We start from the raw sequence: 72,089 nt of genomic DNA, 5'->3' as shown, positions 1-72,089 counted from the left end.
CAGCGTTAGTTCTAAATTTACAGAAGAGTCCCTGACTTTTTGCTTAGAGACCCTTCAATCAAAAATAGAAAAAGCAATCAACCCCATCCGCAGGGGAGGCGTGGTGCGATGCTGCTGCTCGTGCCCCGGCCGGCACAAGGAGGTGTGGTGAGCTGCTGCTGCTCGTGCCCCGGTCGACACAAGGAGGCGCGGTGAGCTGCTGCTGCTCGTGCCCCGGCCGGCGCAGGGAGGCGCGGTGGAGCTGCTGTTGCTCGTGCCCCGGACGGCGCAGGGAGGCGCGGTGAAGCTGCTGTTGGCGCGCACGCCGGCGCGCTCGACATCCACCAAGACGGGAGCGCCTGGTGACGTTGGGCTATGGTATGGCCGGAGCAAGGCGTACAAGCCGCGAACGCCGCTCATGGTGGCGGCCACGTACGGCAGCGCGCGAGTCGTCTTGCTGCTGTTCGGGCGCACCGGCTGGGTCGATGTAGCTCGTCGGCCTGGCGACGACGGCTTCATCCCACGCAGCTGCAAAGGAAAGAGGCGGGAGCCGTAGCGGGAACCAGGTGCTCAAGTCCCGCTGCCGCGGGATGCCGTGGAAGGGAGCCGCGGCAGCCGCGCGAGGGCGGATCTACGTCGCCGGCGGCCACGTAGCGGAGGTTGTCCATCTCGACGTGCACTCGACGGCCACAGGGAAGACGGCCACGAGAGCGCCCGATAGGAAGGGGGCGGCGAGCACCTTTGGCCAGGCCGCGGCGGCGGTACTGTTGGGCGCACGGGTACACCGCCGGCGATCCGCCGGCGACGACGTTAGAAGACACGAGGCCGATGGTGTGCGGGGAACGACGACCGATCCCGACCCTGGGCAGGGGAGGGAGATATTGCTAGGGGGGAGGAGTTTTTTAGAAAAATACCCAGTCTAACGTCAATCTATCGCGAATCGGTACGCCACGTCGGCAAAATGTGGATCCCGTCTGTCATAATTGTCATCAAAACACGCAAAGAGGCCAACTAGTGTTATTTGCAAAAAAATTAGGCTCAGAATTAGTGATTTTTGGCACAAAACTGAAAAATTGTGGTTTCTGCAACTCTAGCCTTCAATGTCGATGTTTTTTGCAATTCACTCGGGCGGAGGGGATTTTTTTGGTGTCAACTGTGAGCTGTTGTGAGAGATTGTCAGGAGTTTCCAATCTATTTTCAATCATTTCCTTGTGTGTCCATGAGATGTATAATTTTGATGTTCTCAGATCCATCAGGCGATTCTCATGTTGAACAGAAAATATGTGGATCAAATTTTGTATCAAGTACAGCACTATGCACAATTTTTGGGGAGAAAGGTACTAAAAAGACGTAGAGAAGGGTTCCATCCGGAGTGCTGCTGTTCTCTATAGCGGGTGGCTTACCGAGGACCACGCTTGGTAGTGCCTAGCAACTAGGAGCAGCTTGTGGTTAAGGAAAAAAGAGGGTCATAAGTAATTGCGAATGGGGTTTTTTCGTGTTAGTGATTATGCCCTTTATAATAACACCGAATGATCCATTTGCAATGAAGGGAGAGATAGTGCCTCCCACAACACCAAATTGGTCATTTGGTGTTAGTGATCACACACTGAATTAAGAGCCAAGAAACTCCATTATGCACATATTTACACTACTAGGAAAAGGCCTACTAATGGCGCACTAATTTGGCTATTAATGGCGCATTAGTGGTGCGCCATTAGTAGCACGCCATTAGTATATTTTACTAATGGTGCACCACTGGTGCGCCTTAGTATCTGGTATACTAATGGCGCACCCCAGATGCGCCATTAGTATATACAACAGTGCGCCATTAGTATGCCTCCCAGGGGGCCATCTATACCCAGGTGCTTTGGCATACTAATGGCGCACAACAACTGGATGCGCCATTAGTAACTTCGGCATACTAATGACGCACTGTTTAGTGATGCGCCATTAGTATCCTCTGGCATACTAATGGCGCACTATGGTGTGATGCGCCATTAGTATGAATATTAGGTTTTTTTATTTTTTTATTTTCTGTTTTTTGCACAGGTTACAAAATGTATAATTGGACAAAATATAGACAGCACACATCAACAACAGATTCATCGAATACAATACAAGATTAGTCTCTGAATACAATTCATCATTTTAGTCTCCGAATACAATTCATCATATTAGTCTCCGAATTGAAAAGACCGAACAAAATGTATAAGTATGAATCATTATATTACAAGTCTCGAGACCGCGAGTTTGTCTTCACATTACAAGTCGATATCGATCATCTAAACTACCATCACATAGAAGAGAGCTGCGGTCATCACGATGAGCATCATCACGATGAAACTCGTCTTCATCCGGTTCCTCCAACGCTCCCTCCCCTCTCCCGCTAGATAGTGGGCGTATCTAGATTCGGCCTCGGCCCTAGTGGCGTACCCTTTGTAACTGTTACCGCTGAATCGGTGAACCTGTCTCCGACACTCCTCCCAGTCGTCGTAGACTCCGGGAACCTTACCCTTGTACACGACATACCACGGCATCGCTATGCAGTAGCCAAACGAAACGTTAGTACCAATTCACAGACAATACATAAGCAATATATAAGTATGCAACAGAACGTCAGAAGAGAAAAGCAAGACATTAATAGCATCGATTACATCTAAGTTGAAGGACTCTCGAAACCAAAGAGACATACTACAAGTTCATTAAAGTTTAATTACAACATGAGCCAATCGATGTTTCAGAACTAGACACAGCATCACTGCTTTCGACTCGACTCAAGGGACCGGAGCGTGGATGAAGCCGCCGTCTATCGTGGGAGTCATGAAACAACGGGCGTTGTCAGCCTGCATTTGTAGGATTGTGTCGATGTCACTGTTGGACGGTTAATTTCTGAGGTAGAACTGCCCCGAGGTACGAAGGACATCTTGATGGATGATTTCCGCAAACTCCGACTGGATGCGAAAGAATTCTTATCTGATGTCCGCGTCCTGGATTGCCGACACGCTCGCGGCCCAATCTTTGAGTCTACTCGGTAGCAGTAGTTGATGATGGTCCCGTACGATCGCCCGCATGTGATGGATGGCGTAGTAGGCACCCTTCTGACCGCCAGGCGGCTGCTTGACGCAGCAGAACGTCGTGTTGTGGGAGAACACGTGCTTGCCGTACTTACGAATAGGCCTGGTGAAGGTGCCTCCAGATTTGACGTAGCCGGGGAGAACATCATCAAGAACCTTCTTGACATTTGTGTAGTCTACGTTCGACTGACGGTCCGGGTCGAAATACGTGGCCATGGAATATTTGGGGCTTAGGAGGATGAGCGTGCAATGTGTGTCACTGCAGAAAACACGGAATGTTAAAAGAAAAACGATCGAAATCTAAGAAATCATATGTTACGGGCCGGTTGAGGGGAGGACTTACTCGGGAAAGTAAGGCACGAGGAAGTTGTCCTTATCTTGGTTTGCCAGAATGACGCCTTCGAGGTAAGAACTCGCGACTTGCCGGTCCCCAGCGCTGCCCAAGATCTTCTTGCGGTAAGAAGGGGTTTCGTTCTAGTGCCCGGAAATAATATTCCAAAGCCTTTGTATGCTCTCCATTGCTTGTGTGTATAAGGCCTATGTTATAGAGTATATAACTTCGATCATAGGGATCGATTTCTAGTCGCGTAGCTTCATAATAATTTTGCAAAGCTTCCGCATAATTTCCTTCGGATTGAGCCAACATCCGTTACGGTCGTTCATTCCCGCATCTCCATACTCAGCGAAAATAGCCGAACGAAGGTGTAGTGCAGCAGATGAAGGTTCAACATAGCATGGATGTCATCAAACCGCAGGACGATCGTACCCCCGATGGAGTTATCCACAAAGCCCTTGCCCTCTGGCACCTTGGCCGCGAAAACCGGGTATGCCACATCCTTCTCTCGGAGACGCCGCTTCTCCAAAGAAAGAACACTGTCATGCAGACTCCGCATAGCACCGGTTGCAGCATCGAGCATATTTCTCGGTAGCATCGGCCTACCCGCCACATGCACCCTCCTCGAGATATCCGCAGTTGAAGGTGGCCCGTCCTGAGCACGGATCGTACTCGGTGCCGGCTGGCCCGCACCCTTGTTAGTCTTTCTTTTGCGTGCCTTCTTCTTGATCTCCTGTAAGGGGACCGAGTTCTGCTCACAGACCGCCTTCTTGAGTGTGTTGGGGCTGATCATATTTCGCACCTCGCCTATATGAGGCTCGGTGAAGTCGGCAGCTGGAGGCGTCTCCTGAGAGCTGAACTGCAGACGACGCGTGTTGCAACTTGGCTTCTCCGCGGTACCAGCTAGATCGCACACGTCTTTTTTTGGGTTGGGTTCTTGAGAAGGAGGCCCCATGAAGTCGCCACCGTCCCCATGATCGGCAAAGTACTGATCGACGTTGGCAAATGTATCGTCATCGTCGTCGTTCTGATCCTGTGCCATATGCATGTTTGGATCCAGTGGCATAGGGATGTCCGGCACCATTGCGGCGGTCTTGCCATGGGGCCGACTTGGCGCCGACACGACTGGCGGTGTTGTCTTTGGGGTGGTGTCCCCCGCCCCCAAACGAATCTGGCTCTTCGGCCAAAGCAGGGGCCAGCTCAGGCAGGCACTGAGGTTCATCACGTCATCATCGTCGGCCCCGATGGGTCGAATCGGAGGTAACACCTCGTCGCAGCCTGGCAGCACCCGAACCAGTTGAACCCTAAACAAGTTGGGTGGCATCTGGGTACCGTGGAACAAGGGGTTGCCCGGTTGAACGATTTTGCCCTTGGCGACATCGACCAACTCGTTGTTCACGAAGTGCAGGAGAGTGCACGAAACGTCGGCGGCGCCCTGCGAAAACATGTAGGGCGTTAGGGATGCCCAGTCAAAGGCAAGGAGATGAAGTCCTCGGCCGAGAGAGGCTTAATTAGTTACCGTGATGATGGCGTCGAGCTCGGCTAATGTCGAGGCACCGCCAACGGCGGGCGTGCAGTTGACGGAGGGGCCGCTTGCTGCAGAGGTGCCCGGCCGGCGTACACCCGGGTGCATTAAGCTCCCGTGCCGGCGTCGGAGACACCAATGCCGGCTCCGCCGGAGACACCAATGGCCCCGCCATCGCGTTCTGCGAGTTGCTGGCCGTGAAGCTAGGAATCGGGGGCGGCCCCTGTTGGCCGCCCGCAATCCACGCACTAATCCCCTGGATCAAGGTAGGCACAATGGCGGTGATCGTCGCTCTGAGTTGTTGTTGCACTTGCTCTTGGACAATCTCCGGAATCCGCGCCACCTGTGCCCTGAGTTCTTGAACCTCGCGCGCCTGGCTTTCCGAGCTGGTCTTTTTCTCCTTTCGCCCAGCAGTGTCATAGTATGACGACCATTTTGTCGACAAGCCTTTGCCGGCCACACGACCAGCTGACGTCGGCTTACTGAGCTTATCCTTGTTCTTCATTACATTCAACGCCCTATTTAGAGTGGTGTCCCAAGGGTTGCTCTTAGTCGACCCCGCGCTACTGCTTTCAGTCGCCTGCGGAAGAAAGGTGAACCATTTAGAAATTTGGCTTCATTAATTAGAATGCAACCATATGGAGCTAATTACAAGGGGGTGTATTCCTTACCAGAACAAGCTCAAGCGCCCTGGTCTTCGGATCCGTGGTAAGCTCCTTTGTTTTCGGGTCCTTCTTGTACCGGGCCCTGACAAAGTTCCTGGTCTGCTTGTCACCGTATTTATCGAAGAGGGGCGGTAGGCCTTGCTCGGCACAGTCCGCCTCCTCCTTGTCCCATATAGGCTCCGCCACTCTGTAACCGCCGGGACCGAGTGTGTGTTCCCCTAAGTTCAGCTCCCGCATTTCTTTCCCCCACTTACTTGATTCGGAGTTTGCGGTGCTCGAGCAAATGATCTTGAAGTCGTTGTAGTCATCTTCGGTGATCGAAGGATTTTTCTCCTTGATCTTCTCATAACTCTCACCTTTCTCGATCATTCTCTTCACATTGCTTTTCCAAGTAGACAGGGCCTTGCTCATCTTCGTGAGGGCAGCATTGTTCACTTTATTCCCTTTGAGGCTTGTGTTTTCAAATTCAGCGGGGAACTTGTATCGTTCGTGCAGCTTCGTGAAGAGGAGGTTGCGCAAATTCCCTCGGTCAGGATGCCTCAGGTTCTCGGTGTTGATCGAGACGGTGCTCCGGAGAATGCACCCGAGCTGAAGCGAGTACCCCTTGACTATTCGTTCGGGCGCCGTTGGATTCCCGTCGGAGTCCACTTCAGTAACTTCCTCCTTGAGGGTGCGGAGCACGGTCGGGCGCCGGTCCTTTCGTTGCCTCTTTGGTTGGCTGCCATCTGTGCGTGCGCCGCCATCATCAGTGGTGGCATCCTCGGCGGCACCATCAGTGGTGGCATCAGTGGGGTCATCCTCGGCGGTACCATCAGTGGTCTCTGGATCGGTGGGGAAGGCGGCGTCCTCATACAAGTGAGGTTGTTCCTCCATCTCCTGGGACAGCTTCCAGAATGGCTTGTCGACGCCCGAACCCCCGGCCTCATCGTTGTTGGCCATGTTTCTCTCTAAATAGGAACAAAGTTTGGTCAAAAAGTTGGTTATTGTCAAGGAACAAGATCATGGTCTCATCATTTAGTGTTTGTCGACACCGAGGCATCCTAAAAGCTAAGCTTTTATCATTGAGGGTTTTTCGACGCCGAGGCACCCTAAAAGCCTAAGCTTTCATCATTTCGGTTTTTATCGACACCGAGGCACCCTAAAAGCCATGCATTAGTCACAAGTACGCCGGGGCACTTGATCCTACTTAATTAACTACTAAGATACCCCGGCCCATGCATTAGTCACAAGTACCCCATATGTCCTATTTTTAGCAAAGTCATGCTAAAATTCACGGAAAATTTCAGCATGACCTTTGCTGAAAATAGGACATATGGAGTACCCGAATTTGCCGGAACGGAAGTTAATCGACATTCCGGCAAACTCAAGGGCCTCTCGGGTGGACAAGGCAAAAAAGGCCTCCATCACAACATGGAAAATACATTGGCATGTGAAGAGGTGAAACAATATATGCATCTCCAAGCAGTATCATTCAACATTTTGGACAAAACACTACAAGCAACATTTTGGACCTATGGTTTGAGAAACCACAGTCCACATAGTAATCGATAGACCAAAAAAATTTAGTCATAAGTAAATCGATAGACAAACAAGGAAGGCCTACCAACTTTATTCTTAGTTAGAATCTTAGCTGGTTAATTATTGTTAATGATTATCTTAAGCAAACTAAGCACTGACTGGTAAGACTTTTCGGAAGGGGCAAACTACATCCTTCTGAGTATGGAAAGAAACAAGATACTCCAGTGAGGGACTCAGTAAATTCGTACGTAAGTGAATCTTTACATAGGGGAAATAACCAGGCATGCAAATTTGACAACAACAATCACATAAGAGAAAAGAACATGTTTCACAAACTTACCAAGCCTATCATCTCCTAGGCATGAGATATATTAACAGCATAACCATACCAAGAGAACAATAATTAAAGCAGCACAAGACATGAAAACAGAGCTTACTTACTCTGGTAACTGGAAAACTGGCCTAAAGCTGTCAAACCACAGCACGAATCTGCACACAAAAACATGAAGTAAGTCGGCCAACTGCAGTATAAGTGGGAGTACAAAAGTAATATATTCTACAACTAAGTAAACTAACAAAGAGAGAGTTTGACAAGTAACTTGAAATCAACGAAGAAGGGCACAAAAAAGTAATCCTCCATGGAAACAGAGGTGATAAGCAAACAAGTCACACGGTAACATCAATGCTAGCACTCCATCGTCAAGAAGGGTACCCAAATATATTAACAATCAAAGAGAATGCTTGCTTTGGTTTGGCTGAGAGCCATCCTTGTCGCTTTTACATGTGTTTGTTTTTCTTAGCTGAACCTGACAAACCTGAGGGTGCATCATCATATTTGTAATGACTGAAAATATTTACTTCAGGAAATATTTACTATTGTAGTTTCTGTTACAAACAAAAAAAAGACTGAAGTTTGTCCTAGCTATATTTCAGGATGATTTTTCAGTTGCTCATGCTTTTTACAAATTGTAGCTACTATTTTTTATACCTAAACAAAATTGCCCTAGCTATATTTGCTACTGTTTTTATACCTAATTTTTTGCTACTGTTTTTTTAATTTGCTACTGCTTTTTTTTATTTGCTACTGTTTTTTTATACATACACCACCAAAGTCCAAAGAGTAACCACTTATTAGCTACCAGGAGTAAGTAACTAACTAAATACACTTGTATAACAAAATAAATCAGAAACTTAGTTTTCAGTGTAATGAAACTAATTTGGCGTTCTGGTCTTGATATATTTTTCTTATGGACTTGGTCAAATTTGAATAAGGACAAAGCTAGAACTTCAATTAATTTGGAATGGAGAGAGTAATCCACAATAGATAAACTGAAGCATACTAAATGAAGACAAGCTCTTGGATGCTACACCTTAGTTTTAGAATAGACAAACAGACACGTTCTAACTTCTAATGGAAAACATGGTTAGATAGATGATTACAAATTGCACATGAAAGAACAGGGGTAAATATTGTTAACAGAAGACAGCCAAACAAATATATTGCTCTTTATGAGGTTATGAGGTTACAGAGTACAAACTTAACTTGAGAATGACAGTGTTCAAAATAGTCAATGAAAAATTCATCAGTACTGAACATAATTAACAGAAGCTATTTTGATGGTATATAAGAATATTTATGGAACAAACAACATGAAGATAGCTGCAATCTTAAACAAAAATCAAAGCACGCTTGTCTGTAAAAAGCTAACAAACTATGTGATGCTTCCAGCTAATATGTTCAGAGAACAGGAGCATGAGAAAAAATAACAGAAACTATATGATTTAACTGGTTTCAAAACATGAAGTCCTAAAAGCTCTTGTTTTTGACTTTGCATCCACTGATAAAGAAGAATCAGAGTAGTGAGCAAGACTGTAAATGTTCTGAAAATTAAAAGAAAAGAGTGCTGTCTCAGAACTCAGCAGTTACAGCAGGAGGTACTGTATTTACTTGGAAACACAAATATGTTCTTCATTATCTGCTCATTACACCCAGAGGTTATTTTTTGGCAAACAAAATTGAGAAATTTTAAGACACTACTGAGTTAATATTAGCCGTTAATTTTTGCAGGCTGTTGAAATGAGAAGGTATATCATATATTGCCATTAAAGCACAATGGTAAATAAATAAAGATATAATTTTAACTAATGCTATCTAGGTTTCTATTTGGCTAGACTACACATCAAAGCTATGGTTCTTATTTTCATTTTGACTTCAAATCTTGACTAAAATATTCATCCGTGACCTTGGACGGTGAGATCAAATATTTATCTTATATCTTAGATGGTAAGCAGAGCATCTTAAGACTGCTGAACAAAATTAACTCCAACAGAAAGTGTAAATAAAAATCCAAAGAGGGATGCAAGGATTCATCAAATAGTACTGCAGCTGCACTTATTCTTGTCTTCTGTTCTTCCTTTTTCTTGAATTGCTATGCTGATTTTGCTGTTCCTAAGTCCCTTGGATAGTATTTGAAACTATCTTATTTGGTGCTGGGTCAGTTTGCTTGTTTCAATTGCTATTTGACTTGATAATTTCATTCTTTTCTACCCTACTCTTTATCTACTTATCAGTTTGTACTTTTGGTTACTCTTTACTGGTTTCAATTTAAGGGACGTATAGGGCAAGTTCAGATGTCAAGATTACTGATTCTTTCGTGTCATGTTCATGAATGGCTGTGATGATATAAGTTGGTACTTGACAAACAGAATGGGGTTTGTAGCATTTTCACACAGTATAGAATGCTGTAGAGTAGGCCGGGTGGCGGGGTACCTGGAGGAAGGCGGGGAGGAGCGCGAACTTGTTGACGGGGCTGGCCACGGGCGCGGCGCCGAGGAGACGAGGACGACGGGGCGGCGGGGCGGCGGCGTCGGGAGAGGAGAGGGCGGCCTCGCGGCGTCGGGGCGTCGGGGCGGAGACGAGGACGACGGGGCGGCGGGGCGGCGGCGTCGGGAGAGGAGAGGGCGGCGTCGCGGCGTCGGGGCGTCGGGGCGGAGACGAGGACGACGGGGCGGCGTCGAGGCGGCGGGGCAGCGGCGTCGGGAGAGGAGAGGGGAAGGGGATCGAGGGCGAGGGCGAGGGAGAGAGAGGGGATAGGTTTGGGCCGGGGATAGGAGAGGGGAAGGGGATCGAGGGCCGGGCGAGGGCACAATACTAATGGCGCACCACCCCTCGGTGCGCCATAAGTACATCCATACTAATGGCGCACCTCACCCTGGTGCGCCATTAGTATTTTTTTTTTTTGATTTCTGCTCGAGCCAACAGGTTATCTTCCACCTGACCTGATCCACACCAAGTTCCCTCTACTAGCTTGACTGGTCAGCAGCCAGTTCTCACACCAGGAGGTCCTGGGTTCGATTCCTAGGCTCCACAATTTTTTTATGCATTTAAAATGCTGTTTCATATTTATTTGTGTTTAAATATGTTCAAACTTGTTTAAATCATAACAGTAATATTTTTTTATAAGACAGTAATAATTTTTTTAAAATATCATCAAACAGTAATGCCGGTGGAGCGGGGGAGGGTGCGCGGGGTGCGGGGGGCCGGTGGACCGGGGGGTGCTCGGCGGCGAGGGGGACCGGATCTGGCGAGGTGGGATAGCGATCGAGATGGAGGGGGATCGAGATCGAGTGTCCATGAAATTTAAAAATATTCATGATAGTTCAAAAAGTGCCCATGAAATACAATCAAGAAATGAAGGCTACGATTTAAATACAATCGATCTCTTAGCTAGCTATCTGTTCACAATCTTCTTGCCCTTCTTTTTCGCAAATGGAGTTCTTCTGTGGAACGGATGTCCTTTAGGTAGGGTGGTCCTGCTTCTTCTTGTGGTGTATGCTGCTACTTCATCATCGTCGTCATGTTCGATTCTCGGGTCGCCGTACTTGCCGAAGTCTTGCTCATTGGCTACTCCATCCATTCCGATGATCTTCCTTTTGCCTCTCCTCACGACAACACGACCGGGCTTTGACGGGTCGGTAATGAAGAAGCATTGGTCCACTTGGGAAGCCAGTACCCATGGCTCATTTTTCGCGGTGACGTTTGCGCCTGCGGTCTTGGATTTGGCTTCGGGTATAACCATGGTGGTGAAATACCGGTCTTCTTTTAGGACGCTCTTGGCCCATCTGACACGGAACATCGGGACCTTCTCTCCAGCGTAGCTCAGCTCCCAGATCTCCTCGATCCTTCCGTAGTATCTGTCCTTGTCGTTACCGGTGTAGGATTCCATCGTTACCCCGGAGTTCTGATAACCATCGCTCTTCATGTCCTTGGCCTCGATGTAGAATGTGTAGCCGTTGATATCGTACACCTCATAGGTCATCAGGTTGTGCTCGGCGCCCTGTGACAAGGCGAATATGAGTTGTTCTTCCGCGGAAGAATCCTCATGTAAAGGGTACGACAGAAGCTTCTGCTTGAACCAACGCGTGAAACATGAGTTGTGCTCTTTGAGTATATCTCCGTCCGTCCTCTGTTGGCCTCGGTCATTGTACGTCTTCTTAATAAAGGTTTTGTGCTCTACCACCCAAGGATCGACCACGTCTATGTGTTGTAGCGCGACTAGGTTTGCTCTTTCAAAGTCGGCGAGTCGACCCTCGATGTCGACATGCATTTCGTGGCGACCCTCACGGTGACCCCATCCAGCGAGCCTGCCGAGGTGCCTGTTGACGGGCAGACCAACGGGGTTCTCGATGCCTAGATAATTCGTGCAGTAGGAGATGCACTCTTCGGTCAGAAAGCCCCTGGCTATGCTTCCCTCTGGACGTGACATGTTGCGAACGTATCCTTTGATGACACCATTCATCCTTTCGAACGGCATCATGCTGTGCAGGAACGTCGGCCCGAGTTGGATGATATCGTCCACGATATGGACCAGCAGATGCACCATAACGTCGAAGAATGCGGGCGGGAAGTACATCTCAAGCTCGCATAGTATCACCACGATCTCTTCCTGTAGCCTTCTGAGTTGCCTCACGCCAACAGACTTCCGAGAGATGACGTCGAAAAAGTTGCATAGGCCAAATAGCGTTTCACGGACGTGCGCGTCCATGATCCCACGGATTGCAACTGGAAGTATCTGCGTCATCAGCACGTGACAGTCGTGAGACTTCATCCCGCTGAACTTCAGCTTCGCTAGGTCTAGGTATCTGCTTATCTTCCCCGCGTAACCGTAAGGAAGTTTTACTCCTACGAGGCAGGTGAAAAACTGCTCGATCTCCTCCTGACTTAGAGTGAAGCACGCGGGAGGGTAGTCATTTCCGGTCTTCTTGGCCTTTTTGCCTTTGCGACGACTTTCCGTGTCCTGCTTCGCCTCATCATCATCATCATCATCATCATCATCATCATATATAGCGTGAAGCTCCTGCCTGATGCCCATTGATTTCAAGTCTGCCCTTGCTTTCGGCCCATCTTTGGTCCTCTCTGGCATGTTGAGCAGGGTACCAAGCAGACTCTCGCACACGTTCTTCGTGATATGCATGACATCAAGGCTGTGAGGCACACGGTGGATCTTCCAGTACGGCAAGTCCCAGAAAACAGACCTCGTTTTCCATACCTTCAGCAGCGGCTCTGGCGCCTTTCGCTTCTTTCCCGGCTCTGGCGCCTTTTGCTTCTTTCCCGGCAGTGGGCAGTCTTTCCAATTTTTCAACAGCTCGTCTATTTCCTCGCCGCTCCTCGTACGCGGGCGTCCTCGGGGTTCGGTTTCACCATCGAATAGATCCTTGCGTTTTCTCCACGGGTCATCGTCGCGAAGCCACCTTCGATGTCCCATGAACACGGTTTTCGAAGACCCGGGATCTCTATCTAGCTGGCGATACGTTGTGTCATCCATGCACCTGACGCATCCAGAAAATCCGTGGACCACCTGCCCCGCGAGATATCCGTAACCGAGATAGTCGTGCACCGTCGTGAGCAGCGCGGCTCTCGTAGGGAAATATTCTTTCTCTGCGGTGTCCCACGTATTGGCTGGCGTTTTCCACAGCGTGTCAAGCTCCTCTTTCAGCAGCCCCAGATACAGATTGATGTCGTTCCCTGGTTGTTTCGGTCCTTCAATTAGCATACTCATGTGAATGTACTTCCTCTTCATGCACAACCAGGGGGAAGGTTGTACATCCACACAAACACAGGCCAGGTGCTATGTGTGCTTCTCTGGCTGCCAAACGGATTGACTCCATCGGTGCTCGCGCCCAGCACGATGTTCCTTGGATCGTTCCCAAATTCTAGGTCTTCGAAGTTCAACGCTTGCCACTGGCTCGCATCCTTAGGGTGACTCAGCATCTTGTCTTTTTTATCTATCTCCGGATCATTTGCGTCATCTTCTCGCTTCTTCTCCTCCCTATCCGCGTGCCAACGCAGGAGCTTTGCTAGCTTAGGGTCCGCGAAATACCGTTGTAGACGAGGAGTGATCGGAAAGTACCACACCACTTTTCGAGGAGCTTTCTTCCTCTTCTTGTATCGAGTGACGCCGCACACCGGACATATGGTAGACTCCGCGTGCTCGTCCCGATAAATGATGCAATTGTTCATGCACACATGGTATTTCACGTGCGGTAAATCCAGAGGACACACGATTTTCTTCGCCTCCTCCAAACTGGTCGGGCACTTGTTCCCCTTGGGAAGACGTTCGTGCCAGAATGACATGTTCTCGTCGAAGCATGCGTCGGTCATTTTGTGTTTTACCTTCATCTCCAGAGCCATGAGCGTTACTTTCAGGCGGGTATCCTCGGGCCTGCTTCCTTCATACAATGGAGTAACCGCGTCTAACTCAAGTTGATCCATCTTGGCTTTCTCTCGGGCGGCAGCTCTTGCGTTATCCGTCTGCTTGAGAAGCAGCTCTTGAATATGAGGGTCCTGCACCCAGCCCATCGATGGTCCAGCGTCGTCTGCTCCGCCGGCATCATCATCTTCATGATCATGCCCGTCGTCTGCTCCGGCATCTTCCTCATCATCATGTCCTGCATCTTCTACATGATGACTGTGTACAGCATCACCGTCGTGATCATCTCCTGGGGATTCTTCGTCTTCTCGCCCGCCCGAGCCGCGGTGGTTGTCTTGCAGCCCCTCCTCATTTCTTGCCCGGCCCCCATGGACGACTTCGTAGTCATCTTCATCACCTTGCCACCGATAGCCATCCATGAAACCACGCAAGAGCAGGTGGTCCCGCACCTGCCAGGATTCCGGGTCCGCAATAAGGCTCTTCAGCTTGCATCTTCGACACGGACATCTTATCTCCGTCTCGTTCTTTTGAAGCATCTCGGCCTTCGCGGACCTCAAAAACCTATTCACGATGCCTTTGGTCATCATGCGGACCATGGTCGCCTGCGGGGTAGAGCAAAACGATATTTTAGAACCAAGAAAAAATTTGGCATGACTTTCCCTAAAAATAGGACCAAAAAGAATGCTTAATGCCAAAATTCTCGCCGAAACGGAAATGAATCAACATTCCGGCAAAATATTGGCAACTATCGCATTTCAAATACCGGTACACCTCCAAACACAAACACATATGCAACACCACAAACATATGCAACACCACGAACATACATAGATCTAGCTAGGCCAAAAAAGTGCATGTGCACATTGTTGTAGGGAGAACAACATAAATATAGCTTCTCCCCTTACTTACCTATCAAAACAAGGTAATTTAACCACTTAAATTGAATGAATCTATGGTGGAAATGAGGTGAAAAAGAGGAGGCACCCGAGACAAGGAGGAGGTGGAGAGAATGAAGTGGGGAGAAAGTGAGTGTGGGTAGGAGAGGTTGTCCAAAATATCTTGTTGCTGCCCACTTACTAATGGCGCACCAACTCTAGATGCGCCATTAGTAATCCAGGTTACTAATGGCGCACCTTCTGGTGGTGCGCCATTAGTATGTTTGGACAGGCGCACTAGTTAAAAAAAAAACTTTTGATACTAATGGCGCACCCTGGGCCAGGTGCGCCATTACTAGTTACAACTAGTAATGGCGCACTGTGTCTGGATGCGCCATTAGTATGTTTGGATAGGCGCACTAGTTTAAAAAAAATTGATACTAATGGCGCACCCTGGGACAGGTGCGCCATTACTAGTTACAACTAGTAATGGCGCACTGTGTCTGGATGCGCCATTAGTATGTTTGGACAGGCGCACTAGTTAAAAAAAAATTGATACTAATGGCGCACCCTGGGCCAGGTGCGCCATTACTAGTTACAACTAGTAATGGCGCACTGTGTCTGGATGCGCCATTAGTATGTTTGGACAGGCGCACTAGTTAAAAAAAATTGATACTAATGGCGCACCCTGCGCCTGGTGCGCCATTAGTAGTTTCAACTCTAATGGCGTATCAGAAGGTGGTGCGCCATTAGTATATACTAATGGCGCATCACTTGTCTGGTGCGCCATTAGTGTCAATCCCATCTATAGCCCTTTTTCTAGTAGTGTTACTTGCACTGCAGCACCACAATATGTTCCTTTGTTATAAAAAAAAAAGTCGAACTGAGACCATGTGCAATGGCATGCCCATCCAGTATCAAAGTTTAATAAACTAACTCAGGTAGTAATAGTATGTGTCAAAGTTATTCAGATAATGTAATAATTATTAGTAGAGGAAAAATGGCTTTATACCGGTACACACAATCATGAAAGTAGAGTTGAATCTCCAAATAGCATCTACTAGCAACCGACTGCGAAATCAGTACTAACTTTTGCACCATCATTTGGTCCATCAACAATCCCTCTGTTTGATTTCCCGCCAGTGATAGTTATAACTCCTAGATGACAACACACAATAAATCTATTGTTTTTTATGTCATGTTCTGAAAGGTAGTACCTTACTCTAGCCTATGTTGTGGTGCAAAGAGATAGTTCATTTAGTTAGTTCACAGATGCAGCTTCTGAAATCAGGCACTATAATAATGTGTCACTGAATTTATCCATGGTCTAATTCTTCGAAATAAGAAAATAGGGTTGTCATACCATTTACCATTTCACAATCTTCAGTGGGACATTAGGATAAGTTAGTTTTGTTGATAGTTGCAACGGTAGAATGCTACAAGGACTCTACGGGGCACGGAGACAGTTTACATATTACTTGGATTATTTTCTGAGGAGCCTCCTGACATTGCCGCTTATAATAATGCGAAATTTTACTCTTGGGCATTGCTTAGATTGAGTTAGGCAAACAAACTAGGTCATGTGTACCTCCAATGTGGAACTGTGAAGTTCATAATGCCTTGTGAGCATATGCGGCAGTTGCCAGACTGTACAGATGAAATATGGGGTGAATTGTCTTTTACTTATATTGTACTATTGTGCTCCTTAGATGGTTTGGTTTTACTACAAAAGAAACATGTAAATAGTGATGATGGTTAAACATATAATCCCATTTCAGCTGAATCAGTTTTTGTACTCTTTCCTCTATTTTTTTAAGGGAAAATAGTGCTTTATTTAAACAAAGTTCTCAGAAATCTCTGAGACAATAATACGCACAATAGAGTCTGGGGGGCCATTGTCCCAAATCATTCAGCCATCTAAACAAAGTCCCTCTCTAGCTAGCAAATGTACGTGCAGCCTCATTTGCTGAACGTTTTACCCAGTCCACCTTTGATTCCTGAAATGTCCAAAGCCTTTCCTTGATCATTTTCATGACAATTCAACATCAACACTACACCCTTGTAGTCTAGCTCCACGTGAACTTTTTGTATGTTTAGCTCCTGAGCCAACTGCAGACCTGATGGGCAAGCTAAGATTTCAGCAACTTCCGGGCTTGACGTCGCCAGGTAGGAGTAAGTCGCCGCCGCCTGAAGGACGCCGTTGTGGTCGCGCAGTACCACCCCTCCTCCACAGTCCACACCTGATTCTTTCTGCTTCGGAATAGCACCGTCGGAGTTCAGTTTTATCCATCAACTGTCAGGTGAAGGCACAATTTCGAAGTTATTTGCCCATGATTAAATTTGGGTTTAAGCTAGGCAAAAAGAGTTGTAGGCCTTGGTTTTGCTTGTGTACATAATGGTTATGTTACTGAATTTCTCATTAGCAATAGGAGCTTGTCATGTCGGTTTTGTAGAATCAGTAATGAACAAAAAAATATTTAGTTTAGAGTTCTCGAAGTCGAAGATATTGCAACTGATCATAAAAAATAGGCAAAGAACAGTTATAGTTTGGTCATTCATTGACAATACTTAAGATGTCCATGACCAATAAATAGAATGATCTACCAGATACAATGCATTGTTTCATACGCATGTCTTTTTGTATTAAAATAACTCTTAACCTGAATTTGGTTTTCTTTGTTTTAAGTTTGCCGTATGCTTTGCTCATGTCGTAGTACATTTTGTATTTCGACAGTTCTCAAACTTATAATCATGACTATTCAAATAGAGTTCTTTTGTAATTCAACAAAATGATAGTTTTCAGAAGACAACAAATTAAACATGCTTCAATTTCTAGCTGTTCTGATGTTTTTCTGGAATGTACTGTCTTTTAGGGGACTCTGTTTTGCAGGGCCTGGCTTGCTTAATTCATGTAAATGAGCAGGACATAAGTCACTATGTGACACAGACGACATGCAGAGCTTGCGAGACAGACGACATGTAGACCCATTTGCTCTCCCCGTATTGAAGAAACCCATGCTTGAATTGCCATGAGTCTTTTCATTTAGTTTGTGACCTCTTACCAAAGATTGTTTTTCTTGCCAAATTCCTCTGTTAGTTCGCTTTACTTTCTTCGACATGTGTAAATAGTTTGGTAATGAGGTACAGACAAATGATTGTGGTTTATCACAGTTTGCCATATAAAAGACAAATGATTGTGGTATAAGGATTGCATTACTTTGTTTGCATGCATCCTTTGATATTACATGGATGGACCAAGATAAGGTAATAGCCCTCTTATGGTTATTACTAATACAATACTATTGATTTTTTTTTACTAAGACATCGGGACTATTTGTCATATCGATCACCATGACTGTGCAAATAAACAACTTTGTATATTTGCCATGTAAATGAAAAACGGCGCGGCAAAGCGTGCATATGCTTCTAGTTAAGATCCGTACCTGAATTGTTTCATTTAGGCTCAGTATTACCTTTCAAGCATTCAGTTATGTGCGAGGGAATGCTGCCTCCTTTCCTATACTACTACTAGCTTGCATGCCCAAGATCCTCCACGAGCAGCAGCATGACATCTAGATCATAATTTATTTCTTATTCAAAAAACGAATACAGTGTGCAATACATTTCATTTTACCTCACGCACTACAAAACTAATATTACAGACTCGTATACCATCTCACGAGTAGACGAAAAAGACAAAAATTCCAGACCATGGACAGGCTACAAAAGTACAAGCGCAATTCGCCGTAGATTCTCCAATCTAGTTCTTGACAAAGGTGCTTAGCACGTCGAAGTAATTGGGGAAGGTCTTTCTGGTGCACCCCGGATCCCTGATGGTGACTGGCACCTCGGCGCAGGCCGCCAGGGAGAAGGCCATCGCCATCCGGTGGTCATCGTAGGTATCGATCACCGTGACGTTCAGTTTCTCTGGCGGCGTGATGATGCAGTAGTCCGGGCCTTCCTCCACCGTTGCTCCCAGCTATAGGGCACAGGGCACAGGACAGGTTAGATCAGGAAGCTGAGATATAAGAACAGGAGACATTGTGTATTATTACCTTCGTCAGCTCGGTCCGGATCGCAACCATTCTTTCGGTTTCCTTCACTCTCCAGGAGGCAACTGCAGAAGAGAATGAACAAGTGTCAGGACATAACAGGGTGATTTCGAGTCCTTTATCCCCTCCCTGATGCTACCGAGTAACCGCGACGCACGTGCTAGATTGCTTGGTATGGAAGGCCATAGAAAGTTTACCATCTCTGATAGCAGTTGGACCATCGGCAAAGAGGGCAACAACGGCAAGAGTCATGGCGACATCAGGCATTTTGTTCATGTTGACATCGACAGCCTTTAAGTGTTTCCTTCCAAAGGGCTGACGCGGTGGGCCAGTAACAGTTACACTAGTGTCAGTCCATGTAACCTTAGCTCCCATCATTTCAAGTACCTCAGCGAATTTCACATCACCCTGCAATATTACACATCGTCAGGGAGAATGACAGCACATGGAAGCCACTTACAGAATACAGCAGTTTGAGAGATTCAGCTACGAATATCCACTTAAAGCATGTTTGGTTGAAAATGGTATATACATTCAATAATGTAATATGTCAAGTATGCTCAACCAAAAGGTAAAAATGGATAGTAGAATTTTACCTGCAAACTGGTGGTGCCGCAACCTTCGACAGTCACAGTCCCTCCAGTGATGGCAGCACCAGCCAGGAAATAGCTCGCACTTGAGGCATCACCTTCGACATAGGCATTTCCAGGGGACCTGTCGATTCCAGAGAACGGATGGCTCGTTTAGGAAATGGTTACTGCAACTTTTATGAAGTTTGAACTAACAGTTTCCGAGTACATAAGAGTATGTTCAGTAAAAGCATGGATGTGTATCCTGATGGGCCATATGGCAGCAAGGGCCTAAGATAAAAAGGGTCAAAAGAAGCAAAATCAAGTATCATCTGCATAGATGCTCATTGCCAAACAACTGCCGATATCCTCTATTTTCAGTCCAATTTTAAGATGGATGATACTTCTGGTGTGATCAAGTCTATGTCCAGAAAACAGAACTGTGCAATGCATTGTAGGTAGCAGGGTCGATTGCCTAGGCAGTAGGCACTGGTTTCCTAGTACAGTGCGCCTTGAGAGCTACTGAGCAGTCGACAGATTTTGTACAATATTTATTTCCTAGTTTATCAATAATTCAAATGGGGGTGCGTCTATAAATATTTGGGTAGACTGAAAACTAGAATCATGCTTTTGTACTCCACTATCAGAAGAAGTAAAGCAATGTAGAACTTACTTGTACTTTTGTCCTCCCTTAATGTAGAATCTGTCCCAACTATCAGAATGCTCCGCAGTCACGCCAAAACGCTCCATCAATTTCAATGTCATTTCAACGTAAGGAACGGAGATCAGTTTATCAATGATTTCAATCTCGACATCCTCAAGAGCCAAAGGAGCAGCCATCAGCAAGGAACTCAGGTATTGACTGCTAATGGAACCAGAGAGCTTAACCTGTGAAATTATTCAATGTTAAGCGCCATCACGCAATACTCAAGTATTGAATTTATTCAATGTTTATTGGTTCTTAAACTTTAGTGCATGGTGTAAGGTCGCGTTGCATCGTACTACCCATAATAATATTATTTTTCTTTGACAGAGAACTGAATGTGCACAAAAGTACATAACATGCAAGTTCACGAGTAGCTAACCTTGCCACCAGGTAGCCCTCCTTTGCCATTGATACGAACAGGTGGGCAGTTAGTGCCAAGGAAACAATCAGCATCTGCGCCGAGTTGTTGCAAACCTACAACTAAGTCACCAATAGGTCGCTCCCTCATTCTTGGTACTCCATCAAGCACATAACTGAAGTTTTTTTTTTAATAAAAGACACGATCAGTCTCCAAACATACCCATGGATCTCATACTTATTTCAACTAGGATAAAGAAAACATACGTTGCATTTCCACCAGCAGCTACTACAGCTGCCGTCAATGGACGCATTGCAGTTCCAGCATTACCCAAGAAGAGCTTTACTTCCTCTTTGGCGTCCTTTTCGACCGGGAACCTGCCGCCACAGCCAACAACCACAGCTCTTTTTGCAACTTTATCTGCTTCCACGGAGAGTCCGAGGGCTTCCAGGGCCTCGAGCATGTAGTGGACATCCTCGCTGTTCAACAGGTTATCCACCACCGTTGTTCCCTAATGAGCAGAGACAAGCTACGGATCAGCTAGAGATGACAGTGAAGTAAACCAGCTCCAATTTCTCATCTTACTATAAATAAATAAGATAACAGGACATGCTGCTCTATAGTTTTCTGATCAGTGGAAACGATATAAAGCCTTAAGGATCCTACCTTGATTTAGTACCTATATAGCTCATGAAAACAAATGCTACAAATAGCAATTCAAGGATTTCTCATCAAAAATAATATCGCCTTTTTCATGATGACGTCGTCTCACAGAATGTGTGCAGACTTTAGGTTGCATAATAATTTTGAGCAGGCATATATGAATTCCAAGTGTTCATGACAGCATTACAACATAATATATTCATAAAGGCTCCATCAGAAAAGAAAAATTAGTAGCCTAAAAACATAGGAGGATCGCCCCTGATTATTATGATGCATCCTCTTGATCCAAGTACAAGCTACACAATCCAATGATATGGTAAAGAAACGCGTGAATTGGCTACCAAAACAACCTACCCGTCGTCAGCAAAATCGTATGGCTGGATCGACTGGAGCTAAAATTCGCATGATCCAGCAGACAGACAGTCAGCACGACAAAGGTACGTCTGCTCCTAATAAACCCCGCAAAATCCCACCTCGACACCCAATTCGCTCCATTCACCAACCCAAAGGAAGAGCGGGGGGGAGGGGAGGGGGGGAGTCACCTCGGAGAGGGCGGAGAGGAGGAGGATCCGGTTGGAGAGCGACTTGGAGCCGGGCAGCTGCACGGCGCCGGAGATCTCGCGGATGGGCTGCAGCACGACCTCCTCGGCGCCCGAGGGGGCCGCGGGGGCCGCCACGGACGTCGCGCGCGCCGCGGAGCCGCGGGGCCCCCACAGCCGCACCGCCCCGCGGCGGGCCGGGCGGGCCGCCGGCATCGGCAGCCGGCGCGAGGGGGCCGGGGCGGCGCGGTCCAGCGACACCGCGCTGGAGGACGCGGACGCGGCCATGGTCGCCGCGGCAGCCATCGCCATTGCCGGTGGTGACGGGGTTGGTGGGGAGGGGGAGGAGGAGGGATTGGGGGAGGGTGGCGGGTTGGTGGGGTGGGGTGGACGGGGGGAGGGACGAAGGAAGGAAGGAAGAGAGAAATAGGGCGAGGTGGTGGTAAGTAGAGGACGGGGCGGGGCCGCCGCTGGCAACGCCACCAACCCCTATGCTCAACTGCTCTGCACTTACACACGTTGCAGTTTCATTCGCAAATCTTTAACATATGACTGTCTTAGACCCTGTTTGGTCTTAAGTCCCAGGACTTTTTCTAGTCCTAACTAAAAAGTTACTAGTCCCTAAAAAGTCCCATTTCTGTTTATTTTCAGTGACTAAAAAGTCCCTAGTCCCTCCCTAGATGGCATATAAAAGACCATGTTACCCCTAGTATAACGAAAAATAACACCATGGGACGGCGGGGCAATGGGTGCAGGAAGGGGCATTGTTGCAAAAGTCCTAAAAAGTCTCAAAAAAGACTCTCCTTGAGAGTCTTCTTCATTTAATCCCACAAATCAACTTTTTTTTCTTTTCTAATCTTTTTTTCTTTTTCTTCCTTCCAACTTTATTTCTCTTTTTTACCTTTTTTGTAAATTCAGAATTTTCAAAAAACATTCAGAATTTCAAATTTTCAGATTTTCGAAAAATGTTCAGAGTTCCAAAACTTTGCTCCCGTTTTGAAAAATGTTCGGAACTTTAAATTTGTTGTTCTTGTTCCAAAATTCAAATATGTTTCTTTTTCAAAATTGTTTGACATTTAAATTTAAAATTCAGTTTCATTTTATTTTTCAAATTCTAAAAATCTCCTTAGTTTAGTGAAATGTTCACAACTTAAAAATACTGTTCATATTTAAAAATCGCATTTTCTAAAATCGTTTTGAATGTTCAAAACATGCTCTCGTTTTAAAAAAATTGTTCATAAATTCAAAAAAAAGTTCATGTTTTATAAAGGGTGCATTTTCTCGAAAAATATTTGTGAATTTCAAAACAATCTTCCCGTTTCAATTTTTCTTCGTCTTTTTCCAAAAATGAATTGAATTTTCAAAAAGTTATTTGCATTTTTTTAAAATTAGGGGTTTCAAAAATTGTTCACATTTCTAAGAATATTCACCAATTCATAATTGTTAATTTATTTTATAAAAAAATAAATAAATATCAAAAAATGTTTGGAATCTGACGCTAATATATGTTCTTAAACATTTTTCTTATCCGTTAGCAGGACCATTTCTTCAAGTGGCTACCAGCACGTGGTCGAGTTTTTGAGGTCGTGAGTTTGATCCTTCAACTCGTTATTTTTTTTGGGTCGCGCCTTACGAACATAGGTCAAACAATTTTGGAGCCTGTCGGTGGGCTGGCCCAGACGCGAACTGTTGTGCGTCCCACACGCTATTTGACGATAAAAGAGAATATGTTGGTTGGTATAATTGAAAAAAATTGTGGGCATATGCCAATAAAAGAAAATATGTTGGTTTGGCTCTGATTAAAAATGGTGGGCACGTGAGCGTCAAAATAATCAAAGAAAATAAATCCTGATAGAGAAGGGACTGCATAGGTATGCATTTATTATGCTAATGAAATGGGATTTATGTGCAGTAATTAGTAACCCATCCAGTTACGCCGTCGTAGGAGAGAGTTGTTGAAGCAACCATGCCTTAAAGGTCGTCGCGCGGCCACCAAATGAGGGGGCAGCCACAACCCCGACACGAAGGCGGACCCGGAGGAGAAAAAAGGCACGAGTTGGGTGGTCGCCACCATGCCAACCAACCCTATCACTATCAAAATGTCGCTGGCCAAACATGACCGCGAGAAGACCGCAGCTCCTCGCTCTATCGCCCCACCGCTGCGGAGACTTGGTGGACACTTCAATTATCTCTTCTGTTGCTTTTCGCAAAAAATATATATTTCCCGTTGCAACGCATAGGCATATGTACTAGTATATTAAAAAAAGGATGGGGAAAAGAAACTCTTCCACTTTGGCCAGTACATGTTACATAATACATAATTCCCCACTCCACCGGTACAATATAAACTAAGCTACTCCCTCGCACTCGCCAACCCCGCTAAATCCCCGAACAATGCTTCCACATCTCCCTTTAAGAGTCCTGCTTTCTTCCACGCCCGTCCCTCCTCCTCAATGGTTTGCACTAGTACTCTTAGTGAAGGAGTAGCGCCATTCAACATAATCACATTGCAGTGCTTCCATATCTCCCACATAATAAGGAGAAAGATCGCCCGGACGTCTTTCATATGCATGTTGCCTCCACTCCTGCTAGTGCACTAGTCGACCAAGCTTGTTCCCCGACTTGGCACCAAATCGGGTTTGTCCATTGCTAAGCATACAATAGTCCATACCTCTCTCGCCAAAACACAGTTCAAGAGGATGTGGTTGATTGTCTCGTCATCCTGATCATAAAAAGGGCAAGTCTCCTAGTGATGAAGTGCATGGCGAGCAAGCCCGTCCGATGTCCAACATCGATTTTGTAGTGCGAGCCATGCAAAAAATCTACATCGAAGAGGTGCCTTTGATGTCCACGTAAACCGATCGTGGGTGGAACTTCTCTACCCCAAAACTTGGCCTCATAGGTGGACCTGGTCAAGAATTGCCCACTCAACTCCCATGCCAGTCACTAGAATCCACCGCTTCCTGATTGAGATCCACCCGAGATACTTGTGTCCATAATGTCATGTACTCGTTTTAGGGCGTGTTTGGTTGTCATCAACGATTTTGCCTGCATAGCATACATATCCCAGTTGGGCCTGGTTGAGGAAAAACAGGCAAGCAACCAACATATGCACCTCGTTTGGTTGCCCACATCGAGGCCGCTTGCATTAGAGGGTCGGTTTTCGCACGGTGTTTGGCGTCTTGCATTGTTTTCATCTGTTTTGGTGTTTCGTTGACTAGATTTTTCCTCTCGCAAAAATGAGAAGAGTGATTCTCTTTGCTTTCATCTGTTTTAGTGTTTCGTTAACTAGATTTTTCCTCTCACAAAAAAAACTAGATTTTCCATACTCTTTTCTTCATTTTTCCATAACAAATTGTGATTTTTTTCGAAAAGGAGGATAACCCCCGGCTTTTGCATCATACGATGCACACAACCATAACAAATCATGAATTATGTTGGACACTTCATATATCAACAAGCACAAACTAAGCCAAAGTGTCACCATGAAGAGATATCTATGAAGATGCCAACCTTAATAAAGAGAAACAAACAACATAAAACAAGGTGAACCTCGACTAGCTAGAAACTATGGATGCATCTTCGGTGAATGGATCACTCCCTTCCAAGGCATCGGTTGACACCCAATGTGTGTCTACTTCTTCGGTTGGAAGTTGGCTTAGCATTGCAGTTACTCATGAGACCAATTGTTTTGAGAAAAATGTTGTGCTCTTTCATCGTTGAGGGTCTCTATCACCTTATGTAGGGAGAATGTGGATAGGGAAAATTGTTTTGTGTTGCATTAATTCGATTGTGTATTGACCATCTACGCGACACCAACACTTGGCGTGTGTATTTCACCAGCATGTAACCCTCTCTCCTTTACATTTCGGCCTTCTGCCTATGGTTCTATACTCCCATCCTTCTTGTAATCTTGATAATCCAAGTCACAACTCAACAAATACACCTTAAGGTGACTACCTTACGAAACTATTAATCATCCTTGATGCGTGATCTGGTAGAAGATGTTCAGCCCTACTAATTCATAGTTTGTTACCAACTATGTACTCTTCCTTTTATGCGAATATACTATGTTTTTTTAAGTACAAGTCTACCGAGCAACCATTAGCTTGTCAATTTCTTGGAGTTTTTCTATTCCACTAGGCAGCCACAGAAAGGGGTAGCAACCCATGGCCTTTAAGTGTGACGACATGAGAACCTGCAAGAGTCACTAACTTAGACCCATCGATAGCCTTGTATGTGTTGGTACAAAATAGGTTTATGAATTAGTCAACATCTAGCATAAATATGGTTTTTGTTGAGAACCAAACTGTCATTGGATGGTTAAAAGAATTATTGAAGTTATCTCAACTTTTGGAAATGGTTTAAATAAAGAGAACTAAGCACTACTCTACTTTTCTTCATGGAAAACATTCAAGAGCATCAACGTTTCTATTTTACTAGTGCCAGTCACATGTCTTACATATGCAGGCCAATATATACTTTATAGTGGATCAATTTATAGTGGTTTGTTTTTACATATTGCTTAAATATGTATGGTCACATATACTTTATAGTGGTTTGTTTTTATATAAGTTGTTTTTGTATTTTGTAAGTCATGAATATTTTTCATATTTATAGATATTTCAAAAATCAACGAACATAATTTAATGTCATGAACATTTTTCAAAACCATTAGTGTTTTCACAACATTGTGAATATATATTTTTAAATCATGATTCTTTTAAAATTTACAGACTATTTTAAAATCCGCAAATATTATTTAAAACTTGTGAATTTTTTTCAAAAATCATTACAATTTCAGAACTCATAAACATCTTTTTAGAATTCATGAATATGTTTTTCATATTTGTGAATAATTATTAACTTCACCAACATTGTTGAAATTCCTCAATATTTTTGTAAAATTTGTGAACATTCAAAAAAATCCAGAATATTTTTTTTCAAAAAATTTAACAGTCTTTTAGTACAAAACAAATGAAACTAAAAAAATGGCTAAATATCCGTGAAAAATCGCCAATGAATACACACATAGGGCTACATGGGTCATAGCCCTGCATGTTTGCTCACAAATCCTAAATATTTTTTAAAAAATTGGAAAGTATTTTCATAGACACTAACTACAATTAAAAAATCAACTGAAAAACCGATCAGGAAAAAAAATCGCCAACACAATACGCACATGTTGCTACATGGGTGGTGGCCTAGTGTGTGTTACTGACTATCATGGAGCTCCCAGACTATTGGTTATTATGGTTTGTTATTTTAACTAGATGACACCCCGCGCATTGTTGCCGGAATCGGTTGCAGTATATTTCAATCAGATGTGATTGTGTGGAATATAAATACTTCAACTAATAACATGTGAACTAAAAAATGCATACGACTTATTATATTTGGTTATGTATAGTTGTAAAATATTTATTGAATATAAGTAGAATAATATAATGATTTTTTTCATGCTTTGTTGCATGTGGTGGTGTGCCTTTTTCATGCATGGCTGCATGTTGAGGTGGGTCTTATCCCCTCCATAATTGTATGATGATGTGGCATGATTGCATGTTGAGATAAATAAGTTAGTGATGATGAGTCTTAGATATATAGGATATAGGATAAGATTTGGTTTTTCTTGTGTTGGGTTAGCCTTTAATTATGTTGTGCATGGTGGTGCTTTCTTTCATTGGTACCGGCTTGGCTTGTTGTTTCATGTGGTATTTGTGTTGAAAGGATGGTGTAATTGTTCGGTGTTTGGCTTTAGTATTATTACACATTTTAGTTTCGATGGCGGTAAATGGTGGTTACATGAGATCGTTTATAGCCCAGAAAACCAATCGGCCGCAATCAAACAACACACACACATCCTGAGATGTAACACAAATAGCACCATACAACCGCCACGAGAGCTCGTGAATGAGTCAAAACAACAACGTACAAAATACCTGCTTATAATTGGGCCCACCAGCGATGCCCAAAGAACCGACGCACCAAGGGCCAACATTCTTAGGGAGCTTAGAATTTTAGAAAAATATTCAAATTCACAAAATGTTTTTTTAAATCAATTTGTAAAGTTTTCAAAATTCCGAACATTAAAAGAAAACCGTGAACATTTTTGGTTCATGTTTCATAGTCTTGTCACCTACTATGTACTCTACCTTTTTCCGAAAATACTCTACTTTCAAGTACAAGTCTACCTAGCAACCCTTGGCTCGATCACACGAGCAAGCTTTTGGAGCTTTTTTTTTTCCATTGACCAGCTAGAAAGTGGTAGCAATCCATTACCTTTAAGCGGGTGGTTTGTCTGCGTCCATGTGTCTACGGGTTGGATCCTTTTGATTTACGCATCTCTTCATGGGCGACAGTTGCTGTCATGGTGCTCTGGTCCTTTGGGGTCTTAGCACGACAACTTCTCGACTGTCTACTACTGCAAGGTTTGTCCGGCTTCAGTGAGGGAGGGGCCATGACGGCGGCTCGCCTTCAGCTTGCTTCAGTTTTTATAGTGGTTGCTACGTGGTCTACTGACATTGATGTACCTAATTTTTGTTACTTCTCGTGTTCTTTGTACTGTTATGACGTTTGATGAACAGATTGATTTTTTCACGCACAAGAGGAATGCCCGTGTTTTCCAGCACAAGAGCGCTCCACCACCAATCTTACTAAACAACATCACCCGCAAGGCAAACCTTTGGATCACCGCCGGAGCTAAGAAATTAGAGAATATTATTTTGTGCGAGTAATCCTTCATGCCCTGTAAAAGTGTGCCCTTGTAACAAACTCTGTTCTCGTCTTAATTAATAGATGAGGCAAATCTTTTGCCTTCATTTTGAAAAAAAAATCCCCACAATGTTTCTATAGAAGTTTTACTTTAATACTCCCTACGTTCCTTTATATTAAGTGCATTTGTTTTTTGATAAAATTCCATAATGTGAGATGCATTTGTTCTAATTAATTCCTCGTAATTCCGTTCATGGCCCTTCAGAAATAGGAAAATATCTCTCACCTGATTGCATGTATCTCTCTTTGTAGAGGAAAAAAGGAAAATATCTCTCTCCCGATTGCATGTATCTCTTTCTTTCCTTGCCTAAATGATTTACTTGCCACTAATCAATGAATTAGACAATGATAATTTCGTCCTAAATTGTCTATAGTTGCGTGCCTTGGTCACCATGCCAAAAATAATACACCTTACATAAAGAAATGGAGGAAGTATTTTTTTAATACGGTGCACTTTATATTTTAGACCGCACGACCATTTTTTTCTAACATGTTTCTTGAAATAAATAAATAAAGTGGTCGTGTTTGACCCACACGGGCAGACGACGATCTACGTGCGACATGGGCATTGGCCAAGATGCGAAAAGAATCTGGTGCAATGGGTGCCAACTGCCAAGCATATCCGTTTTTCTCCGGAGAAAATCTGCCAAGCAATCAAGCATGCATCGTAGTACCTACCGGAGGTGGTGGTGGTCGGTATGCGCCGCCGCCACCAACCCCCGGGTCGGCCGGGCCGGAAGCGACGACCCACGACTCGTCCGTACGGTTGCTGCTGCTTGAACATGCATCTGATGCATGTGCTCAGGAACTGGGACCCTACACGTGCAGCTCAGGCGCCAGTAGGCGATTAACGTTCGCTGTGACTACGGTTTACCCTCTTCACGTGAATCACGTCGCGCATATGGTGTAATTCCTCCCCTTCCAATGCAGTTCTTGATTTGCCTTTTCACAAACACCCAATACAAGCACCATGTGCGTATTGTTATCTTTTTCTGAAATAAAATCTTGTGGCATCAAAGTAGGCGACGGGCCTACAGCACGTACCGTACGCCCTGGTATTCGGCTACACCAAATCAATTGGTTTGGTTCTTCAATTTTCTTAACAAAAAAAAAAGGTCTTTCGAAATTGCTTACTGGTCAGTTCTTTGATAGATCAAGAACCAAATTGCCTTGGAACAGGTTGTTTTGTTTAGTTATCAGTTTTCACCGAACATAACCAAAGTATTGACAATACAGCATGTAACAAAGTTTGGAAAGAAGAAAAAACGCCAACGCTTCCCCTATTTTCATCGATTTTTTTCACCCGCAAAAAAAATTATTTTCATCGATTTTCCACAAGCAATAATAGGAAAGAATAATAGTATCACCACCTCATTTTTTCTGTACAACAACAATAAAATAATATGATGGCTAGTCACATCATCACATAATGAAGCCTGTTTTGTATTTATTTTTTACTTCGATTAACTCAGCAACCTAAGGACAAGATCTGAATTTCCTGAACTAAGTTGGGTTGTCCAAAAGAGATGACCGAATTAAGTACTGAAATTAGGTTTTAGTCTATTCAGTTGGTTTTGTTATGATTCTTCTTGGTTAATATTCACACCTCTGAAAATGCTTCAGGCACCTAGTTCGGCCCTGACCAAGCATGCTTACATTATTACATAGTGTAGCTTGTGGCCAGCATAGTCACATGTGGCACATCTCAACTACTCCTTTATTTCCTGCCACCGCTTCAATTTGATTGATTGATTGGTCATTAGTTCCTTGTTGTGTTTTACTTATTTGTTCTTGAAAGAAAATCTCACAAAAATATATGGCAATGCTACTCAATGCATTCGGTGCGTCTAAGTTTGTGAAAAGAGAAACCCCTTGGGTGACTACAAAAAGCAGCGCGATGTCATTTATTTTTTGTAAATGGCTTTAGGATACTATGAAAACATATTAGAAAAATGGCATTCCTTATTATTCATGCATCTACAAATTGTAGTATGCCAGCGTTTTTACTCCGCACAAATATTCACAGCAATGCGCGGGGCATTCTTCTAGTTCATAGGATTTGAGATATATGTAATCTCAATTATATAGGTTCCTTATTTTTTATGATATTTGTAACTTATGAACCAAATGAGGCCTCGGAGAGCCGAACCTTCGGCTAACAATTGGTGGATCAACATGCTTATGACATCCCGGAAAGGGTCACCGCCTCCCTAATGGTTCTCCTCGCTTGGGAGATTTGGACTGAAATGAAAGCCCTTGGCTCTGCTTAAGATACATATATAATTCGGCCCCATCAATTGCCCATAAATACATCTAATTATGGATTACAGGATGACTCATTTGTCCACTTGTACACAAGTTAATCGATTGGCAAAACTTTACCCACTTGTATATAAAAAAATCTTTACTCTTTTTCTTGAGGCAAAAAAAACATTACTCGCTTGCTAAGAAAAATGCACAAACGACTTAGCTAACGGGCCAAGGAGATGTTGAACCAGGCTCGGCTTAAAGCCTTGATCCCTTGCCCGGCCCGTGTACGCGCTTCTCGTCGCCGTGCATGGCGCCGCTACTGATCTTCTCGTTCTTAAAGAACCCACCAACTGATCTTGTTTACCTAAAAAAAAAACCAACTGATCTTGTCCCTGAAAAAAAAAACAAGAATCCCCACCAACCAAGACACTCGTGGCGCATTTTTCTAAACAAAAAGAAAAACACTGCAAGCTTTTTGGCAAGCAACAAAAACTGATTTCACCACGAACACTGCAAGCTTTTTAATGCCTTTTTGACTCGAGATGGCTATTGTTTTTTTCCTTTTTGTTGACAACAAGTCGAGAAAGCTATTGCTATCACTGCATGGTTGCACACGCCAAGCGAGACAAGCAAAGTGCTAGTCCTAGTTGCATTTGGTGCACGACTCCGGCCGGCCGGAATCTCATGGTCAGCAGGCAGCAGCATGCATGGTCCTTGGGGCAGCAAGTAGCCAGCCGATGCGCTCACGTAGTCTGATCCTTTGGCCTTTCAAAGGGTGAACTCTGCAAAATAGTCAAAGGTTGCTAAGCGTAGCAGCTCCCGTCCCGTGGAGCCGTGCCGCCGTTGGCCTCTTGAACGCGGCAGTAGCCAGGCCAGATCATGTACTTCCTCCGTTCCTAAATATAATTAAATCTTTTTAGAAATTTCAAATGAACAACAACATACGGATATATATAGACATATTTTAGAGTGTAGATTCATTCATTTTGCTCCGTATCTAGTCACTTGTTAGAATCTCTAGAAAGACTTATATTTGGGAACGGAGGGAGTATACGTCATGCATGCATATATGTTGTAGCTCATTGAAAATTTGAAATGATTCCGTTGCAAGATTGTATATGCATGTACAGTATTCGTCCTCGGAATGAGACGGCACAATGGCGCGATCGATCACCGGCTGCTGCTGGGTATTTTTGGTTTTTGCTTAAAGTCCTCATATCAAGTCTCTAAAACATCTTATATTTGTTTACGGAGAGAGTATTTGTTTAGTTTATATTTCCAGCCAATTTCATGCTTGCCTATACGACTGACAACGCCAAGAATTTTTTTTCTTCGGTTGCCAAAGAGACACCGGCATACTAAAAAGTCGTCGAGGACGAACGTCAAGAAAAATAAGTGATACAGGATTATTTATAGCACAACAACCCCACGACTGGCAGTTCAACCAACGAGTAAGCAGCATAATACAATAAAACACGCCAAATTGATACGAGTAATTACATGGAAAATCTCCTTGGTATGAAGGACTAAGGCCTCTTCCAATACATCATGGGTGCTTAGATGAGGTGCTAAGTGCATTAAAAAATTTAGCAACTAGTCCCCCAGTGCATATGTGCTTAGCTTTTGTAGCTAAGCTTCTCTCATAGAATTGTTTAATAATTAATCTCTTTCATGTATTGGCTGGTAGTCACCTTACATAGATTCGCGTGCTTAGCACCGTGTCTTTCTGGGGTCATCATAATGCTCTCTCTCTCCTCTTTAATTGCTTTACCACATCATTTTTTTTGCCTATGTGGCGTCCTTAGCACCTTTACACCTTGGAGCACTGGGAAGGGCCTAAAAACCACTCCCTCGTCCGGAATTACTTAACGGAGAAATGGATGCATCTAGACGCATTTAAATTCTTGATACATTCATTTTTATCCATTTCTGCGACAAGGTACCTACCAACCGCGCCGCTCCAACTTTCACTGGTAGCAAAATGGCATAACGAGAACTTTTCTAAAACCCTTAAAGTATCACAACAACATGTGTATAACAATCCCTGTTACAGTTGTAAAAGGGGTACTAGTATGGTAGCTTGGCTGTGGTAGCTTGGCTGACTACAAAAAGCATGGTGGCTTGGCGAAACTCCCAACAAAAAAATTGAAATTTCGTTAATGTATAAAAATGATAAATTGAATTTTAGGCATAGTCAAATCAGACCCAAACTTCACAACGAGGAGAACAAGAGATATATTTGTTCATTATTGGCCAAAACTTGGATTTTGTAACTGGCCTGAGAATGGAGCATGGGCCACTATGAGTCTGGAAGATCCGCGAATGCAAACAGATAGATTGCGACTTGTGAGTGAGCCAAGAGGATATGTGTGGTGCCATGAGAAGTCTAAAAGAATATCTTGAATTAACGTACCCGCAAAAAAATGAAGAATATCCCCGCACATATATCCCATCCCCGCGTATATATCCCTAGAGGTGCATGGATCCCTTTGTTACTCCTGGTTTTGTACTTTCACCCTTTTTGAATTTTTTGTCGCTTTTTAACCCCGTAAAGCTATTTGGACAATATAGCACCAATATACGTGGTGGCGACACTAGGAAATTGCCGAGCCCTTCTCCCCGCACCAATGGAAACCGGTACGGAACGGGCTCGGGTTTAGCTCATGCGCGCCAATGTGGTGACGCTAGGAAACTGTCGAGCCCTTCTCCCCACACCAACGAAAACCAGTACAGAACCGGCTCGGGTTTAGCTTATGCGCGCCAATGTGGTGACGCTAGGAAATTGTCGAACCCTTCTTCCCACACCAGTGGCAAAACTGGTACGGAACCTGCTCGCACTTCGCTCATGCGCGCCAACGTGACGACGGTAGATTGCGACCCGCGGGCAAAGTTAATGAGCCGTGTGGTGCCATTTCAAGTCACCCACACCCCTACCCCTCTAGACAAAAAGGTCATAAAAATCTTGAATTATACACTCTTTTTTTGTTTTTGCAAAAAATCATCAAGGAATATTCCCATGCACAGATCCCTGCCGCCCGTGGATAACATGTCCATCCATCCTATTATCGCACTGTTGTTATCCTCGTGTGGCTGGATTTCACGCGCAAGAATAAATTACCATCGACACATGTAGCACCAAAAAGCACCGTGCTGCTGGACCTATGAAGCGTTTCTGACTTGAAATTCTCGTGGCATCAAACACATCGCCGTCGAGGCTGGAATGACTCCAGAAAACAACCGTGACGGCGACGCCCCCAACCGGCGCAAAGGGCCAAGGCTCACCGGGCCAACAAAAACAAAAGGCCGGGAAAATATCTTTTATAATATCCAGTCGTTTCCTACCCCCTTCCGACGGCCGCGATCTGATCGTCTGGTCCAATCGACGGCCGCCGACGAGCCCCTCATCCACCAACCCACCTCACCACACCTTTCCCCCGTGCGCCCGGTCCATACGTCCACCGTGCACCCAAACCTGATGACGCCAAAAGTCGCCAAAAGCCATTGTTCTCTGATGAGCAACAGGGTTAGTTCAGTTGTTTGTGTATGGACGTATGCCCCGGCTGCTATTTTGTACGGCCAGCATAGTATTAAATCCATGCATTTTGTTCACTCACTTTGGCGTGGAGTTCACATCATCGCATGGACTAAGGGCATCTGCAACTGAAATGGGTAAATCTGACCTCCTGTATATCCGCAGACAAGAGCATGCCATCCTTTGTTTGTCCGTGTCCGCAACCGCTCGACGATGGTAGGGAAGGCCCGAGCTTGCTCCAACACGAGGGCATGGTATTGCCGCTTCGCTAGGATTCGCGCATGGGCATCCTCCTCGGCCTTCTTCTTCCTACCACGCTACGACTCTGCGATGTGGCGCGCCTTTTCCATGTCACGGTGGACACGCCGTGCCTTGATCATGAACACTCGTCCGTAGCTTTCACATCCGGGACAACGTGGGCTTTTGAGCATTGCTACCATTGGCCTCAAACTCTGAGGCTGACATCGTTGGGAGAAGGATCCAGCACCGGGGATACATTGAGATGGGGTGCCGAAACCTTTGTCAAGAATCCTCTCAGCTGCACTTGTCGGCTGCGGCGACAGAGCGAACTCGAGGCGTGAGCTTCCACGGGACGCACCGCCACCGCAGGATTTAGAGTGGCTATGAAGACGCCCGGCTAATGGATCTGCGACGGGCGGCTCTGATGACGGAGCTGCAATATCCTCCAGGGAACTACGAACCGTGACTAGGAGGGATCCATCCTCCTTGTCCGAGCAAGCGGCGAGCTCCAAGTCGATTGATCCAGACCGATCATACGCAGATCCGTCGTTGAAGCCGACCATGATGGAGCTGAGGGGAGGGGAGACGATGGGGAAGGAGTGAGAACTGGATTGGAGTGGAGCGGAGCGGTTAAGAGTGAGGGGTAGGGTTTGTTCCGGGGTGGGGTATAAGTGCGTCGTACTGAGTCATACTTGGCCAGCCTGGGCCGGCCCGACGTGGCGGACACGACCTACACGTATGAGCCAACTTTAGGGGGTCCGATGGTGTCCCAGCCGGCGACTGTCCGGCTAGACGTTTAGGGGAAGGGGGGGGGGGGTTTCCAATTGTGGATGCTCTAAAGGAGATTGTTGAAAATCTATGGCACTACCAACTACTTTTTTCTTTACTCATTTTATTCATCAATCAACAAACATTTCACACTAATCAGGCTGATTAACAACAATATCTTGCTCACAGCAGCCACCGGCGGCTCAGGATTGATTGAAACTTTGGTCCACGGCCCATGCACCAAGTCCACCGAACCCCCATAGCCGTCCCCCCTCTCTACCCCACCCCAACGAGCCCCCCAAAACGCACCTGGAAATCTATACATAACCCCTCGGCCATCCCCCCTCCAACCCCCGTCCTCCCCACCCCACCCCACCCACCTCGCCATCTCCGCCGTCCTCCGCCACACACCCCACACCATGGCAGCGCACTCCGTCGCCGCCGCGCACGCCACCATCGCGGCCCGCGCGGGCGCCGCCCCCTCCTCCCCGGCGGCCGCCCCGGCCGAGCGCCTGGGCTTCCGCCTCAGCTCGCTCGCCGGCCGCGCCCTCCGCTCGCCGCTCCCGGCGCGCCGGGCCGCGGCCGCCGCCTCCTCCTCCCGCAGGAGCGGCAGCCAGCGCGTGCGCGCCTCCGCGGCCGTCGAGACCGTCGAGGCCGCCGCCACGGGCGAGCTGCTCGACAAGTCGGTCAACGCGATCCGGTTCCTGGCCATCGACGCCGTCGAGAAGGCCGTGTCCGGCCACCCCGGCCTCCCCATGGGGTGCGCGCCCATGGGCCACATCTTGTATGACGAGGTCATGCGCTACAACCCCAAGAACCCCTACTGGTTCAACCGCGACCGCTTCGTCCTCTCCGCCGGCCACGGCTGCATGCTCCAGTACGCCCTCCTCCACCTCGCCGGCTACGACGCCGTCAAGGTAACAAAATAGCCCTTTCTCCGTCCCCTGCTTCGCCTCGCCGCCGCGCCGCCTTTCCTGTCATCTGTGCTGCCGATTTCTGTTAGTTGGGGCGGCGAAATCGGGAGTAGGTTTGTGCAAAGTTGGATCTTTGTTAGGTGAAACAGTCGAAAGGCCAGATCCTGACTGCTATTTTTCTTGGGCCGATCCTATCATAGTAGAAAACGCCGTACCTTTGTCCACTTGTCAGAGATCTGTTTAGTTAAATTCAACGCTACTGTCAAAAGATTTGTTGGAAACTCAGATTTTGCACCTTGGATTCATCACTCATGTTTAATACAATAATTTCTTAAACCTGGAGTAATCTGCTTAGGTGTTTACGACATGGCTGATTTACCTCTTATGGCGCCACTGATCTTGTTGTAACCGTGTCCCCTGTTCTGCTGCAGGAAGAGGACCTGAAGCAGTTCAGACAGTGGGGAAGCTCCACCCCCGGCCACCCTGAGAACTTCGAGACTCCTGGAGTTGAAGTCACCACTGGTTTGTTCATCTCAGCTGAGCTCACAGCAACTCTGACCTGCCATGCCGGAGCATGAGACTAATTTGCTCTTTTGCTTGGCTTATGCAGGTCCTCTTGGCCAGGGTATCGCGAATGCCGTCGGGTTGGCGCTTGCTGAGAAGCACCTGGCTGCTCGTTTCAACAAGCCCGACAGTGAAATCGTTGACCACTACACGTAATACTCTGACCTTGTTGTCTTCCGTTTTAGTTTGAGCGGTGCAGTGCGTTAACCTGGTATGCAAATTTCGTGTAGGTACTGTATTGTGGGAGATGGGTGCAACATGGAGGGTATCTTGACTGAAGCTTGCTCTTTGGCTGGGCATTGGGGTCTTGGCAAGCTAATTGTTTTCTACGACGACAACCACATCTCCATTGACGGAGACACGGAGATTGCTTTTACAGAGGATGTGAGTGGCCGCTTTGAGGCTCTTGGGTGGCACACACTCTGGGTTAAGAATGGCAACGATGGTTATGACGAGATCCGTAAAGCCATTCAGGAAGCAAAATCAGTTACTGACAAGCCCACAATGATCAAGGTTACTTTCTTTATTATCTGAGAATCATCTCTGTTTTGTTGTTGTTGTACAGTTCACCATATTTAGCCAAGATTTTGGTCTTTTTAGGTGACTACCACAATCGGTTTTGGATCTCCCAACAAGGCCAACTCATACGCTGTGCACGGAGCTGCATTGGGCACCAGCGAGGTCGAAGCAACCAGGGCAAACCTTGGATGGCCATATGAGCCATTCTTTGTGCCCGAGGATGTCAAGAGGTTTGTTTATTGTGTGTTGGTTATCTGAATGAGGGTGGTGAGCCTGCTTGGTGTCCAGCTTATCATTTCTTTTTGCCTGAACTGTTGTGCAGCCACTGGAGCCGCCATATTCCCCAAGGTGCCGCTCTTGAGGCTGACTGGGATGCTAAGTTTGCACAGTACGAGCAGAAGTACCCAGAAGATGCCGCCACCTTGAAAAGTATTATCACTGGAGAGTTGCCCGCTGGCTGGGCCGATGCTCTTCCTGTAAGTAGTTTGCCATATTTACTTGTGATACTTGAGCTGATATGTAAACAATGAGATCACTAATGGTGGATTGTTTGATTTGTCCAGCAATACACCACAGAGAGCCCAGCAGATGCCACCAGGAATCTCTCCCAGCAATGCTTGAATGCACTTGCTAAAGTTGTGCCTGGTCTTATTGGAGGCAGTGCTGATCTTGCGTCCTCCAACATGACATTGCTTAAGATGTTTGGCGACTTCCAGAAGGATACCCCTGAGGAGCGCAATGTCCGCTTTGGAGTCAGGGAGCACGGAATGGGCGCCATTTGCAACGGCATTGCGCTGCACACCCCAGGGCTCATTCCATACTGTGCAACCTTCTTTGTTTTCACTGACTACATGAGAGGTGCCATGAGGATCTCAGCCTTGTCTGAAGCTGGAGTTATCTATGTCATGACCCATGACTCTATTGGTCTGGGTGAAGACGGTCCGACCCATCAACCCATTGAGCACTTGGTGAGCTTCCGTGCGATGCCAAACATGCTGATGTTCCGTCCTGCTGATGGCAAGGAGACTGCCGGGGCATACAAGTTGGCTGTCCTCAACAGGAAGAGGCCATCTATTCTGGCTCTCTCCAGGCAAAAGCTTCCTCATCTGCCTGGTACCTCAATTGAGGGCGTTGCGAAGGGTGGATACACCATCTCTGACAACTCGACCGACAACAAGCCTGACTACATCATAATGAGCACTGGTTCTGAGGTAGAGATTGCCGTGAAGGCTGCCGAAGAGTTGACGAAGGAGGGGAAGACCGTCCGTGTTGTGTCATTTGTTTGCTGGGAACTCTTCGACGAGCAGTCAGATGAGTACAAGGAGAGCGTGCTCCCTGAGGCCGTCACCGCAAGGATCAGCATTGAGGCCGGGTCTACCCTCGGATGGCAAAAGTACGTTGGGTCCAAGGGCAAGACCATCGGCATCGACAAGTTCGGCGCCAGCGCACCTGCCCCGAAGATCTACAAGGAGTACGGCATCACCGCGGAGAACGTCATCGCCGCAGCCAAGAGCCTGTAAGATCAGCACACTCTGCGAGGTTCTGTCATCGTTGATGCCAAAGAACAAACACCACACTTGTGAAGGTCTCGTGCCCAGAAGCTTTGGAATAACGGAGGGAGAGGAGGATATGCCTGCGTCGGAGCGTGAGTGGTATTTTTAGGCCTGTAATAAACAATGCCTTTTCCATTTGCGTTGTCTTACATTCGATATATATCGCCCCCCTTAGATGATTCGCGGAGGGGGCGAGCCTGATCAAATTGGGGACTGGTTTTTTGTATTTGTTTACATCGAACTGATGGTCGTGCTTGCGATGCTTCTTTCTCTCCCCGAGATCGTCGCCTCCATGGGTTTTATGCTTTGATGCGCCCTTTTAGTCCTTGGTAGTTTGCTCATCTTCCCCTTCCCCCATACAAACGGTTTGATGCATAGTATCATCAGTGCAATAAACATAAGAGTGTTTTCCATCAGCTTGGTGTGTTGCTTTTAACTCGTCCATAACTATTTTCCTAACTGTCCCATGAAATATTTGTGAAGTGCCTTGTTCTCCAACCGTTCTTATGAGATGTCATATCAAATATGAAATGTGGCTGTAGATAATCCCAGCTCGTCATATGAAGCATCTTACAAAGTGGTGATGGCATCTGGTAGCAATCCCCTACCGTGACAGATGTTCCATACGGTTGGTTCGTGCATCCTTTTGCCTGATCTGTACATCAGCTGCTTGGCTGCACTCCATCACCCAACGTATGTGGAGGGCATGAAGTTGATCTCTTCATCTCTGTGTGTGGTTGGCTCCCCTGCAGTATGAGCCAGTGAAGCCAGAGGGCCATCCAGTACGGCTAAGCAAGCTTCTCAGGTCGCAGAAACGCTTGTGGCTAGAGAAACGGAAGCAAGATAGGCTATCCATATGTTCATCCTCTTCCATGTGCTCCCAGCCTCAGGTCCAGATGTGCGTGTCCCAGGCCAGAAAGTAACTACAGGACATGAGGCGAAGCCCGTACTCGCTTCCCGCTGCTGCTGGACCGCAAAGGTCTCTTCCCGTCCAGACGAGTTGCTCACCAGATACAAGGGACAAGATAAAGACAAAAACCAAGTTGTGAGCCAAGATCTTCGAGCCGTAAAATAATTCCTGGTGCCTTCCAAGTCTATGCAAGTGATTGCTGTAAAATAGTTCCCCGTGCATTGCAAGCCTATGTGAAACTGATCGTAGGCACATCGTTTGCTTTGTACTCTTTGCATGTAAGGACAATCGCCTTTCGGTGTTGCTGGGATTTGGAACTGAGAGGCACGGGAGAGGCCGATATTTATCGGTTGGGAACGGGTGACATGAAGGTGCCTCGCTGGCCCACCGCATTTCATGGCTTGTGTACTCTTCACTGGTCAATATTGATTCGTATCTTCACGTTTATGAGTGGTAAAAGCTATATATACTTTCGGTGTCGTAGGTTCTCGTCGGTTGCACGCCTCCTAAAAATAAACCAGCACATTCCATATAATGGAACCAGGGTACTGTATCATGTTGTGCTGAGTTGGTGGGAGGTGTCCGTTTCATGGTGTACATCTCTCCTTTCAAGTCCCTGTTTCAGTCTGGATGGTTGTCTTATGAAAAGCAAATCACTCTTCTAGTTAAACATGTTACAACTTGCACAAAACAGACCCAGTACTTCCCTCAACAGAAGAAAATGCTCACATGATCGTACCCGAACTTGGAAATGTTTTTTTTTTGGGTAAAAGACCAACAAGGAGGTAATTAAACATGGAAAACTAGCTTGTTCTTCCAGCATTAGACATTTTAGTTATATATGGAGGTTAAACATAGAACTACATGATCTAGTACAACCTATTAGTAATAAGGTTTGCACTGCAAAATCCACCTATTTATGCTACTTTGAACAAGGGGAAATACATCGACTTATCGGTAAGTTCATAGTAATTTGTTCTTTGGATGTGGGTGTCTCGTGTTCAGAGAGTGATCGGGCAACAAGTTGCGGCGCCTGCACTTGTCTCCCGTGGTTGCAGGACTGCAACAGTCTCTTTCCGTCCAGCCGATTGACACATTGACAGAAGCGAGAGGCTGTACAAGATAAAACCGCACAAACCACTACGAAGGAAACATCGATGAGGTTGCACCTTAGCGTCATCGTCACCACTTCTCCTCGCGTAAGAGCCTCCAGACTTCCCCGCAAGCATCAAACTATAGGGCACACATTGTAGAGGCAGAAGCGGCCACATGAAGATTCCGCCAAATGAAGAACACACTCGTCTGCAACAGGGCAACATCGGATCCGAGAATACACAAGCAATAGAGCACTATGCGAGGCTGGCCGCCGAGAAGGATCACCAAGAAGGGCCATCCACGGCTTGTCATCGTTGTCGCTGGGACCCGCCGTGCAACTTCGACTCCACCGCAACAAACAGACCACCATGACCACATCCTCACTGCAGCCCTATCGTTGCACACCCACATAGCTACTGCCACACAAGCCACCGACGACCACTATGCAAGCCATGGGTCTCTCTAGCTAGATCCAACTCCAGTACAGTGCCCCAAGAGGGAACATGACATCAAGATGTCGTCATCGTCCTGGTCCGAGAATCTCGGACCTAGGGCTTCTCCCGAAGCAACGAGGGCAGGGTGACGAGAACAACAAAACGATGACACCTCCATGAAGGAAGCGACACCGGCAGGTGCCACCATCGTCGGCCCGGGATGCACCGAGCATAACTTTTGCTGGTCGTCTCATCATCCACACCCATGGTTGGATGGCCATGCACACCACCACCCATGCCATCCAGCTCGCCGCAGGGCGAGCCTGTCGTAGGCCTATCGGCTCAAGGGCCCGCCATCATCAGGTCCGATTTCTCTATCGGGAACGGCGATGTGTGCGTCCCAGGTAGAAAGTAACCAGCGATGCTGGTTCTATAGGACATGATGCAAAACTTTCTTCCTATAGGACATGCGGCGAAACTTTCTTCCTATCCGGGCCAATTTCCACGTCAACACAACGAAGAAGGTCTGTAAAAGATCATAGTGGAGCAAAGAGGCTTCCTCATCATAAAACAGTTCCGGATGCCCATCAAGCCTACGCAACTCGTATAGATACAACACACACATTTTACTCTCTGGATATATGGACTATCTCCATTCACCATTGCGTGACGATTTTGGAATTGAAAGGCAAGGGAGAGATCGATATTTATCGGTTAGAAATCTTCCCACCGCATTGCATTGCTTGCATTCACTACTCCCGTTTTAGCACATGTGCTACACTTCTCTGCCAGCTTTGTTTTGCTATCTTTACATTTATGCGTGAGAAAACCTTATATTTCCCATGTCACACGATCTTATCGTTTGCATGCCTCCCAAGCATATCCTGATTCAACTCAAAAATGAGACCAAAGACTCTGGACTCTTAGTGTAAGAACAAATCAAATGAAAAATGCTTACCTTTTTCTCTACTCTTAATGGACGAGTTGGTGAATAGTCTCCGCGGTTTATTTTCGCTGGTTTTTTTCCGTCTCTCCTCCCACCACCCCCTCCCACCCTGGTCCGCGGTTTATTTTCGCTGGTTTTTTTTCGTCTCTCCTCCCACCACCCCCTCCCACCCTGGTCCATCGGTTTATTTTTCTCTCCACTCTTTATTACAACCAGAACTTTCCTAACGTATAACAAATCACGGATCTAACTTCCTTAAATTATGCAAATCAATCGATTCCTTTTATTGGTTCAATTTGTCTTAGAAAACAAATAACAGATTTTCAGGAAACAAATAATACATTTTAATCTAACTTTCCTAACTTATCTAAATCAATCGATTTCTGTTATTAGTGAAATTTGTTTTAGGAAACAAATAACAGACACGTCACAACTTTCCTCCCAATAAATAGTTTCTTAACATTTGCAAACTTTCCTAATCAGACACGTCACAAACGGGCAGGTACTGATATCACGTTACCAAACAATAAAACCCCATTTGCATAGAAATCAGTTCAAAAATCTTAACTTTCCTAAATTTTTACCTTTCCTTGATAACAACCAATATTTCCTATGTTTTCCACCTATTGAAGGAAATCACCCCTTCATCGATATTAGCATTTTTTTGAACTGAGATCTCCGGGTTATGATTTTTTTGCGATTCTTTCCAATTGTGACCTCTCCTTCCACTCCGGCTCCTTCTCGCATAAACACCTCCACCACAGCCAGGTGACACCGCCCCAGACCTCCTGCCTCTCCACACCTTCTCTGCCACCTCCTTCTCGTACTCCATTAACAATCCCTCCGCCACATTTGTCCATGGTGGTGTCGAGGGCATGGCGCAGCAGCGTACCAGCGGTAGAGCAGCGCATAGCAGCAGGAAGCAACACACAGCATGCGAGGCGAGCGGCCGACGGTGGAGGGCAGAGATGCGGCCGGCGTGGCTGAGGGGGCGGCCGGCAGAAGATGGCCACGACTGGAGGCGGCGCGAGGCAGGGGCGCGACAGCGGGGCGAGCGAAGGGATAGGTGGCAGCAGACGGGGCGAGCGCAGCCAGCGAGAGTGTGGCGCGCGGCCAGGGTGTGTGTCGCGCGGGGCACAGTGGTGCGGTGGCTGCGGCGAGCGCGACGGCAACGGCGGGCGCGACCGACGCGGTGTAGCACGGGCGTGGGCATGGAGAGGGAGTGGCCCCGCGGGCGCGGAAGAAGAGCGGCAGGCTCGGGCATGGGCATGCATAGGAGCGGGCATGTGCCACGGGGTCAATCCGAGGAGCTCGGTGGCTACCCCTGCAATGGCCATGGCGGACGGCGGTTCTCGGCCACGGCGAAATACCTAACGAGAGCAAACGAGAGGGGAAACAGGGGAAAGGCAAGAGGAGATCATGGCGGTGTCAATGGCGCCCTAGGGGAAGACATGGGAGCTCGGGGCGGCGCGGATCGAGCGACAATGTCGCGGTGGCCCAAGGTTGAGGAAGACGGCAGCGACGTCGATGCGGGGGTGCTGGACTTGATCTCGTTGGCGCAGACGAAGTAGCGAAGGCGTTCGGAGCTACTCGACAAGCTCCTAGGCCGCAGGGAGGGCAGTGGCCATATGGACGGGGTCGGTCATGGTGGCCGTGGCGTCTGACTTCGTCCAGATCGACGGGATCGGGCGAGCGAGGAGGAGAAGTGGATTTGGGAGGGGGCGTCGAGGAGGAGTGAGGCCATGGGGGCTGGGAAGGCAGGGCGTCATCCTTATCCATTCCCCTTCGATGCCAGCGAGGTGGTCGGGCGGGAGCCCGGCTCTGTAGCGACGCGGCTCGGGGAACAGGAGAAGACGACCGCGCGGGGACTGGACCGCTGAGCCGGTTCGGTGGTAAGGCCCGGGGGGCAGGGCGAATCCCCTGTTACATCGTCCTTTTGGTTTTTCAATGTATTCTAATCTGTTTCTCCTTTTTAACACCGTTTTCTATTTATTCTTATCAACTAAATGATCTCTACTCCTAATGTCTCAGTTGGTAGTCTCCGTTCCAGGTTTATTTTCGTCCCACCTCCCGAGTGAGGGAGAGGGGGAGAGAGAGTGAGGAAGAAGGAGGGAGAGGGTGTGTGTGTGAGAATTTGATGGTAAAAAAGGTCGTCAATGTCACTTAATATGTATGAGAATATTAAATGTAATATTAACATAATTGATATTGAACTTTTAAAGTTAATGTGGCCCCGTTGCAACACACGGGCGTTCTTCTAGTAAACATTTGTTCTGTAGTGAAGCACATATATGTCATTAAGACACTTTTTTAGACTCATTAAGACACGATTAAATCATTGGTCACCAAACGGGCTACACAATCTTGTAGGATCGTCAACTCAGTCTGGTGGTATGGCATCGAGTGGACAAACTTCAACTGCTTGAACTTTAATCCCAAGGGTGGGTAATCCATGTTAGCAGAAAGCATTGCTTGCTTCACGAGTTAATTGCAGGAAACCACCATTTTGAAGGATAGCTTAATAAAAAATATTAGTATATTATATTTCTTTTGCAGAAAACATCACGTCTTGTGTAATCGTTTTATAAAAACTACTGATCGGCGGATTTGACTTTAGTGATTGCGTTTATGACAGATCAGGCTGACATGGCACCGCTTACTATCTCATATGTAACGGGGACCTTTGGTAATGCTATCATCATGTGTGTGGCCCTATGGGGTCCACCTGTCATTGGAAGGAAAAACAAAACAAATCTGGTTCGTCTTACCTTCACCTGACCACCCAGGTGAATGCACAGGCACGGATCCGAAGCTAGCGCGAGAGCCATGGACCCAGCGCCGAGGGCCGGCCGGCGGGGCAGCCATAAGACCAGCGCCTGCTCACACTCGTCGTCGTCGTGCACCCGCGGGACTACGTCACCTCGCTCGTGCCCGGGCTCGTCGCCGCCGAGCTGCGCAGGGTGCACGACCCGGACTCCTCTGTGCGCGCCGCCCCCCTTGGAGGCGTAGGACGAGGGGGAGCCGATGTAGGCGGATCAGTTGTGCGCGGCAGTGGCGGCGGCCGCAAGCGCGGCCTACGTGAGCCGGCGCGGGCTGAGGCCGACGTCCTGCGCGCGAGGCAGAAGGCTTCACTCGCATGCGCGCGGGTAGCTCGTGGACCGGCAGCACCGCTGTACGAAGCCCGTCTCCTCCGCCGAGCTCACCTTCGTGGGCTTCCACGCCGATGCCATGGCCGCCGTCACCGCTGCCGCACCAAGGTGGAGGCTGAGGCCACCGCCCGATAGCTTCCCATACCCCAACTCTCAACTCTCACTAAGGGCATGTCCAATGAAAAGCGCTTGCTTAGACGCTTAACATATTAAAATAAATGATTTAATTACCTAGCATCTGTCTAAAAGTCTATGCTTCCAACGCTAAGGCTTTGTATAATGGGAGATATTTAAGGAGGTGCTTAGAAAAAATAAACCGAATTTTTCTGTAGCACCGGTGCCTATTTCTACAGGATATCCTATACAAATAAGCACCGGTGCTTAAGAAAGCCCGGTTTATTTTTATAAGCATCTCCCTAGGCATCTCCCATTGTACAAGGCCTAAACTTGATTAGAGGCGCTACGGGAATAAAATAAGAAAAGTGCTAGCGCCCGCTTCATCCAACGCAAAAAGATCTGGAGTTTTTTTTTGAGGAAAGGCCATCATGGCTAGCTTTATTAGATCAAAAAACAATTACATCGTTCACCAGCTGACTAAGTAAGAACCCAGGTGGTTCATTACACCAGCTCTCATTACGTTTATTACAAAAACTAAATTTAGCTAGCTCATGTGCTACTGAATTTGCATCACGGAAACAATGCTTGAAGATGACCTTCCCAATTAACGTTGCCGTATTTATGCCAGTCAGGAAAAATCGCTGCTGATGCATCCCACCATTGGTCTTGCCCTTGACAATAATTCACCACATTTATCGAGTCAGATTCAGCTTCAATTCTATTGAAACCCAGGGAATTTGCAAATGATAAACCATCACGCATAGCAATTGCTTCAATTGTCATCACATCAGCAGCATGATGGATAGGGATGGCAATGGGGACAATCCCCTATGGGGATATCTACAACATTCCCATCCTAATCTATTCCCTATCATCCCATCCCCATTCCCATTGGGGATGAAATTTCCCCATACCCATGCCCCACCGGGGAACGGGGCCCCATTAGGGTCCCCATCCCCATAAAAAAATACTCATATACACAATATGACACCCAATAATCAACATACATAAAATGGTGTTGTCCTTGTCCTACTAATGCATATCTAGGTCGTACCGACTTCTTGGTCATGGTGGCAGCTGAGGTGAGGACGTGAGATAGATTTAAGGTTTTTTTTCCAGAGTTTTTTTCCCGCAAGTTTGTTTGTGAATATTTTAAGGTTGACCGCAGTGTCATAGTTACTAACCGGGTCCCCGATGGGTATTGGGTCTGGGGAATAGGATATTGTCCCCATCCCCATTATACCCTATGGGGAATAAATTAATTTGGTAAATATACCCATAGGGATGTTTTTCGCCCATCCCCACCCCCTAATAGATGAAATCCCCATGGGTTTGGCGGGTATGGGGCCCCGTTGCCATCCCTAATGATGGACAACTCCGCACTGTGCAGCTATGAACCGCCCCTTCTCATCACGCAAAATAGCCCCTGTGGCGCCAGCACTGACATCTGCATGGAAGCATCCATCTACATTCAGCTTAATAAAGTTTGGTTGGGGTCTCATCCACTTATGTTCTGTTACTACTTCTTTCTTTGTTGATTTCAAATAATCTCCGATGATCGCTAGGACCGAGCTAGTCCACCGAAATGGGGGAGGACATGAATCATGATGAGTATGTTGACGCCGCAGCCACCAAAGGTACCAGGATCCAGCTGCAATAATCTCCTTACAGTTTATAGTTGGCATGATCTCCAGTGGTGAGTCTGGCTCTAACAATAGAAATTCAAGAACCGTTGATCCGAATCTGTAAATCTGCAAAGCAAAGTTTATATGATCAAGTAGTCCAAACCCCGCCCAGAGACTCTTCGCCAAGTCACATTGGAATAAGAGGTGTCGCATATCTTCTGGTCCTTTACGGCAGATTGGACATTCATCGCTAACCGGGATGTGCTTATTTGCTAGAATTGATTTTAAAGGCACAATACCTCGTAAAGCACGCCAACAAAAAATCTGAATTTTCTGCGGTACCTGCAGCTTCCATAACTGATCCCAAATCTTTGGTTGCATAGCACTAGTTGACGTGAAATTTGCCCCAGATTGTCCTTTATACTTATGTGCCCATTCCTCATGGTACGCTATTCTCACAGAGAAGATCCCATTACACTACTAGGGAAAACCCTAGTAGTAGCGTGGGTTTTGAGGCTATCAGCAGCGCGGGCACCCGCGCTACTAATAAGGCGCTACAGCTAACTATTAGTAGTAGCGCGGTCTGTACCCGCGCTACTACTATTGACTATATCAGCAGCGCTTTTCCAGAACACGCTACTACTAGTTAGCTGTAGCGTTTTCCTAGCCCCGCACTACTGCTATGTGTTTCATCATTTCCCCCCAGCTTCCTACCCAGTTTCAGTTTCAATAAACTGCAATTTCCAGATACTAGGTACTACTAGATATCAATTTCATAAAGCATTATAGGTATTAGGTAGTACTACCTCCGTTTGAACTAAAACCACGACGAGTAATTTGGAACGGAGGGAGTACTAGATAACAATTTCATATATAGTCAACATGCATCCTCAAGCAGTACAAGGTGATATCGACGACGATCATCATATGTAGTTCTAGATGATATCGACGACGATCATCATATGTAGTTCTAGATGATATCGATGACGATCATCATATGTAGTTCTACATGATATCAACGACGATCATCATATGTAGTTCTAGATGATATAGCCACACACATATGTAGTTCTAGATGATATCGACGACGATCATCATCCTCAAGCCTGGGCGGTGGGTGTTTCTGATAGTAATTAGGATGGCCTGTCCAACACGAAGATTCTTGCCAACGAGGAATCTCTTCCACCCAACCGAGTTTAAGTGTGTGCGACCGTCTGTGTCCATGCAGTAAGTTTAGGTGGTGACAGAGCCCCTTGCGGTAAGGCGTAGTCCAGTTGAGCCTTCTTCATTAGGCTCGATACCACAAGTCACAGATAGGTTCTTTAGCATTTTTTGAATAAGAAAAACATATCAATTAATAAATAACCTCGCACATACTCTTGCAAATATATTTCTATTAAGTATAGATTTCTACACTATCAAAAGACACAGTACTACACATTTGTACTAATTAAGCATTAATTCTACTAATAAGTATATATGGATTACCTACACTATCAATAGTTCCTTGGATTCTACACTAATAAGCATGTAATCAGACTCTACACTAAAGCATATCATCGACTAGATTCCACACAACATATCATTGGACTCTACACTAAACATATCATCGTATTCACTAAGCATATCATCGGATAATTTGCATTTGTAAGTATAACAATAAAGCATATATATATATCATGAAATTACTACAGTCAGTATAACATACCATTTCATGCCGATCGACCATGGTACTTGTCAGGCGGGTCACGAATGGCACCCCGACAAAGTCATCGCGTGGCGGAATTATGTCCCATAGGTTGCACACCTCCTCCTCGCTCAGCCTCATTCTTTGAGCTACGATGGCTTCATGAAGTGGGTTCTCATCATCTTCATCGAGTGGGTCCTCATTATCTTCATCATCTTCGTCATCTTCATCATCTTTCACCAGGTTGATATAAATGACAGCCAACTTGGGTCTTTCTGCTCTGAAGGAGAAGCTGATCAACTCACCACCAGTAAGACGCATGCGGGCGAGGAAACGGGCCCATCCATCTCCTACAATCTGCGACATATTGCGTTCTTTCTCGACCTCCATAGTGTACGGCCCCCCAGGAGCCTCAAATGTCACAGTGTCTCCTGTTAGCTTGTTGAATTTCAACCTCACATTGCATGGGACGATTTGTGTAAAAAAGCAAAATGACACAATGCAGTAATGCCAACACTAAAAATAAAATAGGTGTTACATTTCATCTAATTTCTTACCGCCGCATGACGAAAACTCGGCTGGAAGTAGATGCCGAACAGCTTGCCAGTTGCAAGGCTGCTGGCGCACCTTGACTTGCACAGTCGACATGGTGGTGGTGGTGGCGTCATTTTCCTAAAGCAATATGAGCAAAGGATTAACGATCCACTTCACAGGAAAGAAAAACAGTAGCATGTGATATTTTTGGTTCTTCCACGAGAAGCAATTTGATGGACAATTATAATCCTAAGATCTAGTAACATATTAGATGACAAGGTACCACCTACCAAAGCATTTCGGTGGCACCTATTGCCGAACAAACTTTTCACAAATATCTACCAAATCAGGGTACCACCTACCAAGACATTTCATCTAATTTGGCCCCTATTGTCTAAGATAATTGATTAAAAAAACAAGTGGCAAAGTTAACTAACTGGCACCTACATTTTGCCAAAAATAAGTTATTACAGAAAAACAAAAGCATCTAGCTATCCATGTACAAAAAAATAACAATAAAATGGTGCATACTAAATCAACTAAATCAACAAGTCTACTAAATCAACTAAATCAACTAGCCTACTAAATCAACTAGCATACTAAATCAACTAAATCAGAATATTCTAAATCAACTAGTGAAATGATCGATATAGTTGACTAGAGGGGGGGGGGGGTGAATAGGCAACTAACAATTTTTAGCTTTTCTTTACCAAATTAAACTTTGCAACAAGATAGGTTGTCTAGATATGCAACTAGGTGAACAACCTATATGATGCAACAACAACAAGCACACAAGAAAGCACGGGATATAACACAAATAAGCTTGCACAAGTAAAGGCACGAGATAACCAAGAGTGGAGCCGGTGAAGACGAGGATGTGTTACCGATGTTCCTTCCTTTTGAAGGGAAGTACATCTCCGTTGGAGCGGTGTGGAGGCACAATGCTCCCCAAGAAGCCACTAGGGCCACCGTATTCTCCTCACGCCCTCACACAATGCGAGATGCCGTGATTCCACTATTGGTGCCCTTGAAGGCGGCAACCGGACCTTTACAAACAAGATTGAGGCTCTCTCCACAACTTAATTGGAGGCTCCCAACGAAACCTCGGAGCGTCACCACAATGGAATGTGGCTCCGAAGTGACCTCTTCCGTCTAGGGCGCCCAAGCACCCAAGAGTAACAAAATCCACACAAGAAAGTATGGGGGAATCAAATATCCTTTGGTGGAAGTGTAGATCTAGGTCTCCTCCTTCATTCCCTAGCAAATCAACAAGTTTGGGTGGCTAGGGAGAGAGATCGGGCAAGAAAGCTTTAATGGTAGTAATGGAGGAGAGAGAGAGAGAGAGGCAAGAGGTAGGTGGGAGGTAGGAGAAGCACCTCCTTAAATAGGCCCCCAAGATCCAACCGTTATGTGCAGAAAAACATGGAACCGGTACTTCCGCACTAGACACCGGTACAACCGGTGAATGCGGGGAACCCCTCCTAGGGCACCAGGGCGGTACTTCCGGTGGCACACCCGGTAGTACCGGTTTATCGGAATAAACCGGAACTACCGCTCCACTACCGCTCAACTACCGCATACATCCAGAATGTTTACACCTCAGGCCGGTAGTTGGAGCGGTAGTAGGGCCGGAACTGTTGGGGAACGTAGCAGAAATTTAAAATTTTCTACGTATCACCAAGATCAATCTATGGAGTCATCTAGCAACGAGAGAGGGGAGTGCATCTACATACCCTTGTAGATCGCGCGCGGAAGCGTTCAAGAGAACGGGGTTGATGGAGTCGTACTCGTCGTGATCCAAATCACCGATGATCCTAGCGCCGAACGGACGGCACCTCCGCGTTCAACACACGTACGGAGCGGGGACGTCTCCTCCTTCTTGATCCAGCAAGGGGGGAGGAGAAGTTGATGGAGATCCAGCAGCACGACGACGTGGTGGTGGAAGTAGCGGGATCCCAGCAGGGCTTCGCCAAGCGCAAGCGGGGAGGAAGAGGTGTCACGGGAGGGAGGGAGGCGCCAGGGCTTGGGGTGCTGCTCCCATGCGCCTCCCCACTATATATAGGGGTGGAGGGGGCTGGTTTCTTGCCCTCCAAGTCCATTGGGGCGTTGGCAAAGGTGGGGGAAAGAAATCCCATCATTTCCCTTCCCCACCGATTGTTATCCCCCTTTTTTAGGGATCTTGATCTTATCCCTTCGGGATATGATCTTATTCCTTCTAAGGTGGGATCTTGGTGCGCCTTGACCAGGGGTGTGGGGCCTTGCCCCCACTACCCACGTTCATGTGGGTCCCCCCATGCAGGTGGGCCCCACTTCGAAACCTTCTAGAACCTTCCCGGTACAATACCGAAAAATCCCGAACATTTTCCGGTGGACAAAATAGGACTTCCCATATATAAATCTTTACCTCCGGACCATTCCGTAACTCCTCGTGATGTCCGGGATCTCATCCGGGACTCCGAACAACTTTCGGTTAACCGCATACTAATATCTCTACAACTCTAGCGTCACCGAACCTTAAGTGTGTAGACCCTACGGGTTCGGGAGACATGCAGACATGACCGAGACGACTCTCCGGTCAATAACCAACAGCGGGATCTGGATACCCATGTTGGCTCCCACATGTTCCACGATGATCTCATCGGATGAACCACGATGTCGAGGATTCAATCAATCCCGTATACAATTCCCTTTGTCAATCGGTACGTTACTTGCCCGAGATTCGATCGTCGGTATCCCAATACCTTGTTCAATCTCGTTACCGGCAAGTCACTTTACTCGTACCGTAACGCATGATCCCGTGGCTAACTCCTTAGTCACATCGAGCTCATTATGATGATGCATTACCGAGTGGGCCCAGAGATACCTCTCCGTCATACGGAGTGACAAATCCCAGTCTCGATTCGTGCCAACCCAACAGACACTTTCGGAGATACCTGTAGTGCACCTTTATAGCCACCCAGTTACGTTGTGACGTTTGGTACACCCAAAGCATTCCTACGGTATCCGGGAGTTGCACAATCTCATGGTCTAAGGAAATGATACTTGACATTAGAAAAGCTCTAGCAAACGAACTACACGATCTTGTGCTATGCTTAGGATTGGGTCTTGTCCATCACATCATTCTCCTAATGATGTGATCCCGTTATCAATGACATCCAATGTCCATGGTCAGGAAACCATAACCATCTATTGATCAACGAGCTAGTCAACTAGAGGCTTACTAGGGACATGTTGTGGTCTATGTATTCACACATGTATTACGGTTTCCAGTTAATACAATTATAGCATGAACAACAGACAATTATCATGAACAAGGAAATACAATAATAACCATTTTATTATTGCCTCTAGGGCATATTTCCAACAGTCTCCCACTTGCACTAGAGTCAATAATCTAGTTCACATCACCATGTGATTAACACTCAAAGTTCACATCGCCATGTGACTAATACCCAAGAGTTTACTAGAGTCAATAATCTAGTTCACATCACCATGTGATTAACACTCAATGAGTTATAGGGTTTGATCATGTTATGCTTACGAGAGAGGTTTTAGTCAACGGGTCTGCAACATTCAGATCCGTGTGTGCTTTACAAATCTCTATGTCATCTTGTAGATGCAGCTACCACGCGCTACTTGGAGCTATTCCAAATAACTGCTCTACTATACGAATCCGGTTCACTACTCAGAGTCATCCGGATTAGTGTCAAAGTTTGCATCGACGTAACCCTTTACGACGAACCCCCTTTCCACCTCCATAATCGAGAAAATTCCTTAGTCCACTAGATACTAAGGATAAGTTCGACCGCTGTCATGTGATCCCTTCCTGGATCACTATTGTACCCCTTGACTAACTCATGGCAAGGCACACTTCAGGTGCGGTACACAGCATAGCATATTGTAGAGCCTACGTCTAAAGCATAGGGGACGACCTTCGTCCTTTCTCTTTCTTCTGCCGTGGTCAGGTCTTGAGTCTTACTCAATACTCACACCTTGTAACACAGCCAAGAACTCCTTCTTTGCTGATCTATTTTGAATTCCTTCAAAATCTTGTCACGGTATGTATTCATTTGAAAGTACCATTAAGCGTTTTTTGATCTATCCTTATAGATCTTGATGCTCAATGTTCAAGTAGCTTAATCCAGGTTTTCCATTAAAAACACTTTTCAAATAACCCTGGATGCTTTCCAGAAATTCTACATCATTTCTGATCAACAATATGTCAACAACATATACTCATCAAAAATTCTATAGTGCTCCCACTCACTTCTTTGGAAATACAAGTTTCTCATGAACTTTGTATAAACCCAAAATCTTTGATCATCTCATCAAAGCGTTCATTCCAACTCCGAGATGCTTACTCCAATCCTTAGAAGGATTGCTGGAGCTTTGCATACTTGTTAGCATCTTTCAGGATTGACAAAACCTTCTGGTTGTATCACATACAACCTTTCCTCAAGAAAATCGTCGAGGAAACAATGTTTTGACATCCTATCTGCAAGAGTTCATAAATAATGCAGTAACTGCTAATATAATTCTAACAGACTCTTAGCATCGCTACGAGTGAGAAAGTCTCATCGCAGTCAACTCCTTGAACTTGCCGGAAAACATCTTAACGACAAGTCGAGCTTTCTTAATGGTGACACTTACCATCATTGTCTGTCTTCCCTTTAAAATCCATCTGTACCCAACAGCCTTACGACCATCAAGTAGTTCTTTCAAAGTCTATACTTTGTTTTCATACATGGATCCTCTCGGATTTTATGGCCTCGAGCCATTCGTCAGAATCCGGGCCCACCATCGCTTCTCCATAGCTCGTAGGTTCATTGTTGTCTAGCAACATGACTTCCAAGACAGGATTACGTACCACTCTGAAGTAGTACGCATCCTTGTCGTCCTATGAGGTTTGGTAGTGACTTGATCTGAAGTTTCATGATCACTATCATAAGCTTCCACTTCAATTGGTGTAGGTGCCACAGGAACAACTTCCTGTGCCCTGCTACACATTAGTTGAAGTGACAGTTCAATGACCTCATCAAGTCTCCACCATCCTCCCACTCAATTCTTTCGAGAGAAACTTTTCCTCGAGAAAGGACCCGTTTCTAGAAACAATCACTTTTGCTTCCAGATCTGAAATAGGAGGTATACCCAACTGTTTTGGGTATTCTATGAAGATGCATTTATCCGCTTTGGGTTCGAGCTTATCAGCCTGAAACTTTTTCACATAAGCGTCGCAGCCCCAAACTTTTAAGAAACGACAACTTAGGTTTCTCTAAACTATAGTTCATACGGTGTCGTCTCAACAGAATTGCGTGGTGCCCTATTTAAAGTGAATGCGGTTGTCTCTAATGCCTAACCCATAAATGATAGTTGTAATTCGATAAGAGACATCATGGTATGCACCATATCCAATAGGGTGCAGTTATGATGTTCGGACACACCATCACAATATGGTGTTCCAGGCGGTATTAGTCGTGAAACAATTTCCACAATTTCTTAATTGTGTGCCAAACTCGTAACTCAGATATTCATCTCTATGATCATATCACAGACATTTTATCCTCTTGTCACGACGATCTTCAACTTCACTCTGAAATTACTTGAACCTTTCAATAATTCAGACTTGTGTTTCATCAAGTAAATATTCTCAGCATCTACTCAAATCATCTGTGAAGTAAGAACATAACGATATCCACTGCGTGCCTCAGCACTCATTAGACTGCACACATCAAATGTATTACTTCCAACAAGTTGCTCTCTTGTTCCATCTTACTGAAAACGAGGCCTTTCAGTCATCTTGACCATGTGGTATGATTTGCATGTCTCAAGTGATTCAAAATCAAGTGAGTCCAAATGATCCTCTGTATGGACTTTCTTCATGCATATATACTAATAGACATGGTTCGCATGTCTCAATCTTTTCAAAAACGAGTGAGTCCAAAGATCCATCAACATGGAGCTTCTTCATGTGTTTTATACCAATATGACTCAAATGGCAGTGCCACAAGTATGTGGTACTATCATTACTATCTTATATCTTTTGGCATGAACATGTGTATCACTACGATCGAGATTCAATAAACCATTCATTTTAGGTGCAAGACCATTGAAGGTATTATTCAAATAGAAAGAGTAACCATTATTCTCCTTTAATGAATAACCGTATTGCGATAAACATAATCCAATCATGTCTATGCTCAACGCAAACACCAAATAATAATTATTCAGGTTTAACCCCAATCTCGATGGTAGAGGGAGCATGTGATGCTTGATCACATCAACCTTGGAAACACTTCCAACACATATCGTCATCTCACCTTTAGCTAGTCTCCGTTTATTCCGCAGCTTTTATTTCGAGTTACTAACACTTAGCAACCGAACCGGTATCTAATACCCTGGTGCTACCAGGAGTACTAGTAAAGTACACATTAATATAATGTATATCCAATATACTTCTGTCGACCTTGCCAGCCTTCTCATCTACGAAGTATCTAGGGTAGTTCTGCTTCAGTGACCGTTCCCCTCATTTCAGAAGCACTTAGTCTCGGGTTTGGGTTCAACCTTGGGTTTCTTCACTAGAGCAGCAACTGATTTGCCGTTTCATGAAGTATCCCTTCTTGCCCTTGCCCTTCTAGAAACTAGTGGTTTTACTATCCATCAACAATTGATGCTCCTTCTTGATTTCTACTTTCGCGGTGTCAAACATCGCGAGTTGCTCAAGGATCATCATGTCTATCCCTGATATGTTATAGTTCATCACGAAGCTCTAATAGCTTGGTGGCAGTGACTATGGAGAACCATCACTATCTCATCTGGAAGATTAACTCCCACTCGATTCAAGTGATTGTAGTACTCAGACAATCTGAGCACATGCTCAACTATTGAGCTTTTCTCCCTTAGTTTGCAGGCAGAAACTTGTCAGAGGTCTCATACCTCTTGACGTGGGCATTAGTCTGAAATCCCAATTTCAGTCTTTGGAACATCTTATATGTTCTGCGACGTTTCAAAACCGTCTTTGGTGCCACAATTTTAAACCGTTAGCATCACACACTGAACTATCACGTAGTCATCAAAACGTGTATGTCAGATGTTTCATAACATCTACAGACGACGCTCGAGGTTCAGCACACCGAGCGGTGCATTAAGGACATAAGCCTTCTGTGCAGCAATGAGGACAATCCTCAGTTTACGGACCCAGTCCGCATAATTGCTACTATCAACTTTCAACTAAATTTTCTCTAGGAACATATCTTAGTAGAACTAAAGCGTAAGCTATGACATTATTTGCAAAGACCTTTTGACTATGTTCATGATAATTAAGTTCATCTGATTATTTAATGAACTCCCACTTAGATAGACATCCCTCTAGTCATCTAAGTGATACATGATCCGAATCGACTAGGTCGTGTCCGATCATCACGTGAGATGGACTAGTCATCATCGATGAACATCTCCATGTTGATCGTATCTACTATACGACTCATGTTCGACCTTTCGGTCTCTTGTGTTCCGAGGCCATGTCTGTACATGCTAGGCTCGTCAAGTCAACCTAAGTGTTTTGCTTGTGTTCCGAGGCCATGTCTGTACATGCTAGGCTCGTCAACACCCGTTGTATGCGAACATTAGAATATATCACACCCGATCATCACGTGGTGCTTCGAAACAACGAACCTTCGCAACGGTGAACAGTTAGGGGGAACACATCTCTTGAAATTTTAGTGAGGGATCATCTTATTTATGCTACCGTCGTTCTAAGCAAATAAGATGTAAACATGACAAACATCACATGCAAATCATAAAGTGACATGATATGGCCAATATCATCTTGCGCCTTTTGATCTCCATCTTCGAGGCGCGGCATGATCACCTTCGTCACCGGCATGACACCATGATCTCCATCATCGTGTCTTCATGAAGTTGTCTCGCCAACTATTACTTCTACTACTATGGCTAACGGTTAGCAATAAAGTAAAGTAATTACATGGCGTTTTTCATTGACACGCAGGTCATACAATAAATTAAGACAACTCCTATGGCTCCTGCCGGTTGTCATACTCATCGACATGCAAGTCGTGATTCCTATTACAAGAACATGATCAATCATCACATATATCATTCATCACATCCTTTTGGCCATATCACATCACATAGCATACCCTGCAAAAACAAGTTAGACGTCCTCTAATTGTTGTTGCATGTTTTACGTGGCTGCTATGGGTTTCTAGCAAGAACGTTTCTTACCTACACAAAAGCCACAACGGTGATATGCCAATTGCTATTTACCCTTCATAAGGACCCTTTTCATCGAATCCGATCCGACTAAAGTGGGAGAGACAGACACCCGCTAGCCACCTTATGCATCAAGTGCATGTCAGTCGGTGGAACCTGTCTCACGTAAGAGTACGTGTAAGGTCGGTCCGGGCCGCTTCATCCCACAATGCCGCCGAATCAAGATAAGACTAGTAATGGTAAGCAAATTGAACAAATCATCGCCCACAACTACTTTGTGTTCTACTCGTGCATAGAATCTACGCATAAACCTGGCTCATGATGCCACTGTTGGGGAACATAGCAGAAATTTAAAATTTTCTACGTATCACCAAGATCAATCTATGGAGTCATCTAGCAACGAGAGAGAGGGGAGTGCATCTACATACCCTTGTAGATCGCGCGCGGAAGCGTTCAAGAGAACGGGGTTGATGGAGTCGTACTCGTCGTGATCCAAATCACCGATGATCCTAGCGCCGAACGGACGGCACCTCCGCGTTCAACACACGTACGGAGCGGGGACGTCTCCTCCTTCTTGATCCAGCAAGGGGGGAGGAGAAGTTGATGGAGATCCAGCAGCACGACGGCGTGGTGGTGGAAGTAGCGGGATCCCAGCAGGGCTTCGCCAAGCGCAAGCGGGGAGGAAGAGGTGTCACGAGAGGGAGGGAGGCGCCAGGGCTTGGGGTGCTGCTCCCATGCGCCTCCCCACTATATATAGGGGTGGAGGGGGCTGGTTTCTTTCCCTCCAAGTCCATTGGGGCATTGGCAAAGGTGGGGGAAAGAAATCCCATCATTTCCCTTCCCCACCGATTGTTATCCCCCTTTTTTAGGGATCTTGATCTTATCCCTTCGGGATATGATCTTATTCCTTCTAAGGTGGGATCTTGGTGCGCCTTGACCAGGGGTGTGGGGCCTTGCCCCCACTACCCACGTTCATGTGGGTCCCCCCATGCAGGTGGGCCCCACTTCGGAACCTTCTAGAACCTTCCCGGTACAATACCGAAAAATCCCGAACATTTTCCGGTGGCCAAAATAGGACTTCCCATATATAAATCTTTACCTCCGGACCATTTCGTAACTCCTTGTGACGTCCGGGATCTCATCCGGGACTCCGAACAACTTTCGGTTAACCGCATACTAATATCTCTACAACTCTAGCGTCACCGAACCTTAAGTGTGTAGACCCTACGGGTTCGGGAGACATGCAGACATGACCGAGACGACTCTCCGGTCAATAACCAACAATGGGATCTGGATACCCATGTTGGCTCCCACATGTTCCACGATGATCTCATCGGATGAACCACGATGTCGAGGATTCAATCAATCCCGTATACAATTCCCTTTGTCAATCGGTACGTTACTTGCCCGAGATTCGATCGTCGGTATCCCAATACCATGTTCAATCTCGTTACCGGCAAGTCACTTTACTCGTACCGTAACGCATGATCCCGTGGCTAACTCCTTAGTCACATCGAGCTCATTATGATGATGCATTACCAAGTGGGCCCAGAGATACCTCTCCGTCATACGGAGTGACAAATCCCAGTCTCGATTCGTGCCAACCCAACAGACACTTTCGGAGATACCTGTAGTGCACCTTTATAGCCACCCAGTTACGTTGTGACGTTTGGTACACCCAAAGCATTCCTACGGTATCCGGGAGTTGCACAATCTCATGGTCTAAGGAAATGATACTTGACATTAGAAAAGCTCTAGCAAACGAACTACACGATCTTGTGCTATGCTTAGGATTGGGTCTTGTCCATCACATCATTCTCCTAATGATGTGATCCCGTTATCAATGACATCCAATGTCCATGGTCAGGAAACCATAACCATCTATTGATCAACGAGCTAGTCAACTAGAGGCTTACTAGGGACATGTTGTGGTCTATGTATTCACACATGTATTACGGTTTCCAGTTAATACAATTATAGCATGAACAACAGACAATTATCATGAACAAGGAAATACAATAATAACCATTTTATTATTTCCTCTAGGGAATATTTCCAACAGGAACTACCGCTGGGCAAGCAGCTCCTGGATGATGGAGTCCGAGGCGGTACAACCGCCCTGGACACCGGTAGTACCGGTTTATTGAGACAAACCGGAACTTCCGTTCCACCACTGGTCTACCACCGTACCCGATACAAAAGGGAGTCACCCCTGAGCGGTACTTGGAGCGGTGGTCAGACCAGAACTACCGCCCAGCGGTACAACCACTCGATGGAGCGGTACTACCGCCATAGGCAGGACTGCACATGTCAGAAGGCAATGGGGAACCTCTCTCTCCTCGAAATGGAAGGTATATGGTGGGTGCAAAGAATGTGTACGTGAAGTGATTCACCCAATACCTTCCAATGCGGATTCCCTCTTAATAGTACGGATATCCTACGACCAAAGGAATAAAAACGTCAGAAACTCCGTCTTCGATCCTCTCCGCGTAGAGGGAAGACCTAACCGTCTTGCGCCACACCATGTGAACCTGAGAAAACTATGGCTCACGATTAGTCCACGTGTGTTGTCATCATCACCAAAACCCTAAAGGCAAAGGATGCCTTTACAATCTCCCCCTTTTTGGTGGATGATGACAACCACACGATTAGTCCGGGAGTTCTAAAACTAAAGGAGGGGCTCCCCCTGAGTGTGAGCACTATTTAGAGTTTGCTTTTGGAATGCAAAACGCGCACACTAGGGAATGCTCCCCCTGGATTTTAGAGACCAACCGGAGAGCGTAAAACAACCGTAATAAACCTAAAGCAGTAGAGACAACATATAATAAACTCTACTGGACGGAGAGTGCATAGATAAACCGAACGACGCATGTATTACACCATGCATGAGATCACAACATAGAATAAGTCCAAAGAGCACTAGAAAGAGCAAGCAAATAAACTAGAAAGACCAACTGCAAATAACCACCCATGCAACTCCCGTGACCTAATGGAGCTCTCTCCCCCTTTGGCATCGAGACACCAAAACGGAAAGAGCGAAGCTAGCACCCCGGGGCTCAGTAGACCTCCTCGCCAGTAGCCGCAGAGCTGTCTGATGCATCATCATCAATATCATCATCAGGATCCTGAGCCTCATCAGACTCCTCAGACTCCTCAGCCCTCGCAGTAGCTACCTCAGGAACACGGACAGAGGAAGAAGCAGGTGCTTCATCAGACCACTGACAGTTCTCCAAGCACCAAGTATCCTCAGGAGTAATGGTCTTCTCGGAGCCACTCTTCATATCTGGCACATTGAGGTGCCTCATCAACTGAATCTGCCTGCGACGCGCCATCTTCTCAGCAACGTGGGCCTTGTAGAGTTTCTTCTGGATATGGGTCTGCAAGCAAAAGGTCTTCTTGATCTTGGAAGTCAACTTCTCAACCCAGGTGGGCTGGACCCCAGGCTCCAACTCAAAGTCCTCGTCATCCGAGGTAGCATACACATCCTCCTGATTGCCCGTAGAAAAACGGGGAGTCTTATGCTTCTTCTTCCTTAGCTCCTTGACCTCCTGCTCCGTGAGGTTGGCAGGAGTGGTGAGAGGCTCTCCTGGCCTACGGACTGCCCACATGGTGCTCAAAAACTGCATCACAAAAGGAGCATATATCGTTACCTTGCGGTACAACACCATGTTGTACATCTCCTCCCATAGCCACTTGGAGACATCAAACGTGGCACCGGATCCCCTCTTGGTCTTCATGGCCACAAGCAAATCCACTAGATACCCATAGATATCATCTTGATTCCCAACCTTGGGAAGAAGCACACACCGGAACACACGATGCATAATGTCATAGACTGGCAGAAGATCGTTTGACTTGCCCACAATGACATGTCCAGGGATGTATAGAGGGGCGAGCTTCACCTTGTCCATGGTGTGAGCACGGTCGTGAGGACGGATGCCACCTTGACCCTCAATCCCGGTATCCTCATAACCAAGAGCATTGCAGAAAGCTCTCCACGGGACATGAAAGAACTCATCACGGCACATAAAGGAGTGGTGGCATTCCACATCAGAGCCGAAGTGAACTGTAGCATAGAACTGATGGATGAGCTGCACATCGAAGTCACAGTTCACGGTCATGAGCTTGATCAAATCAAACTCCTCACAGATCTCCAGAGCTTCTCCAAAGTAGTCAGGGTTGTTCCTCTAATGATCGATGTCAATGGACCACATCCGAGTGAACTTGTTCTTGTGATGCTCAAAAACTTCTAACACAATCCTCATCTGTAACTCATTCCGGAACTGAGGGTTGTTCCAACGGGGGTTCGGTGCAACGGTGTATGGATCCTGGAAGCGAAACTTTTGCCAGTCCGGCATCTTCCACTTGTGCATAGGCAAAGCAACACGCTGCTTGGCAGCAGCAGACTTCTCCCGACGAGTGGTCTTGGTAGGAATCACCACTTCATGATCATCCTCATTGTCACCCAAAGGTTTCCCCCTACGAGCCCTCTTCTTGGTATTCTGAGGCTTCCGAGCAGCACGAGAGCCAGAGCCACCTGCACACGCACACAGACAGCACACAGAAACCCCAGCAAAGATGAGAGGAATGCACACAAGATAAGAGGAATATGTTTCATATACGTGGGTAGAAGAGAAACAGGATACATAGGTTCAGAGAAACCGGTAGTTTCAGTTTGACCATCGGTAGTACCGCCCGGGCGGTAGTACCGCTCGCAAGGAGCGGTAGTACCGCTGGGAGCGGAACCGCCGAGTGAAAAACTGGAACCACCCGTTCTCGAATCTATATGCCATATTCCTATTACTACATACGCATAGGAAGCAGAAATATACTATACGGATCTCTCCTACCAACCATTTGGCCGAAAATGGGGGAGTACAAGGAATGCCCTAGGGTTGGATTCAAAACGAGGAACCCTAAAAAAAGAGAAGAACAAGGCATTACCGGTATCCATGGAAGAGAACGAAGAGGAGGCGGCCTCCACGGAGCGGATCCGATGGAGGGCCGACCGATCCGGAGAGCCTGAGGGCGCTCCGGGGCGAAGGACGAAGCAACCAGCGGCGAGGGAGAAAATGGGAAAGACGAGCACGAAGGGGAAAAGAACGACCCCTTCTGCCCGCGGCCCCTTTTATAAGCCCCAGATGTCAACCGGTAGTACCGCTCCTAGGAGCGGTAGTACCGGTCCTGTAACTACCAGGCAGTTTGAGAGCGGTACTTCTGCTCCAGAAGCAGCGGTAGTACCGCGTCTAAACACCGGTAGTTCCGGTCAGAAGTACTGGTACAGGCAGGAGCAGTAGAACCGCTTGTGCGGGACGGGAAGTACCTGATAACCCACAAGTATAGGGGATCGCAACAGTTTTCGAGGGTAGAGTATTCAACCCAAATTTATTGATTCGACACAAGGGGAGCCAAAGAATATTCTCAAGTATTAGCAGTTGAGTTGTCAATTCAACCACACCTGGATAACTTAGTATCTGCAGCAAAGTAGTATGGAAGTAACGGTAATGATAGCAAAAGTAATATTTTTGGGTTTTGTAGTGATTGTAACAATAGCAACGGAAAAGTAAATAAGCGAAGAACAATATGTGAAAAGCTCGTAGGCATTGGATCGGTGATGGAGAATTATGCCGGATGCGGTTCATCATGTAACAATCATAACATAGGGTGACACAGAACTAGCTCCAATTCATCAATGTAATGTAGGCATGTATTCCGAATATAGTCATACGTGCTTATGGAAAAGAACTTGCATGACATCTTTTGTCCTACCCTCCTGTGGCAGCGGGGTCCTAATGGAAACTAAGGGATATTAAGGCCTCCTTTTAATAGAGTACTGGAACAAAGCATTAACACATAGTGAATACATGAACTCCTCAAACTATGGTCATCACCGGGAGTGGTCCCGATTATTGTCACTTCGGGGTTGCCGGATCATAACACATAGTAGGTGACTATAGACTTGCAAGATAGGATCAAGAACTCACATATATTCATGAAAACATGATAGGTTCAGATCTGAAATCATGGCACTCGGGCCCTAGTGACAAGCATTAAGCATAGCAAAGTCATAGCAACATCAATCTCAGAACATAGTGGATACTAGGGATCAAACCCTAACAAAACTAACTCGATTACATGATAAATCTCATCCAACCCATCACCATCCAGCAAGCCTATGATGGAATTACTCACGCACGGCGGTGAGCATCATGAAATTGGTGATGGAGGATGGTTGATGATGACGATGGCGACGAATTCCCCTCTTCGGAGCCCTGAACGGACTCCAGATCAGCCCTCCCAAGAGGTTTAGGGCTTGGCGGAGGCTCCGTATCGTAAAACGCAATGAATCCTTCTCCCTGATTTTTTTCTCCCCGAAAGTGAATATATGGAGTTGGAGTTGAGGTCGGTGGAGCGTCAGGGGGCCCACGAGGCAGGGGGCGCGCCCAGGGGGGCAGGCGCGCCCCCACCCTCGTGGACAGGGTGTGGGCCCCCTGACATGGATTCTTCTTCCAGTATTTTTAATATTTTCCAAAAATACGTTCCGTGGAGTTTGAGGTCATTCCGAGAACTTTTGTTTCTGCACATAAATAACACCATGGAAAGTCTGCTGAAAACAGCGTCAGTCCGGGTTAGTTCCATTCAAATCATGCAAGTTAGAGTCCAAAACAAGGGCAAAAGTGTTTGGAAAAGTAGATACAACGGAGACGTATCAGTACCGCTGAGACTTTACAGCAGAGGGGAAGACCGGTAGAACCGGTTTGACCACCGGTTGTACCGCCAGGTTGCTTCATCCCAAGCGCAAGGAGATCAACTTGTGTGCATTTGGAAAGGATGGCTTGGGAAAAGAAGGCTTAGGATAGAAGCAGGTCACTGTAATATGATGCGGAAGACTCTCAAGAGTGCAAGAAGCAACCAAGAAAAGCCACTCTTGAGAGAATTCAAACATCTAGGCAAACGGAAACTCCCAACAAGGAAAGACACCTAAGCACAAGGGCGGTGGCCGAAGCCACCTATGTTTGAGTTAAGATGGTATGGCGCCGTGAAGAATTATCCTTGGGCCCATGACCACAACTCGTCTTTGAAGCACAAGTACCATCAACAATGGCTAATGTGAAAGATTTTGATCAATTTATGCATAATGGGGGGAGGAAGAGTTCATTGAGAGAACAACACTCCCCCTATGTCCATGCCTACACCTAAACAAGATAACAAGCTGAGTATGGTGGGGTGTGCAAGGGTTCAAGCAACATTTCTCGAATCAATGATATTTAGCTCATGCCTTAACTCGCGAAATCTTGCTTCATCCAAAGGCTTTGTGAAAATATTTGCAACGTTATCATGAGTGTTGACATAGTTGAGCTCGATCTCCCCTCGCCTAATGTGATCCCGGATGAAGTGATAACGAATCTCAATATGCTTCGTCTTGAAGTGTTGTACCGGGTTGAGAGAAATCTTGATGGCACTTTCATTGTCACACCAAAGAGGTACTTTGTCACAAATGACACCGTAATCCTTTAAAGTTTGCCTCATCCAAAGAAGTTGTGCACAACAACTACCGGACGCCACATACTCCGCTTCGGTGGACGAGAGAGACACACACAACTTTGTTTCTTGGAAGACCAACTCACCAAAGAGCAACCGAGGAATTGGCACCCTCCGGAAGTGGACTTCCTATCCACTTTGTCTCCCGCCCAATTGGAGTCTGAATATCCTACAAGCTTGAAGTTTGCTCCTCTTGGATACCATAAGCCAAAGTTTGGGGTATGAGCCAAATATCGAAAGATTCGCTTGACCGCCACAAAGTGGTTTTCCTTAGGTGCGGCTTGAAACCGTGCACAAATTCCCACACTCAACATGATATCCGGTCTAGATGCACAAAGGTAAAGCAAGGAGCCAACCATGGAGCGATATACCTTTTGATCCACTGCTTTACCATTGGGATCAATGTCAAGTTGGCACTTGGTGGGCATTGGAGTGGAAGCTGGCTTGACATCAGTTAGCTTGAATCTCTTGAGCATGTCTTGAGTGTATTTGGCTTGGTTGATGAAGGTTCCTTCTCTTCTTTGCTTCACTTCAAACTCGAGAAAGAACTTCAACTCTCCCATGGAAGACATCTTGAACTTTGAGGTCATGAGAGCGGCAAATTCCTCATTGAAAGCTTTGTTAGGGGAACCAAAGATAGTATCATCAACATATAGTTGGCACACAAACAACTCCCCTTTGACCTTCTTAGTAAAAAGAGTGGGGTCGATTAGCCCAACTTCAAAACCACGGTCTTGTAACAACTCGGTAAGGTGGTCATACCACGCACGTGGGGCTTGTTTAAGGCCATATAGTGCCTTATCGAGTTGATACACATGATCGGGAAAGTAGGGATCCTCAAACCCAGGGGGTTGCTTGACATATACCAACTCATTAATAGGACCATTAAGAAAAGCACTTTTAACATCCATTTGTTGCAGCATAAAGTTGTGATGAGAAGCATATGCAATCAACAAACGAATGGATTCAAGTCGAGCAACGGGAGCAAAGGTTTCACCGTAGTCGACGACTTGGGAGTAGCCTTGTGCCACCAATCTAGCCTTGTTGCGAACGATGGTCCCATGAGCATCTTGCTTGTTCTTGAATATCCACTTGGTTCCAGTGACATTGTGGTTCCCCGTTGGCCTTGGCACCAATCTCCACACCTTGTTGTACTTGAAGTTGTTGAGTTCTTCGTGCATGGCATTAAGCCAATCCGGATCTTCGAGTGCTAAATATACCTTTTTGGGTTCAACACAAGAGACAAACGCGTGATGTTCACAATAGTTTGCCAATTGTCTACGAGTGCTTACCCCCTTTTGAATGCTTCCAAGCACATTTTTCATGAGATGACCCTTGGTGGAGAGCTTGGATAGAATCTTGGCGGCACAACACTACAATTCCTCCTCGGTGGTGAGTTGAGGAGCGGTCACTTGATCATCTTGAGTGCCGTCTTGAGCTTGTTCTTGATCTTGACCTTGCTCGGAGGATAGAACTTGACCTTGGGCATCACTTGGTGTTTCAACACCGTCTTGAGCATGATCTTGCCCTTGGTCTTGTTCATGAGGTTAAGGGCCTTCACTTTGTTCTTTGGAAGCATGTGGGCCTTGGGTTGGTGATGGCTCCATTTTAGTGGAGCATTGTCCTTCTCCTTCGGCCACAAGGGGTTCCTCAATGGGTAGGATAAAACCAACACCCATTCTTCTTATGGCTTGAGGAGGAATTTCATCACCTACATCACAAGTGCCACTTTGCTCCACTTGGGAGCCGTTATTCTCATCAAACTCTACATTACACGTTTCCTCAATAAGCCCCGTGGACTTATTGAGGACACGGTAAGCATGAGAGTTTGTAGCATAACCAACAAATATGCCCTCATAAGCTCTAGCCTCAAATTTAGACAAACGAACACCTTTCTTGAGAATGAAACACTTACACCCGAACACCCGGAAGTACTTGAGGTTGGGCTTGTTACCGGTGAGTATCTCATAAGGAGTCTTGTTCAAGCCTTTGCGGAGATAGATACGATTTGAAGCATGACACGCGGTGTTGATGGCTTCGGCCCAAAAGTTGTATGGAGACTTGAACTCCACCATCATGGTCCTTGCCGCATCCATCAACGTCCGGTTCTTCCTCTCCGCTACACCATTTTGTTGAGGGGTGTAAGGTGCGGAATATTGATGCTTGATCCCCTCATCACTAAGAAACTCATCCAAGGTGTAGTTCTTGAACTCGGTGCCGTTTTCACTTCTTATTGTCAAGATCTTTGCATTGTGTTGACGTTGGGCTTCATTTGCAAAGTCAATGACGGTTTGTTGGGTCTCGCTCTTCCTCTTGAAGAAATATACCCAAGTGTATCTTGAATAGTCATCCACAATCACCAAGCAATACTTCCTACCCCCAAGACTATCAAAGGATGGAGGCCCAAAGAGATCCAAATGAAGGAGCTCCAAAGGCCTCTTCGAGTAAATGATAGTCGTGGGAGGGTGAACCTTTTCATGTAGCTTTCCTTCGATACAAGCACTGCAAGCACGATCTTTAGCAAAACTAACATTTGTTAGTCCACGGACATGGTCCCCCCTGAGAAGACTTTGCAAAGATCTCATATTGACATGGGGTAGATGGCGATGCCAAAGCCATCCCACGTCAACTTTAGCCATTAGGCATGTCGCGGTCTTAGTGGGTCGCTCCGAAAAGTTAATCACATATAGACCGTTCTCGACATGCCCAACAAAGGCTACTTTAAGAGTCTTGCTCCACAAGAGGGCCACGGTATCAATATTAAAGAAAGTGGCAAAGCCCATGAGTGCAAGTTGACGAACGGATAGTAAATTGTATGCGAGGGACTCAACAAGCATGACATTCTCGATCGTGAGATCATGAGAGATGACAACCTTGCCAAGCCCCAATACCTTAGAGGACGAGGCATCACCCCACTCGACATTGGTGGGCATAGATGGAATCTTGTGAACGTCCACCACCAAGTCCTTGCTTCCGGTCATATGATTAGTGGCTCCACTATCAAGCAACCATGATCCCCCACCGGAAGCAAACACCTACAAGAGATCAATGCTTGGTTTTAGGTACCCATTTTGTAATGGGTCCTTTGATGTTAGTGACAAGGGTCTTAGAAACCCAAATAGACCATTCAATATACTCATGAGGAGAACCAACAAATTTGGCATAAACATGCCCATCACTAGCATGGCACAATACATAAGAAGGGTTAAAGTCGCCGGCTTTGTTGGAAGGGGTGGCATTGCCTTTCTTGACACCACCACCCTTCACATTGTTCTTCTTCTCCTTGGAAGCACCCTCTCCCTCCTTCACAAAGGTTTGTTTGAGAGGGGGAGGTCGGTTGGTCTTGTCATTCTTCTTCTTGTTCTTGGGCATGGGTGCGAACCCAATCCCTTCCTTGGCCACAACTTCCTTTTGATTGCTCAAAAGGTTGTTGAGGTTCTTCTCACCTTGAATGCACGACACAAGGCCTTTCTCAAGTTGCTCCTTCAACTTAGCATTCTCCTCAACAAGATGCACATGCTCACAACAAGGGTTTGTAGCATTTGCATTATCAATTAACACCATATGAGGAAATGTGGCTTTCTCCTTGGTTAGCTTCACTTGGAGTTGATCATGAGACTCCTTGAGGCTAGCATGAACACCTTTCAAGGCCTTGTGAGCCTTTTCAAGTATATCAAACTCATCCTTGAGTCTAGCAAGATCAACCCCAAGTTTGGCCTTCTCGGAATTTAGCACACGAGATACAACAAGCGCATGATCAAGATCTTTCTTTAATTTAACATGATCATCATTGTGTGACTCCTGAAGAGCCAAACGAAGACCACACTCTTCTTCAAGAGCATTGGAAAGATCCGACATCTCATCGGCATAGTCACGACTATGCCCATCCATCTTAGAGATGGTATCTTCGTGAGCCTCGATCATGTCATTGGCTTCACCAAGTTTTTCCAAGAGAGCAACAAAGTGCTTCTTGGGTTTACCTTTGAGTTTGTTCATAAAAGGCTCAAACTCATTCTCCTCCACACTAGACCCCTCATGTTCACCAATGCAATCCGCCAAAGAGGGATTATTAATGATGGTAGTTTTGATGTTGGGGTTACCTTGTTGGTGGCTTTAGCCATGAGGCACTTGGCGGTGATGTTCTCATTAGGTGAGTCGAAGAGAGAAGCCCGTGGAGTTGTTGCAATGGCAATGGAGGCCATGGCAACCGACTCACCATCTTCATCATCATCATCATCCTCATTGTACTCTTCTTGTACCACCAACGCCTTGGGAGGAGTCTTCTTGGTGAAGTTGCTCTTGTTAGAGAAAGACTTGGCCTTGTCCTTTCGGATGAGCTTGCCACCATTGTCTTCCCTTTTCTCATAAGGGCATTCCACAACAAAATGGCTCACATTTCCACAATTATAGCAAGTCCTCACACGTTGCTTGACCTTCGTGCCACTTGAGTTGCTCTTGTTGAAGTTGGGCCTTGTGTTCTTCTTGCTCCAAAATTGCCTTGAAGCAAGAGCCATGTGTTCATGATAAGCATACTTTGTATCTTCGGGGTTGCTTTCCTCTTCTTCCTCTTCTTCTTCTTCTTCTTCTTCAACACAAACCTTGGCCTTCAAAGCAAGGTTGGGCTTCTTTGCCCTTTGAGAGTGAAGCACCGCATTGTCGGCGGTCTTGTCCAAGATGCTCATAGCCACAAACTCATCCAACACTTCACTTGAGGACAAAGTGTGGAAGTCCGGCCTTTGCCGAATGACGGAGGACATGGCCTTGTGGTAAGGCATCATTGCCTTGAGGAATTTGCGCTTGATCCAATTGTCATCCGTGTCCTTGTTTCCATGATCTTGAAGTGAAACCGCGAGTTTGGTTACTCTCCGATAAAGCTCACGAGGTTCTTCATCCTCTTTCATTGCAAACTCGTCGGCTTCATCTTGCACCACTTCATAGTTGGAGCATTGAATGCTTGCGCTTCCCCGATAGAGGGAAACAACTTGGTGCCATGCATCTTTGGCCATGGCGTAGGGCCAGAGGTGAGGAAGATCTTCGGGTGGAATTGCATCTTGGATGATGAAGAGAGCATTCTCATTGAATTGATTATCTGTGGCTTCTCTAGGAGTGAAGTTGCTTCGGTCATGCGGATAGAAACCTTCTTCAATGATTCTCCAAAGATTAGTATTCATATGATTTAAATGACGCTTAAACCGATAGACCCAAGTATCAAAGTCCTCATTTTTCACAATCTTAGGGGGAGGACCGACATGATTCAAATGAGTAGAAGGAATCAGTCCACCATAAACAAGTGGAGGTTCCACATGGGCAAAGATGCCGGTGCCATTCTTACCACTAGAAGGAGCCTTTTCACTAGTAGCTCCCCCCTTGTCGGAGTTAGCATCCGTCACCTTGTTAGTGGGATCACCCACTTTCAACGGTGCGGTAGATAGTTTGAGCCCTTCAATGAATTTATTAAACATGCTTTCAACCTCGGTCGTCATGGAGGTTTTCAATGTGTCCAAAGCCACATTGAATTCCTCACGAGAGACCGAGGTTCCCCCATCGCCCGTAGACGAGACCGGATTCGCACCGGAGTGCTCCTCCACACCGTCTACGGTGTCAACCATACTCTTCGGACGGCAAAGTCCTTAATAAAGAGACGAGGCTCTGATACCAATTGAAAGGATCGATATAGTTGACTACAGGGGGGGGGGGGTGAATAGGCAACTAACAATTTTTAGCTTTTCTTTACCAAATTAAACTTTGCAACAAGATAGGTTGTCTAGATATGCAACTAGGTGAACAACCTATATGATGCAACAACAACAAGCACACAAGCAAGCACGGGATATAACACAAATAAGCTTGCACAAGTAAAGGCACGAGATAACCAAGAGTGGAGCCGGTGAAGACGAGGATGTGTTGCCGAAGTTCCTTCCTTTTGAAGGGAAGTACGTCTCCGTTGGAGCGGTGTGGAGGCACAATGCTCCCCAAGAAGCCACTAGGGCCACCGTATTCTCCTCACGCTGATACGTCTCCAACGTATCTATATTTATGAAGTATTCATGCTATTATACTATCCTTCTAGGATGTTTTATATGAATTTATATGATATTTTATATGATTTTTGGGACTAACCTATAACCTAGAGCCCAGTGCCAGTTTCTGTTTTCTCCTTGTTTTAGAGTATCGCAGAAAAGGAAAACTAAACGGAGTCCAATTGAAGTGCCACTTGACGGAGATCATTTTTGGACCAGAAGAAGCACACGGAGTACCAGAAGCAGGCCAGAAGAGTCCCGGGCTGCCCACGAGGGTGGGGGGCATGCCCACCCCCCTAGGGCACGCCCCCCTGCCTCGTGGACAGCCCGGAGACCCCCCTGGCGTGAAATCAACGCAAAACTCTTCTATATATACCCAAACTTCCAGAAAGAAACCTAGATCGGAAGTTCCGCCACCGCAAGCCTCTGTAGCCACGAGAAGTCAATCCATCATCACCGGTGGCCATGGAGGAGTATCCCGGAGGGGCCATCATCACCATGAAGGCCAAGGACCAGAGGGTGGAGGCCATGGAGGAGGAAGCACAAGGGGGAGAACCTCTCCTCCTCTCTTCCGGTGGCGCCGGAGTGCCATCGGGAGGGGAATCATCGCCGTGGTGATCGTCTTCATCAACATCACCATCATCATCACCATCCTCATCCCTTTTACGCGGTCCACTCTCCCGCACCCCGCTGTAATCCCTACTCGAACATGGTGCTTTATGCCACATATTATGATCCAATGATGTGTTGCCATCCTATGATGTTTTGAGTAGATATCTTTTGTCTTTGGGTTGATTGATGATATAGATTGGTATGAGTTGTATGTTTTATTTTGGTGATGTCCTATTGTGCCCTCCGTGTCGCGCAAGCGTGAGGGATTCCCGCTGTAGGGTGTTGCAATACGTTCATAATTCGCTTATAGTGGGTTGGTGAGTGACTGAAACACAAACCCGAGTAAGAGGGATTGTTGCGTATGGGAATAAAGAGGACTTGATGCTTTAATGCTATGGTTGGGTTTTACCTTAATGATCTTTAGTAGTTGCGGATGCTTGCTAGAGTTCCAATCATAAGTGCATATGATCCAAGTAGAGAAAGTATGTTAGCTTATGCCTCTCCCTCATAT

The 72,089-nt window shown here is 46.2% G+C and overlaps 2 protein-coding genes across 2 annotated transcripts; one reads left to right on the top strand and one right to left on the bottom strand.

Moving 5' to 3' along the window:
- Positions 1–18,246: 18,246 nt before the first annotated feature.
- LOC109744873 (3-phosphoshikimate 1-carboxyvinyltransferase 2) lies at positions 18,247–21,894 on the bottom strand. Its single transcript, XM_020304016.3, has 8 exons — positions 21,571–21,894; positions 20,632–20,876; positions 20,387–20,540; positions 19,975–20,189; positions 19,329–19,446; positions 18,930–19,140; positions 18,736–18,797; positions 18,247–18,659 (listed from the first exon to the last, which is right to left on the bottom strand). Exons 1-8 carry the CDS (start codon positions 21,877–21,879, stop codon positions 18,441–18,443), a joined length of 1,533 nt encoding a protein of 510 aa, XP_020159605.3. The 5' UTR covers positions 21,880–21,894; the 3' UTR covers positions 18,247–18,440.
- A 13,528-nt stretch (positions 21,895–35,422) lies between these two features.
- Positions 35,423–39,094, top strand: LOC109744874 (transketolase, chloroplastic). The gene is made up of 7 exons (XM_020304017.4): positions 35,423–36,045; positions 36,474–36,564; positions 36,653–36,758; positions 36,837–37,119; positions 37,207–37,355; positions 37,448–37,601; positions 37,689–39,094. The coding sequence occupies exons 1-7, from the start codon at positions 35,548–35,550 to the stop codon at positions 38,643–38,645; spliced, it is 2,238 nt and encodes a 745-aa protein (XP_020159606.1). The 5' UTR covers positions 35,423–35,547; the 3' UTR covers positions 38,646–39,094.
- Positions 39,095–72,089: the final 32,995 nt, after the last annotated feature.

This window comes from Aegilops tauschii, chromosome 7, assembly GCF_002575655.3.
Source record: "Aegilops tauschii subsp. strangulata cultivar AL8/78 chromosome 7, Aet v6.0, whole genome shotgun sequence".
In the NCBI taxonomy this organism is placed as follows: domain Eukaryota; kingdom Viridiplantae; phylum Streptophyta; class Magnoliopsida; order Poales; family Poaceae; genus Aegilops; species Aegilops tauschii.
The sequence above is the reverse complement of the archived record's forward strand: the minus strand, read 5'-3'. Positions and strand labels throughout refer to the sequence as shown.

Bases quoted from the DNA above. Each gene is read 5' to 3' on its own strand.
- LOC109744873 (XM_020304016.3), bottom strand. From the start codon at position 21,879: ATGGCGATGGCTGCCGCGGCGACCATGGCCGCGTCCGCGTCCTCCAGC. The intron at 20,541-20,631 runs GTATGTTTTCTT...AAAAAACTTCAG, and splicing joins GCTGCTGGTGGAAATGCAAC to TTATGTGCTTGATGGAGTAC. The intron at 20,190-20,386 runs GTTAGCTACTCG...ATAATTTCACAG, and splicing joins GAGGGCTACCTGGTGGCAAG to GTTAAGCTCTCTGGTTCCAT.
- LOC109744874 (XM_020304017.4), top strand. From the start codon at position 35,548: ATGGCAGCGCACTCCGTCGCCGCCGCGCACGCCACCATCGCGGCCCGC. The intron at 36,046-36,473 runs GTAACAAAATAG...GTTCTGCTGCAG, and splicing joins CCGGCTACGACGCCGTCAAG to GAAGAGGACCTGAAGCAGTT. The intron at 37,120-37,206 runs GTTACTTTCTTT...TGGTCTTTTTAG, and splicing joins ACAAGCCCACAATGATCAAG to GTGACTACCACAATCGGTTT.